General features: G+C 43.4%; 4 protein-coding genes across 8 annotated transcripts in view; 2 read left to right on the top strand and 2 right to left on the bottom strand.

Moving 5' to 3' along the window:
• The window catches only part of LOC310784454 (serine/threonine-protein kinase N2-like), a gene marked incomplete at its 3' end in the record, with an annotated part of 24,513 nt that extends 24,284 nt beyond the window's left edge, over positions 1-229 (bottom strand). Inside the window, exon 1 of the mRNA XM_083645446.1 lies at positions 115-229. Coding sequence (XP_083501572.1) covers positions 115-223 — 109 coding nt within the window. The 5' untranslated portion in view covers positions 224-229. The remainder of the gene's footprint in view (positions 1-114) is intronic.
• Positions 230-13,118: 12,889 nt separating this feature from the next.
• On the top strand, positions 13,119-17,652 carry seta (SET nuclear proto-oncogene a). The gene is made up of 8 exons (XM_083644386.1): positions 13,119-13,399; positions 14,609-14,666; positions 14,784-14,926; positions 15,087-15,190; positions 15,323-15,436; positions 15,699-15,869; positions 16,507-16,638; positions 17,080-17,652. The coding sequence occupies exons 1-8, from the start codon at positions 13,327-13,329 to the stop codon at positions 17,101-17,103; spliced, it is 819 nt and encodes a 272-aa protein (XP_083500512.1). The 5' UTR covers positions 13,119-13,326; the 3' UTR covers positions 17,104-17,652.
• A 432-nt stretch (positions 17,653-18,084) lies between these two features.
• On the bottom strand, positions 18,085-19,298 carry LOC310783400 (uncharacterized protein). Its single transcript, XM_083644258.1, has 2 exons — positions 18,850-19,298; positions 18,085-18,244 (listed from the first exon to the last, which is right to left on the bottom strand). Exons 1-2 carry the CDS (start codon positions 19,271-19,273, stop codon positions 18,090-18,092), a joined length of 579 nt encoding a protein of 192 aa, XP_083500384.1. The 5' UTR covers positions 19,274-19,298; the 3' UTR covers positions 18,085-18,089.
• An 822-nt stretch (positions 19,299-20,120) lies between these two features.
• LOC310783399 (outer dense fiber protein 2-like) lies at positions 20,121-68,677 on the top strand. Of its 5 annotated transcripts, none has more exons than XM_083644257.1 (18): positions 20,121-20,283; positions 21,864-21,995; positions 22,671-22,739; positions 28,815-28,927; positions 30,135-30,264; positions 31,276-31,407; positions 36,522-36,596; positions 36,736-36,807; positions 36,935-37,051; positions 41,228-41,341; positions 43,938-44,047; positions 47,508-47,643; positions 47,994-48,104; positions 49,795-50,046; positions 59,065-59,165; positions 63,151-63,313; positions 65,832-65,957; positions 67,345-68,677. In XM_083644257.1, the coding sequence occupies exons 1-18, from the start codon at positions 20,191-20,193 to the stop codon at positions 67,489-67,491; spliced, it is 2,193 nt and encodes a 730-aa protein (XP_083500383.1). In that variant the 5' UTR covers positions 20,121-20,190; the 3' UTR covers positions 67,492-68,677. The 5 variants fall into 5 exon arrangements, 4 of the variants coding, with proteins under 4 accessions (XP_083500383.1, XP_083500382.1, XP_083500381.1 ...); XM_083644256.1 differs by having other exon boundaries at positions 28,812-28,927; XM_083644255.1 differs by having other exon boundaries at positions 22,671-22,769.
• Positions 68,678-72,089: the final 3,412 nt, after the last annotated feature.

Genomic DNA, 72,089 nt, shown 5'->3' with positions numbered 1-72,089 from the left:
ATATAAATTTTCAATGTTTTCCCCAATTTTTTTGTTTTTTTTATTTTTTCTCCGAGTCAAATTTCAAGTACACGGCCCCCAGGTTGGGAACCCTGCCATAATAAAGGCTCTGACCTCCATCCCCGCTGCCGCCTCCAGCCTGGGTGACTTTGATAATCTGCAGTCGGATCAGCTCGATCTTGGAGCGGCTATCCTGCAGCATCTGCTGAGCTGTGGACAACATCTGATCCTGGATAAGGACAGCACATCATCACATCACATGGCAACAAGCTAACATCTGATCCTGGATAAGGACAGCACATCATCACATCACATGGCAACAAGCTAACATCTGATCCTGGATAAGGACAGCACATCATCACATCACATGGCAACAAGCTAACATCTGATCCTGGATAAGGACAGCACATCATCACATCACATGGCAACAAGCTAACATCTGATCCTGGATAAGGACAGCACATCATCACATCACATGGCAACAAGCTAACATCTGATCCTGGATAAGGACAGCACATCATCACATCACATGGCAACAAGCTATCATCTGATCCTGGATAAGGACAGCACATCATCACATCACATGGCAACAAGCTAACATCTGATCCTGGATAAGGACAGCACAATACAGCACACATCACATCACATGCCGACAAGCTAACATCTGATCCTGGATAAGGACAGCACATGATCACATCACATGGCAACAAGCTAACATCTGATCCTGGATAAGGACAGCACATGATCACATCACATGGCAACAGAAGCTAACATCTGATCCATCCTGGATAAGGACAGCACATGATCACATCACATGGCAACAAGCTAACATCTGATCCTGGATAAGGACAGCACATCACCACATCACATGGCAACAAGCTAACATCTGATCCATCCTGGATAAGGACAGCACATCATCACATCACATGGCAACAAGCTAACATCTGATCCTGGATAAGGACAGCACATCACCACATCACATGGCAACAAGCTAACATCTGATCAGGGCCGTGCAGAGAGCTGAGAACCACAATATTGTAGCGCTTAGTTCAAATGCTTTTGCACTACTTCGCTTAGTTTGCACAGGGTCATTATCCCGCCATATCATCAAGTTATTCAACATATAAATAGGACATGAAGAAAACAATACAATCATATATTCTTGAGAAGAATTCCTTTAACCTCTTCTACTCCACCCCTACCTACCAGACACCATTTTTGTATTTTTTAGGGGGGGGGGACTGTCGAATTTAGGGTAAGATAGCAGGTCAACAGTATATTATGTCACACAGAACTGGCACACATGATCTGAAAGCTGGGAACCTGAAGGTTAATTTGAGGTGCAGCTCAAAACTGTGTGTCAAGGTTTTCTAGTCATAAATCTGTAATAAACATTGTGTTTTGATTAGGCGTCTATTCAAATGTTGAATGTTTAGAGCAGTGGTGCCCAATTTGGGGCCCGCGGGCCAAGTTTGCGCTCTTTCTTTTTTGGTCCGCCACTGATTTGGGGGTAAAAAAAAAAAAAAAAATGCAGGCCAGGCCACCGGGCAGTTGCCCGACGTGCCCGATTATGCAGTCCGCGCCTGCTGAATGGAGATGTCGGGACTCTTCTATCTACGATTAATGTTAATTTTGTGCAGCTGGTATTCTCTCTTCCCGACTCTATCACACGGGTGTGAGGCATTGCTATCTGAGGATTGATTGCTCCTGATTGGTTGGCTGAATCACCTGGTTGGGGGGTGAGCTCTGATATTTGATCCCTCCCCAGTCACTGGCTTTACACCAGCTCAGCAAGATGGACAGATCATCATCACGGCAGTGGCACACTGACAAAAGAAAGTTTAGGACGGAGTGGCAAGACAAGTATTTTTTTCCCCGAAGTAAATTCAACAGCGGTTTGTCTCATTTGCAGACAGAGAGTGGCTGTTTTGAAAGAGTACAATATACGTCGCCACTACGAAACTGATTTTCAAAGTACCTTGAGGATTTTTCAAGTTGTGAATTAAGTCAAATTTCTCTCTTGATTACAAAGGTGGAAAATACAACTGTTTTTAACGGGGTGTTTACTGATTAAATGTTTAAGCTCCCCACAAATGCAGATGTTTTTTTAAATATATATAACCAATTGCAAATTATTACAATTACCAAACAGATAAAAAGTAGATTATTATATTGAAATGTTATTTTAGATTTAGAATGTTAATTTTCTATAAAACACACTACATTTTAATGTAATTCCACAACGTTTATTTTTGGCCCTCGGCCCTCCACCCAGCTTGAGTTTTGACCCTTCATGGGAAATAATTTGGGCACCCCTGGTTTAGAGTATATAAGGGCTTAGAACATTATCATGGAAATAATGATGGCCATCCCCATGCCATACATCCCCTGAAGGCCCTAGGCCTCTAGTTTGTGATTGTAAAGTTTCATGAGGCTGTGATTATCCTAGAGGTCACAATAGGTAATTTTATACAGTGAGGTCAAGTTTCTACTACAATGAAATGGCTACTATGGGGACTAACATCATCACACATGAATACAACTGGGCTCATTGAATCCACAAGAGTCTCAGCATTCCAGTCATACAATTTATGTAATTCAAAGATTGTTTGGGGACCCAGTATGGGGAAATATTCAAATAGAATAGGCGAAAATAACACATTTATACTGCATGCAAAAAAACAGCATGTTTATTTATTTTTTGTTAAAGAATATTCAATAAATAAAATAAGAATGATAAGAATGATAATAATAAAAATGCATGGGATTAGCATAACGTGGGCTTGCCTGTGAAGGGAGACTTGTGGGTACCCATAGAACCCATTCTCATTCACAGCACACATCACATCACATCACATCACATCACATGGCAACACGCTAACATCTGATCCTGGGTAAGGACAGCACACATCACATCACATGCCAACAAGCTAACAGCTGATCCTGGATAAGGACAGCACACATCACATCACATGCCAACATGCTAACATCTGATCCTGGGTAAGGACAGCACACATCACATCACATGCCAACAAGCTAACATCTGATCCTGGGTAAGGACAGCACACATCACATCACATGCCAACATGCTAACATCTGATCCTGGGTAAGGACAGCACACATCACATCACATGCCAACAAGCTAACATCTGATCCTGGGTAAGGACAGCACACATCACATCACATGCCAACAAGCTAACAGCTGATCCTGGATAAGGACAGCACACATGACATCACATGCCAACAAGCTAACATCTGATCCTGGCTAAGGACAGCACACATCACATCACATGCCAACAAGCTAACATCTGATCCTGGGTAAGGACAGCACACATCACATCACATGCCAACAAGCTAACATCTGATCCTGGGTAAGGACAGCACACATCACATCACATGGCAACAAGCTAACATCTGATCCTGGATAAGCACAATGCAGCACAGCATGTCACCACATCACATGGCAACAAGCTAACATCTGATCCTGGATAAGCACAATGCAGCACAGCATGTCACCACATCACATGGCAACAAGCTAACATCTGATCCTGGATAAGCACAATGCAGCACAGCATGTCACCACATCACATGGCAACAAGCTAACATCTGATCCTGGATAAGCACAATGCAGCACAGCATGTCACCACATCACATGGCAACAAGCTAACATCTGATCCTGGATAAGCACAACACAGCATGTCACCACATCACATGGCAACAAGCTAACATTCTGATCCTGGATAAGCACAATGCAGCACAGCATGTCACCACATCACATGGCAACAAGCTAACATTCTGATCCTGGATAAGCACAATGCAGCACAGCATGTCACCACATCACATGGCAACAAGCTAACATCTGATCCTGGATAAGCACATCACAGCATGTCATCACATCACATGGCAACAAGCTAACATCTGATCCTGGATAAGCACAGCACATCACAGCATGTCATCACATCACATGGCAACAAGCTAACATCTGATGCTGGATAAGCACATCACAGCATGTCATCACATCACATGGCAACAAGCTAACATCTGATCCTGGATAAGCACAACGCAGCACAGCATGTCACCACATCACATGGCAACAAGCTAACATCTGATCCTGGATAAGCACAACACATCACAGCATGTCATCACATCACATGGCAACAAGCTAACATCTGATCCTGGATAAGCACATCACAGCATGTCACCACATCACATGGCAACAAGCTAACATCTGATCCTGGGTAAGGACAGCACACATCACATCACATGCCAACAAGCTAACAGCTGATCCTGGATAAGGACAGCACACATGACATCACATGCCAACAAGCTAACATCTGATCCTGGCTAAGGACAGCACACATCACATCACATGCCAACAAGCTAACATCTGATCCTGGGTAAGGACAGCACACATCACATCACATGCCAACAAGCTAACATCTGATCCTGGGTAAGGACAGCACACATCACATCACATGCCAACAAGCTAACATCTGATCCTGGGTAAGGACAGCACACATCACATCACATGCCAACAAGCTAACAGCTGATCCTGGATAAGGACAGCACACATGACATCACATGCCAACAAGCTAACATCTGATCCTGGCTAAGGACAGCACACATCACATCACATGCCAACAAGCTAACATCTGATCCTGGGTAAGGACAGCACACATCACATCACATGCCAACAAGCTAACATCTGATCCTGGGTAAGGACAGCACACATCACATCACATGGCAACAAGCTAACATCTGATCCTGGATAAGCACAATGCAGCACAGCATGTCACCACATCACATGGCAACAAGCTAACATCTGATCCTGGATAAGCACAATGCAGCACAGCATGTCACCACATCACATGGCAACAAGCTAACATCTGATCCTGGATAAGCACAATGCAGCACAGCATGTCACCACATCACATGGCAACAAGCTAACATCTGATCCTGGATAAGCACAATGCAGCACAGCATGTCACCACATCACATGGCAACAAGCTAACATCTGATCCTGGATAAGCACAACACAGCATGTCACCACATCACATGGCAACAAGCTAACATTCTGATCCTGGATAAGCACAATGCAGCACAGCATGTCACCACATCACATGGCAACAAGCTAACATTCTGATCCTGGATAAGCACAATGCAGCACAGCATGTCACCACATCACATGGCAACAAGCTAACATCTGATCCTGGATAAGCACATCACATCACAGCATTTCACCACATCACATGGCAACAAGCTAACATCTGATCCTGGATAAGCACATCACAGCATGTCATCACATCACATGGCAACAAGCTAACATCTGATCCTGGATAAGCACAGCACATCACAGCATGTCATCACATCACATGGCAACAAGCTAACATCTGATGCTGGATAAGCACATCACAGCATGTCATCACATCACATGGCAACAAGCTAACATCTGATCCTGGATAAGCACAACGCAGCACAGCATGTCACCACATCACATGGCAACAAGCTAACATCTGATCCTGGATAAGCACAACACATCACAGCATGTCATCACATCACATGGCAACAAGCTAACATCTGATCCTGGATAAGCACATCACAGCATGTCACCACATCACATGGCAACAAGCTAACATCTGATCCTGGATAAGCACAATGCAGCACAGCATGTCACCACATCACATGGCAACAAGCTAACATCTGATCCTGGATAAGCACAATGCAACACAGCATGTCACCACATCACATGGCAACAAGCTAACATCTGACCCTGGATAAGCACAACACAGCATGTCACCACATCACATGGCAACAAGCTAACATCTGATCCTGGATAAGCACAACGCAGCACAGCATGTCACCACATCACATGGCAACAAGCTAACATCTGATCCTGGATAAGCACAACGCAGCACAGCATGTCACCACATCACATGGCAACAAGCTAACATCTGATCCTGGATAAGCACAACACATCACAGCATGTCATCACATCACATGGCAACAAGCTAACATCTGATCCTGGATAAGCACATCACAGCATGTCATCACATCACATGGCAACAAGCTAACATCTGATCCTGGATAAGCACAGCACAGCACATCACAGCATTTGACCACATCACATGGCAACAAGCTAACATCTGATCCTGGATAAGCACAGCACATCACAGCACACATCATCACATCTATGGCACCAAGCTAACATCTGATCCTGGATAAGCATAGTACATCACCACATCACATGACAACAAGCTAACATCTGATCCTGGATAAGCATAGTGCATCACAGCACACATCATCACATCACATGACAACAAGCTAACATCTGATCCTGGATAAGGACAGCACATCACAGCATGTCATCACATCACATGGCAACAAGCTGCATCTCCACACTGTGCTTTTACCTGCACAGCTCAGCTGGGATGAGAAGCAACATCCAAAACAACACTGAGGAAATGAGTCTGTTTATAGCCCAGGGCACATGGTAATCAAACATCCAACAACTGCCAATGGCTGGATAATGTTTGATTGGTGTGCCATGGGCTAAACACAGACAAACAAGGATGGAACATGTGGAATCTGACTGAACTTATTTACTTCTTAAATGTGAATATCTTTCTGGTTTCTTTACTCCTCTGTGACAGTAAACTGAATATCTTTGGGTTGTGGACAAAACAAGACACAAGACATTTGAGCTACATCATCTTGGGCTTTGGGAAACACTGACATTTTCACCATTTCCTGACATTTTATAGACCAAACAATCGATTAATCGAAAAATAGTCGACAGATTAATCAACAACAATGAAAGTAATTAGTTTGTCGCAGCAGCTAGCTCATTTCCATACTGTAAACAAGTGCCCAAGAAAAGATGGAACAAGTGGAAAGGACACATTGAAAGCCAGTGGGAGATAGTATGACTGTGCACTTCACTCACCTCAGGGTGCTCCTGGTGCTCCTGGCTGAATAAGGACTCATTTGTCATCCTCAGGAGAGGCAGAGAGGCTTCTTCTCGGGTTGCACCTCTCCACCTTCACTATCCTTGAAAGACAAGTGCCCCTGCACACATAAACACACACATATAAACACACACACATATAAACACACGCGCACACACACACACACACACACACTGACTGAGGGCTCTCCTACATCTTGTGAGCTGGATCACTCAGTCTGTGCCGCTGTGTGTGTCTTCCTCCCCGCAGCGTCCTTCATCTGCATCCTGCTCATCCTCCTCTCTGTAACCAAATCTCACCCTCTCCCCTCTCTCTCTATCTCTCCCTCTCTGTCCCCCTCTATCTCTCCCTCTCTGTCCCCTCTCTCTCTATCTCTCCCTCTCTGTCCCCCTCTCTCTATCTCTCCCTCTCTGTACCCTCTCTCTCTATCTCTCCCTCTCTGTCCCCCTCTCTCTCCCCCCTCTCTCTATCTCTCCCTCTCTGTCCCCCCTCTCTCTATCTCTCCCTCTGTCCCCCCCCTTTCTCTCTCTCTATCCCCCTCTCTCGCTCTATCTCCCCCCTCTCTCTTTCCCTCTCGCTTTATCTCCCCCCTCTATCTCTCCCTCTCTGTCTCCCCTCTCTCTCTGCCTCCACCCCCCCTCTCTCTCTCTCTCGCTCTGTCTCCCCCCCTCTCTCTCTCTGTCTCCCCCCCTCTCTCTGCCTCTCTCTCTCCCTCTGCTTTTCTCTTTCTGGGGGCTTTCTGCAGGGATGGCAGAGTGCCTCTCTCAGTGCCAGCACTGCTGCTGCTTGCTGCTGACAGTCTGACGGGGCTGATCGCCTTTTGCTCTCTGGGCTCAGCCAGCATTGGCCAGCGCAGGACCACATGCTCCTCCACTGTCACCAACCACAGACAAACACACAGAGCTCAGCTAGGGGCTCCTGCTGCTCGCTTCTCCTCCACGGGACGAGGCAGGAAACCGCCCCGCAGCTTTTTAAGAGCTTCTGCTGAACCTGCTCCAGCATGGAGGAGGTGTCAAGGATATTAATCATACTGGTGGACAGTAGAATATGAATAATAATTTGCCTGCCACTATTCCATGATAGCTGACTGTCTCCTTGAAAGGTCAACTGCAAAAATCAACGGTACAATTGTTAATTGGTCACAGGTGATTATATCTTATTCAGAACCCTCTTTAACTACAGTAACACTAAAACTAGAATGCATTGCTGACAGTACAAACTGTTGCTTACCGTAGGTTGATGCAGAGTAACCAATACCTTGCATAATGTGTGTGTTTTTGGGCTTTTACTTAGAAGGTTCTGTGCTTTTAATTTGAAGGTTCTGGGCTTTTATTTGGAAGATTTGGGACTTTTATTTGGAAGATTTTGTGCTTTATTTCGATGGCTTGTGCTTTTATTTCAAAGGTTCTCTTTTGTTTTGAAAGTTTTAGGCTTTTATTTAGATGGTTTTGCACTTTTATTTAGGTTTTGGGCTTTTATTTTGAAGGTTCTGTGCTTTTATTGTGAAAGTTTTGAGCTTTTATTTTGAAGGTTCTGTGCTTATTTTATTTTGAAGATTCCGGGATTTTATTTTGAAGGTTTGTGGTTTTTATTTTGAGGGTTCCGTGCTTTTATTTTGAGGGTTATGTGCTTTTATTTTGAAGGTTCTGTGCTTTTATTTTGAAGGTTCTATGCTTTTATTTAGATGGGTTTGCACTTTTATTTAGGTTTTGGGCTTTTATTTTGAAGGTTCTGTGCTTTTATTGTGAAAGTTTTGAGCTTTTATTTGGAAGGTTCTGTGCTTATTTTATTTTGAAGATTCTGGGATTTTATTTTTCAAGGTTTGTGGTTTTTATTTTGAGGGTTCCGTGCTTTTATTTTGAGGGTTATGTGCTTTTATTTTGAAGGTTCTGTGCTTTTATTTTGAAGGTTCTATGCTTTTATTTAGATGGGTTTGTGCTTTCATTTTGACGTTTCTGTGCTTTTTGGGCTTTTATTTTTAAGGTTTTGGATTGAATCCTCGTAGCCCATTGTGGACCTCCCTCTGACGGGCCGCAGACCTCAGATTGCCCCATAGCCCGTCGGAAAGACCCGAACCTGAGGTTTAATCGGAGGGTCGCGGACCTCTGGTCGAATCGCTGCACCCCGTCGAAGAGTAACAGACCTTAGGTTGTGGCCTGTGCGCCTGTGTGTTTGTGTGCGTGCCTGTGACTGTGTGTGTGTGAACAAGCTGAACAGTGTTGAAGTTTGAATTAACTTTATAGAAAAAGTAGTAGTTGCCCTTAAGGTGGGCTCAGACTACAGGATTTTGAAAATCCTAGAAAAATCCTGTAGTCTGAGCCAGCCTTAAGGGCTGTGCAAAAATTCTGCCCATTGACTCCCATTGTAAAAATATTGTGTTTAAACAGCGATTGCGGAAAATGAAAAAAGAACAACAGAGACAAAACATTTCAAAAAGTTGAATATACACACCATTCCTCAACCAACTGAACATTTTAAAGTTTGAACAGAGGTTTTAACTCAAATAGGAGTCCAGAGAGGCAAAGTGAATGTCACTTCCTGCTTCAGCACTGTACCAGAGATTTTCTTCAGCAATTTATTTTCCCATAGACATTTTGTAAAATACTTATAAAAATAGTTTTGCTTGGTCAAACCAAACGATTCAGCTATATTTAGAATCAGGAGAGACGATTGAACATTTCACTGGGACCAAAACTTTTAAAACAACATCGAAAAAATATGTCCTTTAAACCCGCATTTTTTTTAACATTTTGGTTGGAGTGAAATGTTATGCGATCTCTCCCGATTCTAAATATATCTTTACTGTTTGGTTTGAACAAGTAAAACTATTTTTATAAGCATTTTACGAAATGTCTATGGGAAAATGAATGGCGGATGAAAATCTCTGGTACAGTGCTGAAGCAGGAAGTGACGTTACACTTTGGCTCTATTGGTGTTCAAAAAATGTACGGAATAATAATGCATCATGGGAATATTATGGCTACCTGTCCCAGTTTGAACATGACCATCCATGGTGAAAAGAATAAGATTGTGTGAATCTAAAACATTGTTTTAATTTTCAACTTACCAATGATGTTATTAGCTAGCTGTCTAAATAATAGCATCCATTTGCAACTTTTTTTTCCCAATATTTTTTTTTCAAATTTTTGCAGAACAATAAACAAACAAGACAAACAAGCTCAGACACAAGAAAACAAAAAACAAAAAAACACATATTTGACAATTAGTATTGTAATGTGGTGCTACCAGCCCCATATGTGCTTATGTGCTTGTACAAGATATTATGCATTGGGTCCTACAAAAGGGGTCCATGGAAAACCATCCAGGTAAGCAGTCTATCACCCGTAACCTCAGTCACTAGTCATTCTTAACCTCGTCAAAGTAAGCCAAAAAGGGGTCCCAGATATTTGAGAACCTTCTAAGCGAGTTGGCTCTCAGGAACCTCAGCCCCTCCATCTGTATAACAGAGAGCATGTCCATCAGCCACACCTGAAAAGAAGGTGAAGAAGAGGACTTCCATTCCTTTAAAGCAACAGTTGCAAAAGCAATAGATATAGCCTATCCTTCCTTCCTACTTCTATCGCACTGCTGAATAGACAGCGAGCCCCTTCCTCACGGGTGTAACACCTGCACTGATGGGAGGAGGCAGTAGGTAAGTGCGCTTGCTCTTTTCTTTTAGTCCTTCTTGTGGTTTCTCCTTGTTTTTATCTCGCCATGGTTTTATGATTTTATGTTTTTGTGGTTATATGCTTTTATTTATCTTATTATTTTATCATCTTATTTTTACATGATAGTGCAATAAGGGTCAGTGTAATATGGGGGGTGCAATTTTTCTTGCCTAAACAAGCACCGCCTGTTAAACCCGGGTTCTGTGCAATGTCTTGTTCTAATGCTACTGTTGTCTTGCTGTCATGTTGTTGTTGTTGCTGTTTTCTTTTGTTGGTACATGTTACTGCCGATCGACATGCTGTAATGCACTTTGTAGCCCAAGACAAATTTCCCCTCGGGGACAATAAAGTTTATCTGATCTGATCTGATCTGAGTTGTCCCCAGCGTTAGTTCTTTTTTTTTCTTAGTTTCTTTTTTTTTTTTGTTTTTTTTAGTGGCCGGGTCAGCAAAGCAGCAGGGTCACTTATTGTATTTGCCAATATTCTTCTTCGTCTTCTTCTTCTCCCAGGAAGTTGGACTTCGGATGCATGAAAATAAACCAAACTTTGCACAAAGGTCCAGTCCCATGCCAAACTTCGTTGATGTGAATTTGGCACCAATAGTCCTGATGGTGGCGCTACAGCGACCGTGTAAAGTTTCAATCTTTGAAAATTCATACAAAATCAGGCATACGTGCTACGGCTTTGCAACTTTCACCGAAATGTGGGCCCAAGTGAGGAGAAACTTTTGTACACTGCAACCTATGGCCAATTATGAAGTCCAAAGACCGCAAAACTGCAAAAACTGTCAAACTAATTAAACCCTACTCCTCCCACATTTTTCCTTCCAACAACACCAAACTTCAGCATCTGCATCGTTCAACTGTCAAAATTCAGAAAGATTTTTGTTTGATCCAAAATTGAGCCCACAATACATCAAAATGTTTTACTGTAAACGGTACTGTAAACAACTACTGCAGATTCTCGCTAAATAAAACTCGAAACTTCACGAAATTTTGCTGTCAGAGTAGTTGAAGTGTGTAAAATCTCAGAATTGTATCTGAAAAACTGAATTTTTTACAATATTTTGAATTCTGCCCTCATGTATAGCCTAGAGCATCGATGCCTTCACCATCCTGGGGGGAACGGTGGGACATGTCCTCGCCATCCTTGGAAAACACACACACACACACACACACACACACACGCACACACACACACACACACACACACACACACAGATGATGTGTCTCAAGTCACTGTGTGTGACTTAAGTGTGACACACGTCCAATCTCCCCATCTCTGGGCACTGATGACATCATCAGTGATGTCACAACACTGATGACATCATCAGTGATGTCACAATGCAGAATTGCTCAAGTGACATCACTGATGATGTCATCAGTGTTGTGACATCACTGATGATGTCATCAGTGCCCAGAGATGGGGAGATTGGACGTGAGTCGCACACACAGTGACTTGAGACTTGACTTGAGACTTGTGAACAATCTTTATTTTTGTGTGTATTAACATTAAGGAAAGATCTAATAATAGTGTGGATAATACAGTGGCCTACATGCTTTGAATCCCTTAGTTTTAGCTATGCAGTGTTCTAAGCAGACTGGATGGCATGCAGCAGATGATAGAACGCTCATCCATAATAGACTTGAGACTTGACACCAAAGATTTGAGACTTGACTTGGACTATAGCTAAAAGACCTGAGACTTGACTTGGACTCTAGCTCAAAGACTTGAGGCTTGACTTGGGCTTGCAAAAGATGACGTGAGCATCCCTGTCAGTGCCCGGCACCCCCCACCCGCTCCCCCAAAGTCTGACTTTATGACTTAAACTCAAATACACCTCTTTGACTTTTTAATCCTCTTTGGTAGAGGATTATGCACTAACTACTTTTTTAAGTGCCCCCCAAATTTAGTAAATGCCCCGTTTTTAGACACTGTTCACTTAAAAGTTGCCCCCACTTTGAAACTATTTTGAAAATATATATTTTGTTATTTCCTACACTGTTTAAGGAGTAGCCTGCTGATGTTTATTCAATCTTTTCTCGTCTAGAACAGCTTGAGCCATGAACTGCGACATGTCAGCTAATTTGCACGGACTACAGGCTCCTACCTGAACTGACACTCAGCATCTTTTTAAAAGTGCGCAAGTGTTGTGTCGGTCTGCTGAAGAAGGTTTGGCCTGGCCTGAATGAACAATTAACTCCATATTTGGCCGCAAATATGTCGTAAACAAATAAATGGATACGTAAAATATTTTCACGTTTACTCGTTTTTGGTGTAATTTGCAGAAACTGGGACCTATTTTAAGAGGCGGAGCTCGTCTCTGCCTGTCGGGTCGTCTCTGCCAGTCTGTGCCAGATCTCGCGAGAGAAATACACAACCGACAAGAAAAAATGCTACCAGTTTGCTCGTTTTTCTCGCGAGATCTGACAACACTGGACTCTCTGCTGCTCCTTTCTGTGAGGCGCGTTCGTAATGAAAGGAGCGCGTGAGCGGCAGTAGCTCGCTGTGACTTCCTCGCTCGCGCCTCGGCAGCTAGTACATTGTGTGGAAAGCAGCACGTTGTTGGCTTCTGCGCGCTAGGGAACTTTACGCCGAAATAACCTTCTCCTGATCGGGGAGAAACCAGATCGAGATCGAAAGCTAGCAGATATTCTCTCGGACGTCTGTCAATCTCCACAGTTTGCGAAAACATGTCGGCTTCGGCGGCGAAAGTGAGTAAAAAGGAGCTGAACTCAAACCATGACGGAGCGGACGAAACCTCCGGTAAGGAATGGCGGCCTCCTGTTCACCGCCATTTTCACTTTCTTCTCTTAACAGACATTTCACCGCTGTTGGGGGGGCAAAATACTTGGTAAAAAGAGCGTGTATGCGTTAGATTTAGCTTTACGCCACGGAACCTGCTTTTGTTGTTGGCTGCAGTGGTCGCTGCGTATATTGACGTTTCGCACACAGCAGCTAGCTGCTAGCTATTAGCATGCTGCTTGTAGTGTGAGCACTGCTGTTGTTCAATTCAGCCCGCTGCTTCAGAGGCCGTGTTAGCATGTTAGCTAAGTCATTTAGCATCACCAGCATGGCCACTTCTTTTTCCATGGTGCTCACATGCGATGTTTGAGAGTTATTGTCCCATGCGCCGTTTTGGATGTGGCTAGAGTTTGCAAATGTGTCTGCCATAACGTCCCTGTTGTTCGCTAAACCAACACAATCATGACGAAAAGCTAACCCTTTTCATTCGGGCACTATCACTTGCGGCTAACGTTAGCCAGCTAGCGTTGTTGTTGTAACGTTACCTAATGCTAGCTGACGACGTTTTAATGTTGTGTTGCTCATCCCGCCACGATGGAACTAAAGCCAGCCAGCTGCGGCATCACACGCCGGGCTGGCGGTGGGCAGCTGAAGCAACAAGGGCCCGCGGGTTGTAGGTGGTGTGTTTGGGCTGCATCCCCCCTGGCCTCGCTGCTTCCTCACAATGTGTGTGCAGTCTGACCCGAGTACCACATTTAAACCACGCGGCCTTCTCGGTCGCAGCCGGCAGGAAACTCCGTGTGTGAGAGCCACTGGAGCCGCGGCTCTATGTGAGCCATGCTATTGGCCGCTCACATTGCCCCCCAGGATCCCGACAAAACCCCGATATGTATCTGATACATTACATTACATACTGTGCTGCGGCAGCTACCGTACATCACCGTGCGTGTGCTCTCCTGAGTCTTCAAGAACAAAGTTTTGCGACTCTGGCCGCTTAGGTTCATATAAACATCGCATTTTATAGCAATATTGCATTTATTTATTTAGTCATTTTGTCTGTGGGTTGAGCCATTAAACTCGTAGGCAATTTTTTCTAGATGAGATCAAACAAAAAAAAGTCCCGTGGCATTTTCGTGCAGGTCATTGTGACTCAAATGCAAACTGCTATTTGATGTGGTATTTAAGCGTTGCATAATTAGTTACACATTAATGTTTTTTTCATTTTCACAGAGAAAGAGCAACAGGAAGCTATTGAACACATTGACGAGGTTCAAAATGAAATTGACAGGTAATTGTCAAATTATCCACACTAATGTGAAAATTGACCAAATGCATAATCAATGAAAAGGGGCCTGGGGTGGGACACTTTTGATCAGTGTGGACTTTTTTGTTATGTGTCCTTCAGGTTGAATGAGCAAGCCAGCGAGGAGATCCTCAAAGTAGAACAGAAATACAACAAACTCCGTCAGCCATTCTTTCAGAAGAGGTCGGAACTGATCGCCAAAATCCCCAACTTCTGGGTCACCACATTTGTCAACCATCCACAAGGTGAGCTATTCCACGCCACCTATGGAAAAAAGCAAACACTCTGGCACTTAAACTTCATTACAAACGTTCTAAAAATGTGAAGATTTGATTGGTGCTGGATAAGGCCATTTAAGATACAGTTCAGCCTCTACAATATTGTTTCTATTATTCTTTCCCACAGTATCTGCCCTACTGGGGGAGGAGGATGAAGAAGCACTTCATTACCTGAGCCGGGTGGAGGTGACGGAGTTTGAAGACATCAAGTCAGGCTACAGAATAGATTTTGTAAGTATTGTTTGAAACACACACACACACACACACACACACACACGGATACTATGTGAGGTTGCATGTTAGTGTTTTTCTCCCTTGTTTTCCTTGTTGCATTCTTAACACAATTCGTTTTGTGTGTTCCAGTATTTCGATGAAAATCCATACTTTGAAAACAAAGTACTTTCCAAAGAGTTCCACCTGAATGAGAGCGGAGACCCATCTTCAAAGTCAACAGAAATCAAATGGAAATCAGGAAAGGTATGTCTATGTTCTTTCAACTTTAAAGGAATCAGTCAGTTACCTTTTTTTTCTTTTTTCTGCCTTTTCTGTTCTAGACTTCATTCACTCTAACCTTATTACATACCTGTAATTGCATCGATGTAATGGAGTGTTAAATCAACAAGATCTGATTCAAGTTGCAGATCGCCACAGACAGTCGAGTTGCCGGGGATTAGAACGTTTTTTTAAGTGATTTGACTTTTTGAAATCATTTGTTTCCTTCCCTCTTCTGTGTTTGAAGGACCTGACCAAGCGCTCCAGCCAGACACAGAACAAAGCGGGAAGGAAGAGGCAACATGAAGAGCCAGAGAGCTTCTTCACCTGGTTCACCGACCACGCCGACGCTGGAGCCGACGAGCTGGGCGAGGTCATCAAGGACGACATCTGGCCCAACCCCCTGCAGTACTACCTGGTACGCTTACTGTTACCAAAACTGTCAGTCAATCAATCAGAGCAGAACACGGTACTATCCGGTTAATATGCAATACGAGGTCACGGACAAAAATTCCAGTGATGATGCATAAACTGGTACAATATTATAAACTATTTCAATAAGAATTTAAGAGCAATCACATTGACCAAGAGTACTTTTTTGTGGCTATATCTCCTTTATTACCACTTTGCACAGTAACCAGTCTTATCTCAGAAACCTATCGTACCCGTTTGGTGATTTATTATTATTATTTTAGTATGCTCCAGCCACTGGCCGGTTAACACCTGGATCCTATCCAGCAGAGCGGAAAACTAAGTTAAAGGAACACTGTCGGTTTTCAAGCTGCTTTGTATCATACAATCAGGAGTATATCAGAAAACTACCGTAAACAGTTTTGCAATCATTCATTTAGTTTGACAGTTGAGAGTTGATTTGAGGTAAGTTGTGGACCAGTGATTTCATTCATGCACAGATAACATCACTGGTCCACAACTTAAATCAAATCAGGTTTTCGGATATGTGTGAGATTATGTGCAAAATAAATCAGCGGAGTGTCCCTTAAGGCTTACTATCATTGCAAAGCAAACAAGAGCTGATGGTCATTATGCTCCCTCAGGTTCCTGACATGGATGATGAGGAGGGAGAAGGCGAGGACGACGATGAAGATGAGGAGGGTCTGGAGGACATTGACGAGGAGGGCGATGAAGACGGAGAGGACGATGATGACGACGATGGGGAAGACGGAGAGGTACATCCGGTGGGGTTTCCGCGGGGTCTTGAAAAGTATTAAGTTAAAACATTAATTTAGGGGAAATTTAAGCCCTTATTAAAAAGTCGTAATCGTCATTTGACGTGGTATTGCATTTTGTAGCCGATTGTGTTAAATGGGCATATATCATCATCTCATATCGATTGCAGATCCCTGAATTGAATGAAAATCGTAATGTGACAAGACATATCGGCAAATATTGTATCATTATCCAAAGTATTATATCGTATCGTGATGAAACTTGTGATTTACACCCCTGTGACGAAAGTGGCATTGATGTGTTTACAATACATTGAAAAGGGTCTTAAAAGTTATTGAATTTAACGTTAGAATCCCTGGATATACCCTAGTTTGTTAAAGCGTTATGAATATGACCGCAGCCGTTTGTGTGCACCACGCTCACTGTTGGCTTGTTTTCAGGAGGACGACGGAGAAGACGACTAAGAAATGACATCTACCAAGACCCTCAACCTTCTATTCCCTTTGGTTTTTTCACCCATGATCGGGAGCAAAGTTATATTTTTTATTTTCTGTGTGTGTGTGTGTGTGTGTGCGCGCGCTTCATCATCCTCCATTCTGAAGCCTCTCACCTGTCGGTGCCATGTTATGTTCTCCTTTGACTTCATCTAAAGCCAATGGCACTTTGCCCTGAATTGTGAGTCCCATAAAATCATCTCAAACAATAATAAATAAAATATGAATAAAAAATACAAAAAAATAAAAATGTACAAAAAATAGAACCAGCACGGCATCCTGAGTAGAATTTGAAAAGACAATTTACACAGATTTCCTCCTGGTTGTGTGGTAAATTAACTAAAGCCATGGTGTAGTGACCTAGCGCTAGCAGAACTCTCCAATTTTTTGTTTTTCCATATATAATTTTCTTAAGTTGGGGAGTTGATCCCTTGAAAAAAAAAACTGTTATTTTTCCCCTATGTGGTTAACGAGTACCAGCTCATTCCTTTCACTTAATTGTATAATGTTTAGAGGGGGAGGGGGGTAAGCTGGGGTGGGGCGGGGAGTATGTTGGTTATCCGAGAGAGTGGTTATTTTGACACCATTTCTATGGGATTTTTTTTTCATTGTATTGTTTTACAGATATCCATAAGTTTTGAAATGACATTTTTAAATAAAGAGAACAAAATGAGAAAAAAAAACAAGCTTGTAAATTTTGGCCCCCACTGCTTCATGGGAAAAATAAAGACCTGTTATCTTGTGAAATTTACATTTAATCACCCTTTCCTTTTCCGCTGGGGGGAAAAAGAAACTGTTTTAAATTTGAGGTGTACAACTTGCTTTGTTACAATAAACTTACAGTACTGTGTACACAAAGTGTGGGATTCTTCAGACAAAGTAGGAGGAGTACAAACTTTAATTTGATAGAAACATTTGGGCTGTAGCGTAGTATGCACCTGGGTAAAAAAAAAAAATCAGCTTGTGAAAGACTTTGGCGTCATCAGTAGACTCGATGCAAAGTCTTCTCTTAGCAGCCGATGGGTGATTAAAGCCAAGAAAGTCTCGTCCGACTCCTGGAACCTGCTGTGTGGGATCGTGTCCGGCCAGTCACTCGGCTGGAAGGCCCAGCCTGCAGGAGGAACGGACAACAGCAGTGATTATTGTTTGATGTTTGTCCAGAATTCTATGACAATATGTATTGTAGGAAGATGTAACTGAAAATATGATCAAAACAATATAACGGTTTCGTCAGTCAACTTGGTGGTTCCCAGGCCCCACATTGAGAACCACTGAATTTTTTAAACTAGCTTACTACAGTCTCCAACTTGGTTCTTGAATCAACTGTAACCTCCTTTACTAGTGTTTTATTCTGCCTCAAATATTTCAAGACACCAAAGCTTCCAGAAGATTCCTGAAACAAGGAAATTAAGCTGGGTTTTTACACAGGTCTGGGAGGGAAGTCATGGGAAAATAATTTTGATAGCCCCTGTTGTCTCACATACTCTTAATATTTGTTATGAGGAATAGATTGGAACTGTGATCCTTACTGTTTTCTCCCTCTATCTGAACGTCAACAACAAAAACGGACTTAAAGTGGGTCTCCAATACAACAACATAAAAGTTATAACGTTAATCATGTGTGTATCGCACCTGAACCACATTTTCAATACTTGAGACATGAGTTTATGTGGACATGTCTGCAGTGTAGGCCTAGGCCTACTGGCTCATACCTACCTAAGTGTGTTTCACACTGGGGACAGACGGCCACCGTCCACGCAAACCCCGGGAACCAGGAGGCGCGCTTGTCCGCCGGCCAGTGCGCGGTCACGTCTGCTCTCCGAAAGGTCATGACCTCGAACCGGAGCCCGTGCGGGTTCTCAAACAGCTGCACGCGGACCCTCTGTCGGTCGCTCTGGTCCCCGGCGTGCGCGCGCAGCAGCGTGCCGTTGCGACTGGACAGTGCGAGTTTGCTGGGGACGTAGTGGATGTCGCTTTCGTACGCCAGCTCGTGCCCGCACGACCGACACAGCACGAGCGAGCCCGAGCCGGTCCCGGGGCACGCGTCACCGGGCCGGTACACCGTCACCGGGTAAAAGCAGAGGAGTATGAAGGAAAGGCATCTCTCCAGCTGTTTCATCACCAGCGCGCGCCTCATCATGCTTCACACGCACGTGGACGTCAAACAGGCAGGAAGTAACTTGACCAAAGAACCTGCATTGATAAGAACTAAAATGTTCAGTGCAACACCAGCGCGCAGCAATTCCGCCATCTTGGCCTGAAGAAGATTGGCTCCCATGGTTCTGTGCTGGGCCAAAATGGCAGCAGCAGCGCGATTGGATTCTGCTCTTGCGTTCAATACTCTTTGGTTTGACTTTTGTTTTTAGCCACGCGCACGCGCCCGATCTGAGCTACTTGGAAAAACATATCGGTCAACATTTTGCTCGTCCCCGTTCTTATCAAGTTCTGATCGAAAACGTTCGATTCGTCACCTTAATACAGTACTGAATATGAAGTAATTGTGTTGTGTTCGCTATAGTGATGAGTGGAACTGACCAAGGGACGTAGCCGTTAGCACGCGCAGACAAACAGGAAGTGCAGTCACCATTTCCTTTGTGAACTGCGTAGATGAAAAATTATTAACCTATTATTTTCTCCGCGCATGAAATAAGAGCTGTTAAAAGATTGGAGCTTTCCCTGGTGCCTATACAGGTGCTCAGATTGCCTTCATGCACCACGACAAATACTTTTTCCAAAAAAGATAGCCAACTGTTTTGTGCATTTGGCATAAAGCAACTTGTTGTCCGTTACTACTGGCAACGCTTGTGTCGACATCCACGCTCCCCCAATCACAGAACGAGTTGTTACAAACGGGCCAATCAGAGGCCGCGTCACAGCCGTCCACACAAGACAACTGCCACTGGGTAAAGATGTCGAGATTTGTCGAGGAAGTAAAGTCACGTACGTAACTTAGCATACTAATGTACGTTAATATAACTTAAAATAGTAATGTCGAGCTATCCGTTTTGAACGCTCGTTGACGGGGTCGCTTTTGTATGAACATCTCATCTGTAAAGAATGAAAAGCCGAGATTCACCGCCGCCTGTTCACGTCCATGTACCAGAGAAAACCCCTATCCATGTTCACATGAAGAGGAGTCCCAACCCGCAGGTAGTCACCTCTTTATCACCTCAACATCAGGTCAATACCTTGATGGAACCTTGTGATGTTGCCCTTTTGACGTTTTGAAAAGAGCGTTACAAGTAAATCATTATTTACTTTATGTACACCACCAGTGATTCTCAACCTTTTACATATCATGGACGCCTGTTAAAATTTAGTCCACATTAGAGTCACAGACTGATGAGATTGTCTCGATCGAAATCTGATCTGAAAATGTTTTTATTGTTTGATATGATTTTGACAGAATCCCACGACTAACCTATTGTAGGTGGAGGAAAAACTGTGAAGCAATGGTCAACATCAGAGGTTCTCAAATGTTTTTTAGCCAAGGACCCCCTTACAAGACAGAAAATATACCGGGGACCCCCTCATTCTGATTTGTGATTTTGGGCTAAGCTTAATTGTTTCCACGGTAAGGTGCTTGACTTTTAAATTGATAGTTTAACATGTAATCCATGAACCATTTTAGATTTAAAGCATAACATATTGTCGTTGAACTATGAAGCTTTTGTATAGCTATTTATATATATATATATATATATATATATATATATATATATATATATATATATATATATATATATATATATATATATATATATCCCCCTGAAAACTCAGAACCCTGGGGGTCAAGAACCATTTGAGATAACAAAACGGCTTCCCTCTTCATTATATTTTCAACTGTTGCCTTTTTGGGAGCCCAATTATATCTTCCACTTTTTTCTGTGGTAACTTGTAAATGAAATAATGCTGAAGTAACAATTCATCAATTTACTGGGGTGAGGTCCACCTGGAACCTCCTGAAGGACCCCTGGTGGTCCCTGCACAGGGACCACTGACTTACCTATGCAGCAGCCTCACATGTTAAATGATCAAATTAATGTTCATCCCTTGACCTCAATGATAATGTTAGGTGTGATTTCAAACAAAACTGACATATTCAAACAATATTCCTTCCTACCATAAATCATTTTTGTCTTGTTTTTAATAGAATGTGCTTCTTAAAATCAGTTCAGACAGCAGAACTGAGTCACGATACAAAATCACCATATCATCACCATTATGACAAAATCCTATCATCACCTTATGAAATTTGGCAATGTGCGGTCTGTTTGTTCTGTTTAAATTTTTGTCCCACTGATGATGTCATCAGTGATGTCATAAATCACTGATGTCATAAGTGATGTCATCAGTGATGTCACTTGAGCAATTGTGCATTGCGACATCACTGATGATGTCATCAGTGATGTCATAAGACTGATGGATGTAAACTTAAGGGGCACACACATACACACATGTAAACTTAAGGGCAATAACATAATGAGAGCAACACACACACACACCACACGTACATAGAGCCGGCAAGGCCACGCAGCAGCCGAGCTGTGGGCGAAGCCGCATAGCGGCCGAGCTGCAGGGCGGGCGAGGTAGTGTAGGAATCGGTGCCCAGTATGACAAAATCACCATATCGTCACCTATGATTCCACTGAAATTTGATAAACGATATATAATTATCACCAAGCCTAACTAAGAATGCTGTCCTTTACCTAACTCCACATTTTCCACAGAAGAGAATCAAAGATGCACAGATGAAGGGAGACGGAGAGAGTCTTCACTCCCCTGCTCGATCAAAGGCTCCATGGATTCCTCCAGGAAGAACCCCGACCCGGAGAGACTTATTAGGCTCATACAAGTGGCAGGTCTGTTCACACTGTTATTTCCCCACTGGTTGTCATACGTCATACATTTTGTTTAAATATACCGTATAACCATTTTGGGGTTAATCGTTAATTGTTCTCGTCAAGTTGTTTGTCCTTTAATCACAGTTACAATCAGTGCCCACAATAGGAAACCATGAAAGGAAGGGAAAACTCCTTAAAAAAAATCATTCAGATTTTTAAAAATCAATCTGAGAAAGGGCCTCAAATATGAAATTGAAATACTGATAACAAAATGGAATACAAACCGAATACACATAATCATTTTGTCAACCAAAGACTTAAATGACCATGTATTGTAGGAGTCTCTTTTTGATCCCTTTTGACTCTGATGAAGACGCTGTGTGTTGAAACGTTAGTCTTTGCACCTTATTAAACATTTTCCAGTAGATCATGTGCTCCAGTATCCTCTTTGGGTTCGGTCGCTGAGAAGTAGCCCATTTAACTTTTTTCTTATTTTTTTTGCGGGACTTAGATTACACACTATCCTTTAATATTTAATTTAATTATCCTAAAATTTCCTTTCCTTTGCTGCTGTTCATTTTCCAAGAGTGTCACTAATTTCAACTGGTGGATGTTTGGAACATGTGGAAAACTCTTCATTTGTTGATTTTTCATCACATATTGACAGACACGTCTCCCTCTGTCAACCCACAGGATGCAGAGGAGAGACGTGTGAGTAAGGTGGACAGACTGATGATGGACGCAGAACCACCTGACAGTGAGGTGCGGCAGTCAGAACCACCTGGCAGTCAGGTGCAGCAGTGGTTTCGTTTAACTGATTATTCAGGGTTTCCGCGGGCCCTTAAAAAGTCTCAAATCCAATCATCAGAATTTTAGGCCTCAAAATGTCTTAAATTTGGCTTCATTTATATAAAATATTTTGAATACGGTTTTGCTAGGTCTTTTTTCACCCAGTGGAGCATGTTTTACTCAAATATACTATATATATATATATATATATATATATATATATATTAGTGGTGGGACTCGATTTAAAAAATGAATCTAATTAATTAGAGGCTTTGTAATTAATTAATCTAAATTAATCGCATTTTAATCGCATATCAATATTTGACACAAGAAGCAACATCTTTCAATTCAAATGGATTTTGGTATGAGTGAATCAGTGAATAGGTAGTAGTAGTAGTAGTACTTTATTTGGCACATAGCCGTCAATAGACTGAATGAATGACCAATTTACAGGTTAACACGTTGAGTGCCATGGACGAGATATCTCGGCTTACATGATCCAACCGTTAAGTGCCAAGGACGAGATATCTCGGCTTACATAAACATTTTTTTTTTTTGACGGTGGGACATCGATCAACCCCTTTTACGTCTCCTATAGCAGAATTGGAGGAAGAGAATGTGTATAATCTATTTTACCGACCAGTTAAGTGGGGACAGTGCTCTCCAGACAGAGAGGAATCCGAGCAAAAAACAGCCCCCGCGGGAGAAAGCCATTCTAATTTTCAAGGAAATAGCTGGGCGAAAACGCTTTCGCTTTCACACACACACACACACACACACACACACACACACACACACACACGCGCGCGCGCACACACACACACTCGAGTACCTTTGAGCATAAATAAGACCAGAATCGCAAAAGCTTCTTCAAAGCTCTCAGCCGACACCTCAAGAAACGAACGAGCCAGTTTTACAGTCCAGACTGCCCGAGAGCGGCCGCGGAGCCTCCTCCCTCCGCAGCACAGACGGAGGGAGGAGTTTGGAGACACACACACACACACACACACACACACACACACACACACACACACACACACACACACACACACAATACAGTATACAGACTTGCCCAAGGGCACCCATAATCACAGGCACGTGAGGTGGTTCTAAAAATCCATTTATCTCTAAACTCTCTGAAAATCTCTGAAACCATGCTGTACTCAACGGCTAATATCTACATAACTACTAACTCTGCAAACTAAACAGAGTTTAGTTTGTGCTTTAGTAAGTGCTTTCTCTCTTAGACAGAGAAAGCACACATTCTATTAGTACTTTTGTGAACTTCGTGTTCACAAACTCCAAGCAGAAAATAATCCTCGGCTCTTGTAAAATGAGCCAGAATCCTCAAAAAACGGCCTGGCACAAGCTACCTACAGCATTGAAAAAAGGGCTGGCACTCAATGTGTTAAAAAGCAAACATGAGCACAATCAGCCCAGGTTAAAATGCAGACATCATAGTAGCTTCACTAACGAAAATAGAACGTTCAGTCATAAACAAAAGGAGACCAGACCAACAGGACATGTTATGGGGTATGGAGGAGGTTCAGGAGTCTAGTAAGGTATGGTATGGGAGAGTTCTGATGGCGACGTGTTTTTTCTGAGGGGATTGTTCAGTTAGAACAGACAATTGCAATATTGCTGTATTTGCACTTATCAGACCTCAATTTACTAATCCTGGCTCTGAACCCCGTCATCTGGTCGAGTGTGGGTTGGCGACTGTGCTTGCTCGTATTAAGAGTAACGTCAGCATGAACATGGCTAAGTTAACATGTAGCTCTGGTCTCCACGCTAGCTGCAACATGTTTAGCATTGAGGTGATAACGGAGGCTTGAAGTGCTGATATGCAAATGTTTGTCGTTACAGCGCACTTCCCACATGTGGGGCTTTGTTGTCTGATGTCACTCAATGCACGTTGTGCATCAGTATGATTAGTACGCCTGGAATTCGTCCACTAAGAAACGTTCCGTGGTCTCTGTAATGCAAAAATAAAGTGTGATTAAAATGCGTTAATTTTTTTAACGCGTTATTTTTCTGTAATTAATTAATCGAAATTAACATGTTAACACATTCACTGCCAGACGTTTTTTTTTTACTGTAGTTAGCTTCTGCCAGAGGGGTTCTGGCTCATCTTTCAAGACCCGAGGATTCTTTTCTGCTAAGATTTTGTGAACACACAATATCTCAAAAGAACTAATAGAATGTGTGCTTTCTCTGTCTAAAAGAGTTAGTTTGTAGAGTTAGTAGTTATGTAAGCATTAGCAGTTGAATACAGCATGGTTTTAGCGTCAGAAAAAATATTCAGAGATAAACGGCTTTTTGTGAAATTCGATAGAACAGTCACTTTAACCATTCATTTTTGTCTCTCTCTCTCTCTCTCTCTCTCCCTCCCCCTCTCGCTCTCTCTCTCTCTCTCTCTCTCTCCCTCCCTCTCGCTCTCCCTCCCTCTCTCTCTCTCTCTCTCTCTCTCTCTCCCTCCCTCTCGCTCTCCCTCCCTCTCTCTCTCTCTCCCTCCCTCTCGGGAGGGAGACGCACTAGGTTTAATCCTAGTGAGAGGGGGAGAGTGAGAGAGAGAGAGAGAGAGAGAGAGGGAGGGAGGGAGAGAGAGAGAGCGAGAGAGAGAGAGAGAGAGAGAGAGGGAGAGAGCGATTGGGAGAGTTGCTTCAACTCCTCCCTCCGTGGGCGTTCTTCTTGGCTGCAGCGGCCGTCAGTGCTTTGCTGCTGTCCTGTGCCTGTCTGCACGGCCGCTGTTTGAGGAAGTCGGGATGGACTCGCTCGCTTCTTGGAGTTTTGGTTGAGAGAAGCTTTTGCGATTCTGGTCATATTTATGCTGCGTGTTTCAAAGTGTGTTCCACCTGTAATCTATTATGTAAATTTGCAATCCCGCATCGCCAGCAATCAGCGCGAAAACGAAAGCGTTTTCCCCCATCCATTTTCATGAGAATGGCTGGGGTGAGAATGGCGTGACAAGTTAAAAAAATGCTTGCCTTCCTCTAGTCAGGAGAGCACTGTTGCCACTTAGTGGGTCGGTGGAATGGGTTGTAAACGTTCGGTGGCTCCAATAATTATATAAGAGATGTAAAAGGGTTAGATGCACATCCCACGGTCAAAAAAAAAAAAATCATTTTTTTGACGACTCAACTCGTCGTTGGCAGTGAACAGCTGGATTGTGTTTGACGACTCAACTCGTTCTTGGCAATTAACGTGTTAAAGTCCCAGCCCTAATATATATATATATATATATATATATATATATATATATATATATATATATATACATATATATATGTATATATATATGTATGTATGTATGTATGTATGTATGTATGTATGTATATCAATCAACTTTTATTATCAGACACAGGGTCCATAGAAAAACACATACATGAACAACACTTAACACATTGACTGCCAGCCGTTTTTTTTTTTACTGTAGGTAGCTTCTGCCAGGCCTTTTTTTGAGGATTCTGGCTCATTTTACAAGAGCCGAGCATAATTTTCTGGTTGGACTTTGTGAACACAAAGTTCAGAAAAGTACTACGGTAATAGAATGTGTGCTTTCTCTGTCTAAAAGAGTTAGTTTGTAGAGTTAGTAGTTATGTAGATATTAGCCGTTGAGTACAGCATGGTTTCAGCGTCTGGAAATTTATTCAGAGATAAATGGCTTTTTGTGAAATTCGATAGAACAGTCACTTTAACCATTCATTTTTGGCATCAGTAAGACCGTCAGACATTCTAAACAATAGTTTTGAACAGTAATTTCCTCCATAACAACAGGAAACACCCCTCTCATTCAAACTCCTCCCTCCGTGTGTCTTCTCCTCCTTCCTCCTGGCTCTACAGCGGGCGTGTCAGAAGCGCGTTGCTGCTGCCTGCCTGCCTGCCTGCGTGCCTGCCTGCCTGCTTGCCTGCGTGCGGACGCTCCTTGTGCGAGCCGTGGGCGATGGGCAGATGTTGATTCTGGCCTTTCTGAGGTGTTTCAAAGTGTGTTTCACCTATAATCTATTTTGCAAATCGCTCTCCGCTCTCTGTGTGCTGCTGCCTGCGCGGCCGCTCTCGGGCAAGACAAGTCTGGAATGGATTACTGTAAAATCGCCTCGCCATTTCCTTGAATGGCTTGCTCCCGCGGCAGTTTTTTCTTTGATTTCGCTCGTCTGGGGGAGCACTGTCAACACTTAGTGGGTCGGTAAAATAGATTATACACATTCAATACCTCCAATAATTGTATAGGAGACGTAAAAGGGATTGATCAACGCCCCACCGTCAAAAAAAAAAAAACGATTTTTTTGACGACTCAACTCGTCGCTGGCAGTGAACAGCTGGATTGTGTTTGACGACTCAACTCGTTCTTGGCAATTAACGTGTTAAGAAAAATAAAACACACAAGAAAGAATTAAGATCTATAAAATGCACATATACCAATAGGACCACATTCGTGAGTTGTATCTCACAGCACTAAAAACAGGGTTGGTTAGCAGTACTATGATGGCATTCTGGGACATATTTAGTCTGCCGATAAATTTGTACGTTAGTTTTCTAAGGAGGGCCTGAAAAGTGTAGACTCCTGCCTTACAAAACAGGTCACTTGCACTACTCCACCTAGGTTTTTTCATCAAAATCCGCATACAGTCGTTATATGCAACCTGAAGCTTATGTAGGCTCGCTTTTTTGAAGTTCACCCACAGGGGGGCAGTATAAATGGGGGTAGAGTAGGCTCTGAAAAGGTTCATCTGTACATCAGCAGAACATGAATGAAATTTCCTGACCAGCATGTTAGCCTATGTATATGTGTGTGTGTGTATAATATATATGTATATATAATATGTATTATATATATATACACACACACACACACACACACACACACACACACACACACACACACACACACACACACACACACACACACACACACACACACACATTTTAACACCTTTATTTGTGTTCACTTTTAGACAAAAAAAATCCTTGAACACAAACAATACTATTATTGTTTGTGTTCAAGGATTTCTTTTGCACAAACAATGGGAAATCTTATGATGATTATCTAGTCTGAATCTATGGATAAAGGAAACCGCGCCTCCTTCAAATGTGGCAACTGCCAATAGACCCTTCTCACGGGGCCATTTTGTGTCGAAAAGGCAGGATAAACACAGGTGCAAGCAAAACACTAATGAGGGTTTCCATCTTCCATGATTGGAAGTTGGAAACCCTCATTGGGGTTTTGCTTGCACCTGTGTTTATCCTGCCTTTTTGACACAAAATGGCCCCCGTGAAAAAGGTATATTATTGCAGAAATGGAGCAGAATTTGGCCAGAGTCTTGGCTCTTGGTCTGGGCAGTCCTGCCCTCTGCAGGCCACTTACGACCAGCCTATGGACATTACCAAGGCTTCCAAATATGAGTACAAGCAATTTACCATTGTACCCAAGCTGTATAATAGCATCCTTGAGCAGTTGGTATTTCAAAACCTTGGTGATAAAAGCATCTTCCAGACTGGAATCAAAAGCACACCCCACTTCCAAAATGGTGGCCTCTCTACTGTGCTCATCGACAACGACACATCAGGTGTATTGGCTGTCACATTTGAGAAGATGTCATTCAATATTACACAGTTTGAACATGGCAGTTGAAACACGGGAGTGTTTATAGATTTCAACAGAGGATGGAACATATGACCTTATGTCTTTAACTAGCAGGTTAACAATTCTGTCATGTCTTGCAATCTACATTCCCTTAAAGCAATACACACACACACACACACACACACACACACACACACGCACACACACACACTAATGTACAACTTGATTTTTTTGGCAAGAAATTATGCACAGTCCCTGAATACTTTAATACCATCTGAGACACATTTACCTCAGAAAATGTTTCAGCCCCTTGTGATCTGCTAATTGCATCTGCTAATTGCAAAAGTCAATATTGCAATTTTGATATTTTTCTTTTCTTTATTTGTACAGCTTGTTGCTCAGCATAAAGTTTTTTCTCAGTGTTTCACTAAACTCATGTCTGTCTGGTTGTGTTTGATCAGCAGTCTTTGCTGCGTACGAAGCAGCACAGAGCACAGCAGCAGTCAGACGGAGTGACCGGCCTCCAGCGACACACGGATGAGCTCAGAGAGCAAGACAGCAACCGACGTTTAAAGAAGTAAGGAGAGCCGCCTCAGCAGGCGGAGGCCACCACAGCTTTGTACCAGTGTCTTCTTGAACACCGTTGATGTGCATTTCATTTTGGGGTCCATTTTGTAGTCGGAGGGTTTCCCCCGTGTTTACCATCTGTAACAGAGAGTGTTTCCCCCGTGTTTACCATCTGTAACAGAGAGGGTTTCCCCCGTGTTTACCATCTGTAACAGAGAGGGTTCCCCCGTGTTTACCATCTGTAACAGAGAGGGTTTCCCCCCGTGTTTACCATCTGTAACAGAGAGGGTTTCCCCCGTGTTTACCATCTGTAACAGAGAGGGTTTCCCCATGTTTACCATCTGTAACAGAGAGGGTTTCCCCCCGTGTTTACCATCTGTAACAGAGAGGGTTTCCCCGTGTTTACCATCTGTAACAGAGAGGGTTTCCCCCCGTGTTTACCATCTGTAACAGAGAGGGTTTCCCCGCGTTTACCATCTGTAGCAGAGAGGGTTTCCCCGTGTTTACCATCTGTAACAGAGAGGGTTTCCCCCGTGTTTACCATCTGTAACAGAGAGGGTTTCCCCCGTGTTTACCATCTGTAACAGAGAGGGGTTCCCCCGTGTTTACCATCTGTAACAGAGAGGGTTTCCCCCCGTGTTTACCATCTGTAACAGAGAGGGTTTCCCCCCGTGTTTACCATCTGTAACAGAGAGGGTTCCCCGTGTTTACCATCTGTAACAGAGAGGGTTTCCCCGTGTTTACCACCTGTAACAGAGAGGGTTTCCCTGTGTTTACCATCTGTAACAGAGAGGGTTTCCCCCGTGTTTACCATCTGTAACAGAGAGGGTTCCCCGGTGTTTACCATCTGTAACTGAGAGGGGTTCCCCCGTGTTTACCATCTGTAACTGAGAGGGGTTCCCCCGTGTTTACCATCTGTAACAGAGAGGGTTTCCCCGTGTTTACCATCTGTAACTGAGAGGGTTTCCCCGTGTTTACCATCTGTAACAGAGAGGGTTTCCCCCGTGTTTACCATCTGTAACTGAGAGGGTTTCCCCCGTGTTTACCATCTGTAACAGAGAGGGTTTCCCCCGTGTTTACCATCTGTAACTGAGAGGGTTTCCCCCGTGTTTACCATCTGTAACTGAGAGGGTTTCCCCCGTGTTTACCATCTGTAACTGAGAGGGTTTCCCCCGTGTTTACCATCTGTAACAGAGAGGGTTTCCCCATGTTCTCAGGTCCAGTTCTGGCTGTCAGCAGCGGGAGGCAGACCTGCTGCTCAGAGCGCTGGTGGAAGCAGAGATCGACGGCGTGGCGATAGCCAATCAGCTGTCAGCTCTGAAGGACACCATCGACAGCCTGACCAAGGTCACTATTAAGGTCGCAATGAAATGACATTTTGAGAGCATCTTGCTTCCTTAACACATTTCCTGTTGAAACAGGATGTTGGGCAGAAGTGTAAACAAATGGCAGATCAATTAGGGAGAGAAAGACCGCTTTAATTGATGGCGCTTTTTTTGGGGGGGGTTGGAGTTTTAATTCCCCCCTTGGTGCAGCATGAGGTCACCACTAAAGATATACTTCTTTGCAGGGATGAAAAGTAATGGAGTTTTGATACATAAATCCAAGAAAATACAAATGTCTGTTATTTGTGGGGTTATTTATTGTTACATAGGTGTATACCAAGGGTCGCCAGTCACCTGGAATTCAAATGGGGTTGACTGAAATAAAAAAACAAAAAACCCCACACTATTTAAAACTACCGACGACGATTAGGACCACATGTGAAAAATTTGAGTTCTGAGTTTAAGTCAGGATTCTGAGAATAAAGTCAGATCTGGAAAAAAGTAGAATTCTGAGTTGAAGAATTCCGTGGGGGGGGTGGGGGGAGGGAGTCAGAATTCTGAGGAAGAAAGTCAGCATTCTGTTACATGTGACATCATTGATGATGTCACTGATGTACCAACATACCGAAATCTGAACGTCTGTGGTCCCTACATTTTTGGAACGTCAAAGTGGGATCACAAGCCAAAACAGGTTGGGAACACCTGGTGTATACTGTGACATGGAAAATCAGCTGTGTAAAAAAAGTCATATTTCATATTAGACGAGTCTCTTACGCTTCAGCCCCTCCACAGAGGGAGGTCGGTGCTCTCAGCAGTCAGCACAGGACAGTATAAACAACAGGAATGAACCCAAGAAGAATCTGGAGCGCTTGATTCACTGGAAATAGGTGCAGATAATAGTAATATTTCATGTTGACGTGAACATCAGATGATCATTTTCCCACAGTTTGCAGAAGCAGATCGGTTGGTCGGACGATGCAGGACAGATGCTACAACGGCTGTCACTGTAAATATTTTCTTCTTCGTTTTTTAGGATAAGCGACTATCAAAGATGAACGCAGTGTCTCTGGGACGCCAGCAGGAGGTGCTGTTGGAGAAGATTGAGATATTCGACAACACAAACCACAGCCTGCGGGAACTCCTCAGAGAGTGGCGCGAACACGAGGTCAGTCTCTCTCGTTTTTTCCCCCCTGCAAATGAGACGCTTGGGAGACGCAGTTCCACCCAGCAAAGGTTTTCACGCAGAACGACCATCTTCTGCACGTCAAACCGATACTTCGAGTCAGGGTCTAATTATATCTATCGGGAATGGAAATGCCAGCGACGTCAATCCTGTCCCTCCCCACAACGTCGAAATATACTGCTCCCACAACGGCTATATTCAGCTATTCTTTTTTTTTTTTTATAATATTTTTATTTGGTTTTTCTGATTTTAACAAACAAAAACAAGAGCATGGCAGCTCAGACACAACATTGGTCTGGACAGTGACAGAAGGTGAAAGAATAAACAAAAATAAGGGAGAAGAAAAATAAGGTCAATCTCCAGAGACATGATGCGCTACATGATTATTTGGTACAAATTTCTCTTCTCTTAAATTTTTTCCTTTTCTGTTCCTTTATACCAGAACGAACAAACTCCGACAGAAACAAAACAAAAACAACAACGACAACAAAAAAACAGACAACAAAAACACACGCGTACACACACACTCCAAATGCTACAACATGGTGATTGTGGTTGTAAATTGTTTTATATTCAGCTATTCTGCCAAAATGATGTGCAGTGTGCATTCAGCAGCGTTACATATAGCCTACGGTATGCCCAGATTTAACCATTTTTGCTGCATTAAAAAAAATAAAAAGCTTGCCGAATCTAGACCGCCGGCGTAAAAGCGCTGTTACTTATCCACTGTACCATCGAATTGTTGAAGTCTCAATGTGCACTTTGCACATATATAACGTTTGCTAGTGCTACAGTATATATTGTATATATATATATAACTCCCTATATGGGAGTTGCTGCCTTCTTGTTGCGTTGGGCTCTTTTAAAGACAATAAAGACACGACTTCAGCGTGAAGGCTTTTTACTGGAACTATATTTGCATTATATGAGCCACTTACACTTCACAATGTCGGCCGCTGTTTGGCAACGCTGAGTGTCATGATTCCAACCAACGATGAGACAAGTAACTTTATATAATTTTTTAGAACATGAACGATCAATGTAACACGTTGACTGTGTGCGTCTACGGAGGTGTAGGTTAATGAATTAATTTACCATCCAAACTAAACATGTTGTATGGCAACTCCGCGCCGGGGCGAGACAGAGCCTTGTGTACAGACGAACACAGTGAACATTTAAAAGTCTGTTACTAAAACATACATGGCATTTGTGTCTTCAGATGTAAAACATTGGTATCCAGAAACCGTACTCTTTGTGCGTGGAGTGCACGTCACCGTGTGACTGTCTGATCACGCAACCAAATAAATTGTCAATCAAATGACGTTTTATTCATCAAAAACACAAAAGACTCCTAAATGTGGTGTTTTCTGATATCTTTTCTGAACAATATTTCTTGTTTTGTAAGAGACAGTCTAGAGCAGTGGTTCTCAAATGGGGGTCCGTGGCACTTTGCCAGGGACGAATAGTTTTCAGGAAAATAAAAATTAAAACTTTTTTTGTGTGCAAAAGCTTCATAGTTCAACGAAAATATGTTATGCTTTAAATCTAAAATGGTTCATGGATTACATTCTAATGTAACAAACCTATCAATTTAAATGTCAAGCACATTACCGTGGGAACAATTAAGCTTAGCCCAAAATCACAAATCAGAATGAGGGGGACAGCAATGCTCCCTGCATAAAACAATATACTAAGACCCTGTTTAGACAGCAATGCTCCCTGCATAAAACAATATACTAAGACCCTGTTTAGACAGCAATGCTCCCTGCATGAAACGGCACACTTCTTTTGCATTGGTTGCAAAAAAAGTGAAAACAGGTTCCAGAGTGGAATTCTTTGGCTGCATTTACACTGCAGGTCTAGATGCTCAGATCTGGCTTTTTTGCTTATATATCTTTTACCTTCTGCTTACATCTACTTTTAAAAGTGACCCATATATGATACGTGTGTGTTTACACTTGCTTCACTTGAAACAACCCACATGCGTACACGAGGAATAAACTCTAAGACCAGACGGTGCAGCACAAGTCCCTACAGGAATATTATAGAAATATTATAGAGGTATTGGAAAACAACAAATATGCTTCTTAAACTCACTGTGGAGCACCACTGACTCACCAAGTGCAGAAATATTAAATTCATTTTTAATCCTCGTGCTGATATTAAGCACATGAAAAGAGCTGCATGGTAAACTGTATGTTTCTCCTCATCCGGTCCTTTGATCGAAACATTAATAATAAACTGACCGGGAACATAATCCTTAAGGCATTTGAGCACCATGTCCGTATTTTTCGTCCGAAACTGCCGCACGTTCTAAAATAAATACAACCTTGTGTTTACACACTGACTCCGAAACCTTCGTCCGTCATTAAAGTTTTTGGAACAGGTTCGATTTTCTGCGTTTTTCACATCAGTCAATAGCTTTTTGGGAGCTGGGACCTGTCTGTGTTTTCAGATGACAGATTAAAAAACCGCATACGAAAACAAACGGACTGTGTGTGCAAACACCTTTAGTGTGCGGACATTATTGTACCGTGTTTCTCAAGTAGTTGATTTGTCACCTGGCTCCTTGAGAGCTCTGATGTGCGGGAATATTTTGCACAAGCTGGTTCCTTGTGAAGCAGAAAGCAAAATAAATAGCTTATCAAATAAACGGTCTGCATCTGAGGATTTTGTCTTAATGAACCTCCAACTTTTAAGAAACTGACACCTAAACTATATAATCACAGAATGACCAAGCGAAAGTAAAAGAGATGATGTGTTATTTGGAGCCAATTGAAGTTTGAAAATAGCGCTGTGTTTGGATACAGAATCATCTGGGCATTGAGAGATGCATTTCAGGAGGCATTTTGAATTAAATTGGACTTACGGTGTTTTCGAACAAAGCCTTCATGGTCTGAACGGGAGCGAAACAGTGCAGTGAACAGCTGAGTAGCCTACTACAGCCTCTGGAAGCACGAGGACGCACACACACACTCATGGCATTTTCGATCACGTGCGACTCGCAATGAGAAGCAATATCCGATATACACCAGATCGGCAATACGTCATTTTGTAGGCGGCTGCTGGTGGCACATGGTCCCGCCCCCTTTTAGGGGGTAAACACAAGCCTCTCCCCGTTGACCTCAATGTAAAATAGCACTACCAAAAAAAAATATAGAAAAATAACAGAATCAATCTTGTTTTTAAATGACCCCAAAACACCATGACATGACAATATATTACAACTCAGTAATATGGCCCATTCTATGGTCAGACGAGTTGTAATATATTGTCATGTCTTTGTCTTTGTCTTTATTTAAGATCCCCATTAGCTACAGCAGAGCTGCAGCTATTCTTCCTGGGGTCAAACAACTTGCATAGTTTCAAGACATCAAACAATTTGCATAGTTTCAATCACATACAAAGTTTACATTCTGTGTAAAAAATACCTTCTGTACAAACGGTACAGTTTTGGATATTACATACATACATACTGTACCTTTCAAGGTATTGCATACATCAGAAATACTTACATATCATTACAGATGTGTAGAATATACATAAACTACATCACATATTATGTGTATATACCATTACCATATCTTATATATATAATTATAAAACGGCTCTCTCAAATCAAGCAATCTGATTGGTTCACAGCCATTGTATAATTCCAGTAACCGAGTTCAATAACCCATGGCCATGGGTTATTGGTTGCCATGGCAACTCTCTTACTAAGAGAGTAATAATAAGGCTTACCTCAAATGACAACGTAGAAAAAAAAATGGCGGAGACAGCTGTCAGATCCTTGTGAATCGATCTTCGCTTATAACTTTACTAATACTTCGCAGAAAATGATGTTTTGTACAAGAATAGATGCGGGCTAATGTCTTCTTTGCAAAAGAAAGGCTGTTAACCCCGCATTTAACTCCGCATTTAACCCCGTAACGTTAGTTGGTGTCAGCTTTGCAGAGAGCATTCAGCTTCTCAACAAGCGCTGAGAATGCAGCGCTGCGGCTCGAGCTGCCTGTCGGGGTTTCCAGAAAAATCTCAGCTACTCAGCAAGCGCCAGGATTGGCCAATGTCAACTTCAGTCTCCAGAACGATCCAATCAAATCACCCGCATGTTCTTGGGGTCCCGCCTTACAGTAGTGTTTCAACTGACTCTATCAGAATGACATGCCAGTCGGAGTCGGACTTATAGTATTATTATTATTATTATATTATCATACTTGGAAACCGTTTTATAAAAGCAATATAGCACTCGAGCAGCGTGTGTTGTGGAATATATCCCGCTGATAAACTGTTATCCCACGAGGCCGCAGGCCGAGTGGGATAACAGTTTATCAGCGGGATATATTCACCACAACACACTTGCTCTCGTGATATATTGCTTAATTATACATGTGTGTACATGTATGTCATGGTGTTTAATTTGGGGTCATTAATAAACGAGATTGATTCTGTTATTTTTCTATAATTTTTTTTGTTAGTGCTATTTTACATTGAAGTCAACGGGGAGAGGCGTGTGTTTCCCCCCTAAAAGGGGGCGGGGCTTACTTGCCGATCTGATATGTCTGCTTAGATTGCAGTCGTTTTGGGCCATGTCTGATTCATATGTGATTTATTTCCACATATGACTGAGGCCTGAATCGCATCTGACAATATCCAGATCCGTGTGCTTTTTTCCTGCTTACACTGTCATGACACATATGATGTCATACAGCAATATCAGGCTATCTTGGCTCAATTGTTGAGTGTCTATGGGATCAAATAACTAATCATGATCCCATAGGCATCCAGGAATTGAGCGAGGGGGGCTCCTTTCTCCAAGCTTTGTCTGGAGGGGGGAGTCTCAGACTTTGAAAACCCCTGGCCTAAGTCATTGGAGTGTTATCCTGCAGTCATTCCTTTCTATTACAATTTTTGGAGGATTCAGCAGAAAGATTTGTGTCTCAGAAAAATGATTCTGCACAGAATTAGTTTCATTTAGTTTTATTGATCACATTGTATCGTGTTTATATTGAAACCTGAACCTCAGATCACATATCGAATCGTATCGGGAGATAAATGGATCTTCCCATCACTATGTCATTTCCATGTTGACTTCTTAGAAGGAATCACTGGAGTCGTCGGAGCGGCAAGATTCATTAAGGGAGAGATTGGCCGACAGTGAAGCAGAGAACATTGTGAGTAATAATAAGCACCCGACCCACCCAATCATATTTCGTGTTGTGTTTCTCCTTATTGATAGGTGGGTCGGTCACCAGACGGTGAAGAGAAGAATGATTTGGATTGTTTGATTTAAAATTGATTTTTCTCTTGCAGCGACTTTTGGCCAAACTCGCCAGCAAAGAGAAAGAGGCATCCAAGCTTGCCGAGCATTTGGATTTTGAAAAGGTTTTAAAATACCCACATTTTAAATCACTGTATGGTTTTTATTAGCCTACTACCACCGTTTGAAAAACATCTTCCACCTTTAGGTGTTGACAAACAGAAAGTGCCTCTGCTTCCCTCCACCCGGCAGGACAACGTGAAAACGACTGAGGAGCTGTCCAAGGTCCTGGAGTCGACGCGCGCCCACCTCGAGTCCCAGCTGAGCAGGAAAGAGGCTGAGAAGAGCCGACTCGCCGCCCAGACTCAGGTTTGTGAAAGTAAACTGGGGGGAGGGGGACGTGGACCAACATTCTACATGCCTTTGTTTTGCTTTGTAAACAAAACGATATAAACAAAATAATATAAATTGACTATGTTCTATACTAGACATCTCGCGCGCTACACGTGCTCGATGCCTAGACTCGGCCGCGCGCGTGTGTGTCTTATGACATCGTTGATGACATCATCACTGATGACATCACATCATTGCTAATTAGCCTAATAATTACAAAATCTGGCTCCGTCAGGTCACCCACACGGGTGCCCTTTACACACCCTGAAGGTTTCAGCCCGATCGCACATAAAACAGCATAGCTGTGGCCGAACACAGAACTTGAAACAAACAGACAAACAATATCCACATACTCAATTGTATATAATACAAATTGTTGTCATTTTTTGGATGGGACGCTACCAAAAAAGTATAGATCTGCGCACGCATTGTTTCAGGATCTGACGTTAATTGAAGCCCGGTTGGCGTAAATGAATTTCGAATTGCACTTGTTTTCCGTTGTTGCCCAATTTACATAGATGTGAAAGCCAAAATGTTGCTTCATTTGCGCTGCCTGGGGCGAAATGGCGTTTGCTCGCGTTTGTATGTAATCTCGCTGTGCGAATCTGCGAAGTCGCCCCCGGTGTGAACGCCCCTTCAGATAGTAATAGATACTCTTACTGTGCGTTCACACCAAGGCGGAAAAAAGGCTTCACTCACGCGAGTTTGACCACACAAATTATTTGCCTTTTTTTCCCACACATGTATCGGAGGAAGCATCGGATACATGTGCAGTCGTGAGCGGCTTGTTTTCACCTGACAGTGAGGAGTTTCACCGGCAGGACGTAGCGCTTGGGAGGATCACGCTATTCCCCCCACTTCCCCTCCCTCCCGAGCAGGCCGAGCAGAGGTACTAGTGCAGTGACCAGGACTCATCATATCCCACCGGCTTCCCACTCTGTAGGAACGTCTGACAAAGCGTTCAGTTCAAACGTGATTTAGCAAATTTGCGTGGCGAGAACTGGCGTGGCGAGGCGAGCTGAATGAAGTGAAACTTTGCGGGGCGAAATTTGCCTGAGCTGCTATTTGCTCAAGTTGTCGTTGAAATAATTCAAGTTGAGCGACAAATTCACACGGTCAAACTCGAGCGAGTAATGGCGGTTAAAGACTACAAGATCCTCATCAGTCGTCAGTCTCTGTTCCTTTCACACTACACAACTGTCTGTCTTGTAATCAGGAGTCTTTGGCTACGTTCACCATCCTTAGTGCTTGAATCTAATGTTTCCCCCCCTAAGTGACTCAGATCAGTCTTTTTCATGACTGTGTGAACAGTACAAGTCACATTGAAAGTGACTTTTTTTAAAGACGACCTGGGCTACTTTCAAATGTGGAAAAACATCAGATTCGAATCTGATGTTTTGGAATGTGACTGGTGTGAACAGACATCTGGCCCATATCAGACTTCAATGTGACTTTTACATCATTCCTGAGCGACATTCGTCACTATTCTGCGCTGGCGGGAGGAGGGAGGACCAAGCGGGCAGATTGTGATTACAAACATGGAGGACAGCTGTGAGGGAGCTAATCAGTGGAGGGACAGTGAGGTTTTAGACCTTATATGTATTAGCAAGAAGTAGCAGCTATTGCTCCACAAAATGCCATCATTAAAATTTTGGCTCTCTTTCTCCTCCTCCTCGCTATCATCTGCTCCTGTATTCGCTGGCTTCCACTGCACAATAACTTGTCAATTAAACCGTAAACAACAGATGAAACAACATTGTCAGCTACCCCCGTGTTTACTGCTGTCTTCTTCCGGGTTTACGTAGAACAGCAGTGTGCTGCGTGTGATGTTATAGTTGTTCTTCTGCACATGTGGGTCACTTCGGGGCCGTGACCTGTTCACACTGGAGTCTGATATGGGCCACTTTTAAAAAGTCTGTGTGAACAGCCACACAAACAAATCAGATGTGAGCAACAAGTCAGATTCAAGCACTAAGGGTGGCTGTGTGAACGTAGCCTTTGAGTCGTTGTGGTTTTCACACTATATGACTGAGCTGATGCGACAGGAGATCACACATTACAAGATATTTCAATCACCAGGAGAATCCCTGACAAGTCCACAAACAGTCTCACACCGGCTTTATTCTTTATTTAATTTTTTTCTAAACACACGGGTCATTCTCCAAAATTGGTGCAATGTCAGATTGATTAAGTCGGAGTTAGTAAGTTTACAGCTATCTCAAATATTATTTCGGGTTTCAATAGATAATAGAATGATTTTACTAAACGCATACGATTTGCATAGCTACTTAAATGCTTTTTAAATTAGTTTTTTGGTTGTGGGACAGTTTGTACCAATCCCGGAGAATGACCTTCCTCAGTCAGACCGTGTGGTGCAGACAGCACACATCACCCCGGCTGTGTCTGCCTCACTACGCTCTTCTCTCCTGACCACACTCCCGACACGACTAGATATCAAGCAGGCTAGATATCTGTCGGACCTCTGTGACTGGTCGGTGAGTGCTCGGGGGAGGAGCTCCCCGCTCGCGTCTGTGTGGACAGTTCACATTTAACAAGCGAGGGCCGATTTGCGAGCGCAGAGCCAACGTGATTTGCCTCAGATCAGGGGGGGGGGTTTGTTGCCTCTGATCAGGGGGGGTTTGTTGCCTCAGATCAGGGGGGGTTTGTTGCCTCAGATCAGGGGGGGGGTTTGTTGCCTCAGATCAGGGGGGGGGTTTGTTGCCTCAGATCAGGGGGGGGGGGTTTGTTGCCTCTGATCAGGGGGGGTTTGTTGCCTCAGATCAGGGGGGGGGTTTGTTGCCTCTGATCAGGGGGGGTTTGTTGCCTCAGATCAGGGGGGGGGTTTGTTGCCTCTGATCAGGGGGGGTTTGTTGCCTCAGATCAGGGGGGGGGGTTTGTTGCCTCTGATCAGGGGGGGTTTGTTGCCTCAGATCAGGGGGGGTTTGTTGCGAGCTCCAAAAACAGCTCACCGAGGTCTCGGAGCGCCTAGTCTGAACTCGGCATAATGCGATTTTCACAATTGGTATATGAACGCACAGTAGTGTTAATTTCGTCGACGAAAACTATGACGACAAATGTTAGTCGACTACCTTTTTCCCCAAGACTAAGACGAAACTAAAATGTTCAGACTTTTAGTCGACTAAAACTTGACTAAACAAAAAGACGATGAGGTTGACTAAATATGATAAAAACTAACAAGGACATTTGACACAGGACTAAGACTACAACTAAATTAAAAAATAGACGACAAAATTAACACTAATTAATTTTCAATGCAGGGTCTATATGTGTATGAGGTATTGTGTTCCCAAAATGTACAGCTACTTGCTTGTCTACATTATATCCAGAGAGGTCTGAGCACTTTCCACACAGCACAGCCAGCCTCCCTCCATTCTCCCCTCAGCTGCGGGCTAAGCAGGGACTGTAAATATGCTCCACTTGATGTTGCTACCGCCGTACGCCGACACTGGCCCGGGTGAGCAGGGTCACCATTAGCTACTTTTCCTGGGAAAGAGTTGCCAACACTGCTTCGAAATACCATTACTAGTGAAGCAGATTCAACCGTTTTCATTGACTAAAACTAGACTAAAATGTGAACAGTTTTCGTTGACTAAGACTAGACTAATATACTTATGGTTTTATTTGACTAAGCTGAGACTAAAATGCTCAAACGTTTAGTCGACTAAAACTTGACTAAATAAAAACAGGATGAGGTTGACTAAATATGACAAAGACTAACAAGGACATTTAACACGGGACTAAGACTAAGACTAAATAAAAAATAGCCGACAAAATTAACACTAACGCACAGTTATGCCTATAGCCTATGAAATGTACTGTTTAGCAGTAGTCAGACTTTGGTTCCGCTTATGTGTTTCCATTCAGACTTGGAAAGCTACCCGCATTTTCACTTGGGACCTATTCGTACTTAGATTTCTTTCTCTTGTTTTCTTTTTTTGAGTACTGGAGTACAGTAGTACTACAGTAGTAGTATAATAATTTAATGCGAGTACTTGAATATTTAAATTACTTAAAATACCCATCCCTATACAGAATATGTATGTGACAAATGTGAAAATCAGTGTGAAAGGGTTTTTAATGCCTCTTTAAACCAGTGTGTGGTGTCTGCCTCTCTCTCTGTGTGTGGAGCAGATGCTGCAGCAGGAGGTGCAGTCTCTGCAGGAGGAGGTGCAGGCTCTCAGGCAGCAGCGAGGGGAGGAGCAGGAGAGGCTGACCCGGAGACTGGCTGCCAAGCTGCATGAGAAGGTCAGAGTGGTGGTAGATAGATACTGAAGGTCAGAGGTCAGAGTGGTGGTAGATAGATACTGAAGGTCAGAGGTCAGAGTGGTGGTAGATAGATACTGAAGGTCAGAGGTCAGAGTGGTGGTAGATAGATACTGAAGGTCAGAGGTCAGAGTGGTGGTAGATAGATACTGAAGGTCAGAGGTCAGAGTGGTGGTAGATAGATACTGAAGGTCAGAGGTCAGAGTGGTGGTAGATAGATACTGAAGGTCAGAGGTTAGAGCGGTGGTAGATAGATACTGAAGGTCAGAGGTCAGAGTGGTGGTAGATAGATACTGAAGGTCAGAGGTTAGAGCGGTGGTAGATAGATACTGAAGGTCAGAGGTCAGAGTGGTGGTAGATAGATACTGAAGGTCAGAGGTTAGAGCGGTGGTAGATAGATACTGAAGGTCAGAGGTCAGAGTGGTGGTAGATAGATACTGAAGGTCAGAGGTTAGAGCGGTGGTAGATAGATACTGAAGGTCAGAGGTCAGAGCGGTGGTAGATAGATACTGAAGGTCAGAGGTTAGAGCGGTGGTAGATAGATACTGAAGGTCAGAGGTCAGAGTGGTGGTAGATAGATACTGAAGGTCAGAGGTCAGAGCGGTGGTAGATAGATACTGAAGGTCAGAGGTCAGAGTGGTGGTAGATAGATACTGAAGGTCAGAGGTCAGAGTGGTGGTAGATAGATACTGAAGGTCAGAGGTTAGAGCGGTGGTAGATAGATACTGAAGGTCAGAGGTCAGAGCGGTGGTAGATAGATACTGAAGGTCAGAGGTTAGAGCGGTGGTAGATAGATACTGAAGGTCAGAGGTCAGAGTGGTGGTAGATAGATACTGAAGGTCAGAGGTTAGAGCGGTGGTAGATAGATACTGAAGGTCAGAGGTCAGAGTGGTGGTAGATAGATACTGAAGGTCAGAGGTCAGAGCGGTGGTAGATAGATACTGAAGGTCAGAGGTCAGAGTGGTGGTAGATAGATACTGAAGGTCAGAGGTCAGAGTGGTGGTAGATAGATACTGAAGGTCAGAGGTTAGAGCGGTGGTAGATAGATACTGAAGGTCGCGCTCGATTCCTAGGCTCGCCCGCTGTGCGGGCTCACCCACCCTGCAGCTCGTCGAGCTGACCCTGCAGCTCACATACGCAGCTCGGCCACTGCGCGGCCTCGCACGCCCTGCAGCTGGACCACTGTGCGAGCTCACATGCTCTTATGATATCACTGATGATCACTGATGATGTCACAACTTCGCATCACTGATGACATCACAATTACTCTTATGACATCACTGATGATGTCACAATGCCACGGCGATTTATGAAATCACTGATGACATCACTGATTTATGACATCACTGATGACATCATCACTGATTAATGACATTACTGATGACATCAGTGGGACAAAAATTGAAACAAACAGAGAACAGAGCCCACATTGTCAAATTTATTTATACTAGGGATCTCGCACGCTCGATTCCTAGGCTCTGCAGCTCGCCAAGCTGGCCCTGCAGCTCGCATTCGCAGGCTGCTGTGTTGAGACCAGCATCACTGATTATGTCAGATTTATGACATCACTGATGATGTCATCAGTAAGATTTATGACATCACTGATGATGTCACAGTGGGATTTATGACATCACTGATGATGTCACAGTGGGACTTATGACATCGCTGGGATTTATGACATCACTGACGATGTCACAGTTGGATTTATGACATCACTGATGATGTTACAGTGGGATTTATGACATCACAGTGGGACAATCACAGTGGACAGAGAAACAGACAGATGATGATGATGATGATGATGATAGAAGATAGATTGCATTAGGGAAGGTTGATAGAAACGGCAAAATAAAAACGTCCTCAATTTTGCATTTTTCTTTTACGGTCGCTCAAGGTAGCACAAAATGGGGGATAGAAACACCGTTCTGACAACATTTAACTCACATGATGATCAACTGGACCCTGTGTTGTGCACAGTTGGCAGCTTGTCTGGTCTGCTGCGATGTGCTCTGCTGGTGGAACAGAGCAGCGCCCGAGCGGCCCGACAAACGGCCCGAGAATCCTGCAGCAGATTAAATGTTCTGGCTCTCACTACCAGCGTTTCCGTTAGACATGATTTCAGTTTCCCGGACAATTGGAATAAATTCCGGACACATACTAGATCTGTGTTTATTGAGTTTAAAAAACTATTGATAGCAGGTTATAGCCTATCATCTCCATATTGCTGTAAATTCCCTGCACCAACCATGTTTCTATGACCCATCAATCAAGCGTGATGACCCAAAATGCAAGCTTCGGGGTTAATTAACTGAACTGAAATATCCTCCATTTGTCCCGCTTGCAGAAACTCTGCCCCTGATTCTCCGTGGATGTACGCATACTTTCAAAATAAAAATAAATAAGTTCCTTTGTGATGCGTTGTGAAGTGAAATGCATTATAATGATACAAAGTGGGTTATTAATCGGCAAAGCCATCCTTTAACAGCATCTGACTCAAATTTTAAGATTGTCGACGAAGTGACTTGCAACGCAGAATTGAAAGCCGATAATATATACTTGTGTGTATTTCATCGTTCAGGAGTCGCAGCTGACTCAAGCTCTCTGCACATCTAATGACTGGTGTTCCCGCCACTCTGAAGAGGCGGCGGCTAGAAGACAGCTGGAGGAGGAAACCACTGCTCTCAAAATGTGAGTGACCCCAGAGACATGTTTGCTTTAAGTTGGTCAGGCAGTGTACAGAAAAATATAAGGAGTCGCGGGCCAAACTGCGCGGCAGTTTTTGTGGCAAAAAAAAATTGGACCAGAAAACCCTTGTGCCGTCAAAAATTTAATTTCTACCTAAATAAATATATGACACATAGTTTATTGATGTGCTCACCTATTACAATGGGTATTTCTGTATGTTTAAATTTTCTTTTCCTGTGCCAACAGGTTAAGACAGAGATAATTTAACATAACATTAGTATTAAACATTCATTCAGTATTAAAAATGTTTAAAAATAAATAGACCAGGTCAGGGTACTCAAGTATAACCTATTTTCAATGGTTTTAAATTGAAAAAACGAAATGGGGGGGGGGGATCTGTTTTTTTGTTTTTGTTTTTTTGTTTCTTTTTCTGCATTTTTGCAAATTTTTTCCTAAATTCATGGCGGGCCACTTAAAAACGGGCAGCGGGCTGCAGTTGGCCCGCGGGCCGTAGTTTGGCCACCCCTGTTCTACAGTTTTCACTTGCAGTTTTCTAAGCTAAATGTTGTAGTCTGGTAAAGGGGGTACTTGGATTCAGAACTCAGGGAAAGCGGGTACTGAAGCCAAAACAGTTTGAGAACCACTGGGTTAGATCATTGGCAATAGATAGGAGCAAACTGGACATTAATTTACATGAAAATGTCACATATGATTAAAATCAACCCCAAATTCAAACGAAGAAAGGTTTTGGAATTTAATTGTAAAATAAGTGTGTGATCCCTGATGATAGTCCTAATGAACACACAATTTCCTGTACTGTACTGACCTGTCCTGTACTGACCTGTACTGTACTGACCTGTACTGACCTGTACTGTACTGACCTGTACTGACCTGTACTGTACTGACCTGTACTGTGCTGACCTGTACTGTGCTGACCTGTCCTGTACTGACCTGTACTGTACTGACCTGTACTGTACTGACCTGTACTGTACTGACCTGTACTGTACTGACCTGTACTGTGCTGACCTGTCCTGTACTGACCTGTCCTGTACTGACCTGTACTGTACTGACCTGTACTGACCTGTACTGTGCTGACCTGTCCTGTACTGACCTGTACTGTACTGACCTGTACTGACCTGTACTGTACTGACCTGTACTGTACTGACCTGTACTGTGCTGACCTGTCCTGTACTGACCTGTACTGTACTGACCTGTACTGACCTGTACTGTACTGACCTGTACTGTGCTGACCTGTCCTGTACTGACCTGTACTGTACTGACCTGTACTGACCTGTACTGTGCTGACCTGTACTGTACTGACCTGTACTGTACTTACCTGTACTGTACTGACCTGTACTGTGCTGACCTGTCCTGTACTGACCTGTACTGTACTGTACTGACCTGTACTGTACTGACCTGTACTGTACTGTGCTGACCTGTACTGTGCTGACCTGTCCTGTACTGACCTGTACTGAACTGTACTGACCTGTACTGTACTGACCTGTACTGACCTGTACTGTGCTGACCTGTACTGTGCTGACCTGTACTGACCTGTACTGTACTGAACTGTACTGACCTGTACTGTACTGACCTGTACTGTGCTGACCTGTACTGTACTGACCTGACCTGTACTGACCTGTAATGTACTGTACTGTACTGACCTGTACTGTACTGACCTGTACTGTACTGTACTGTACTGACCTGTACTGTACTGACCTGTGCTGTACTGACCTGTACTGTACTGACCTGTACTGTACTGACCTGTACTGTACTGACCTGTACTGTGCTGACCTGTACTGTACTGACCTGTACTGTGCTGACCTGTACTGTACTGACCTGACCTGTACTGACCTGTGCTGACCTGTAATGTACTGTACTGTACTGACCTGTACTGTACTGTACTGTACTGACCTGTACTGTACTGACCTGTGCTGACCTGTAATGTACTGACCTGTACTGTACTGACCTGTACTGACCTGTACTGTACTGACCTGTACTGTACTGACCTGTACTGTACTGACCTGTACTGTACTGTACTGGCCTGTACTGTACTGACCTGTACTGTACTGACCTGACCTGTACTGTACTGACCTGTACTGTACTGACCTGTACTGACCTGTACTGTACTGACCTGTACTGTACTGTACTGACCTGTGCTGACCTGTACTGTACTGACCTGTACTGACCTGTTCTGTACTGACCTGACCTGTACTGTACTGACCTGTACTGTACTGTACTGACCTGTACTGTACTGTACTGACCTGTACTGTACTGTGCTGACCTGTACTGTACTGTACTGACCTGTACTGTACTGTACTGACCTGTCCTGTACTGACCTGTACTGTACTGACCTGTACTGACCTGTACTGTACTGACCTGTACTGTACTGACCTGTACTGTACTGACCTGTACTGTACTGACCTGTACTGTACTGACCTGTACTGTACTGACCTGTACTGTACTGACCTGTACTGTACTGTACTGTACTGTACTGACCTGTACTGTACTGACCTGTACTGTACTGACCTGTACTGTACTGACCTGTACTGTACTGACCTGTACTGTACTGTACTGACCTGTACTGTACTGACCTGTGCTGACCTGTACTGTACTGACCTGTACTGACCTGTTCTGTACTGACCTGACCTGTACTGACCTGTTCTGTACTGACCTGTACTGTACTGTACTGACCTGTACTGTACTGACCTGACCTGTACTGACCTGTTCTGTACTGACCTGACCTGTACTGACCTGTACTGTACTGTACTGTACTGACCTGTACTGACCTGTACTGTACTGTACTGACCTGTACTGACCTGTTCTGTACTGACCTGTTCTGTACTGTACTGACCTGTACTGACCTGTTCTGTACTGACCTGACCTGTACTGACCTGTACTGTACTGACCTGTACTGTACTGACCTGACCTGTACTGACCTGTACTGTACTGTACTGACCTGACCTGTACTGACCTGACCTGTACTGTACTGACCTGTACTGTACTGACCTGACCTGTACTGACCTGTACTGTACTGACCTGACCTGTACTGACCTGTTCTGTACTGACCTGACCTGTACTGACCTGTACTGTACTGACCTGACCTGTACTGTGCTGACCTGTACTGTACTGACCTGTACTGTACTGACCTGACCTGTACTGTGCTGACCTGTACTGTACTGACCTGTACTGTACTGACCTGACCTGTACTGTGCTGACCTGTACTGTACTGACCTGTACTGTACTGACCTGTACTGTACTGACCTGACCTGTACTGACCTGTACTGTACTGACCTGTACTGTGCTGACCTGTACTGACCTGTACTGTACTGACCTGTACTGTACTGACCTGACCTGTACTGACCTGTACTGACCTGTACTGTACTGACCTGTTCTGTACTGACCTGACCTGTACTGACCTGTACTGTACTGACCTGTACTGACCTGTACTGTACTGACCTGGCAGCCAGCTGAGTGAACTGAGCTCACAGCTTCACACGGTGGAGGAGAGACGGCAGATGGAGCGAGAGGAGCTACTGGAGCGACTCCACAGTCTGAGTGCTGACCACTCCTCCGCCCAGCTGGACAACCACAGACTCAAGGTCCTGCTTTAACCAATAACCTCTTACTGATTTCATCCTGCTTTGGTTCTTTGTCCATTATGGGTATTATTAGTACCAGAAGTACAAGTATCCTCTGCTCTATTATAGCTAAACAGCTAGTAGAGCTACTGTATTAGTATATTATTAAAGACAATGTCATGTCAAGTCAAGTTTATTTGTATAGCACAAAGTTGGCAATGTTAGCATTATAATAGTTATTATGTCTTATATAGTAGTTGATGAATGAGCAGTATCACTGTAACAGTGGACCAGGTGAATTGTGGCATTATGGTGATGATTCTTGTTGTAAACCCAACATATTCAGGGTCATTTCTGCTCTGATGTTAAAGGCGTCTCTGATCTCCTCTGAGGAAACACTCGGCGCTCTGCAGTCTGAGGCCCATCGGATCCAGACGTCAGTCAGGCAACATGAAGGCCTGGTGGACAAATACAAGACCAAGGTAGAGTCAGCCTCCTTCTGCCGTGTTCCCACCGTAAGGCTGAGGCGTAGAGATGGAGTGCCTTCATTTGGTCGAAACAGACTTTCCGGGGCGTCCCGGGGACTCACCTGGTAGAGCACGAACCACAAAGGCTTAAGCCCAATTGATGCTTTGTCTGTCGACACTTTTGAAACCGTCACCGACAGAAATGAGGACTTGAGTCGACACTTTCAAGTGTCGGCGAGCAGTGTCTGCTACCTAGTGAAATGTCTAGTGTCGCTGACTACGTCACGTAGTGTCGCGCAAGTCTGATTGGCTATATAGACGGCACGCGCTTGACTTCCTTGTTTTGGTTTTCGAAAATCACAAAGAACACCGTGAGTGACAAACTTCCCAGAGAGAGAGAGGAGGTGAGTTGTGTGGTTGTGTGTCGTTATATGCGGCTGCAGCCAACTAGGCTACGTTACATCTTGCCTCCGACGTGCTTTCACTGACAGCATTCCCTCTCTTGGCTGTCTGCACTAGTTCTCTGTCTATAGCGCTCGAGTGTCACGTGACCGCTGAGCCGAGGAGAGCATAAATGCAGCACCATGAGCTAGGGCTGTGCGATTAATCGATTTTGAATCGTAATCGAATTAATTAGTTAGGACGATGTTAAAAAAATGAAAATCGTAAAATCGTTTTTTTTTTTTTTTTTTAATTTAATTTTCACTTTAACTAGGGTAAGTACGTTACGCAGGGCGGCTCTCTATCATGTACGCATGCTGCTACTTGTCCATTCTCACCGCTGTAAAGTCTCTCTAGAGGCTGTGATACTGCTACTAAAAACAGCAGCACAATGGACTTATTTCAACACCTCCGACCAAAAAGCAGCTTGTTGCACTGCCGGCTGTAGCCTACAAGATAACGATTGCCACAACACACTCACGCGCGCACACGAACACAGACATTATCACCGGACGATGAAACGTTGCCTTTACAGTTCACATAATAACAAAACAACACGTGAGGCCACCGAGTACTGATAGATTGGCTGTATTCATGGCTGCCTCAGCTGACTCACCTGTCCCTGTGTGTCTGAATTTCCCCCTAACTGCTATCGCAGTTCCACGCATTCCTGTTGTGACTTTGTGTTATTCTAGTACAGATATAACTCCGAGCACGGGTGGTCGCTTAGACACTAATATAATTATCTCACCGAGGAACACGCAAATCCACCAGTGTCAAGTTAGCAAGCAACAGCCAGGAAGTTAAGCATAGCAGCGGCAAGCTAAAACAGGAAGTTGAGTTGTTCTACCTTCAGAGTAAAAGCGTAAATTGTCAATTATGGAAAAAAGGGGGGAAAAGAGCTCTGCAGGGCAACAAATGTTTAGAGAAGTATAATAGTATAATAAATCGAAATCGAAATCGAAAATCGGGTTTTGAGAGAAATAATCGTCAATTTTAGTTTTAGGCAAAATCGCACAGCCCTACCATGAGCGACACTTTCTTTTTCGTCTGCGACCATGTGCTGAGCGACACTTTCTAATAAGTATAAATTAAGCTTTAGTCCTTTGCGTGCCCGACCCGGGTTTCGAATCCGACCCGTGATCCTTTGCCGCATGTCATCCCCTCTCTCTCTCTCTCTCCCCACCCTTCCTGTCTGCCTACTGTCCTATCAAAACAAAACAAAATAAAAACACACACAGACTTTGCGTGTTTGCGGCGGCAGGTGCAGCAGGCTCGTGTGGAGGCGGAGGAGTGCCGCATCAGACTGGAGCTGACGCAGAAGGAGGCGCAGGACCTGAGGGTGAGCCTGGAGAGGGAGAGGAGGGAGCTGCTGGGCCGGCTGGCGGAGCTGGAGCCGCTGCCCGACCGGCTGAGGAGGGCCGAGCTACAGCTCAGAGAGGCCCGGGACGAAGCCGACGCCCACGAGAGGAGGAGCACCGCGCAGAGCCACGCCCTCTCTGAAGTCAGACACAAGGTGTGAGCGCACACCAACAGCCAGGAGCCCATGTTTGTTCTGTCAGATAGTGCGATCAGTCATGATTGTTAGCCGTGAGGATTAGAGGTAGAAACTGTTCTCAGGGTGAGATGAGATCACGCCGACAGTTTGTTGTCTGTGGTCCGAACTAGAGTGGAAAAGTTGACCTTGTCGTATTTGGTTTGCTTGGTAATTACCGTAAATTCCGGACTATAAGGCGCACCGGTCTATAAGCCGCACCTTCAAAGTTGACTATTTTTTTCTTCTATAAGCCGCACCGGTCTATAAGCCGCGGGTGTTTTAATGGTATTTTTTGTTTTTTTTACAGTGCACACAGTGTCCGCGGTGTGGTGAAAAGAGGGCAAGAGAGGAAATTAAAACAGAAGTGGATTTATAGTTAGAAAGAGTGCTAAAGAAGAGAGAATTCCGTTTTTTATTTTTTTATTTTAGTTACTCACAGTACTATTGACCAGTCCAACTCAAAAGATATTCGGCAGTTTCACTTTGAGCTCTTGTTCCGCCGCTGGGCACACAGTGTCCGCGGTGTGGTGAAAAGAGGGCAAGAGAGGAAATTAAAACAGAAGTGGATTTATAGTTAGAAAGAGTGCTAAAGATAGTCCGGTCTGGTTATGACGAGTCTCGCTGGGTACAGTACGCCAAAGCGATATCCATTGACTCGATGATGCTGTTGTATGTTGCGCGTTTCTGTTGCACCAACGCGGAGAGGTCCTGCCGGACGAAAAAGCGCGTACCCTCCCAGGTGAGGGGCTTCTTCCCCGCAGCCTGGAGGATGAGTTGACGGTCGGGCCAGCGGAGTAGGCAGATGAAGATGGCCCTCGGTGGCAGGCCGGGGTCTGGACGTGGCCGAGGCGCCCGGTGTGCCCTGTCCACCTCTGGTGGTTTCTCGCCTTCCTTCAGGTCCAGGATGTAACACAGGATTTTGCCACGAAAGCGTCCATGTCACCAATCTCAGCTCCCTCTTTTACATTGATCAGGCGAATGTTATTTCTTTTACTCCTGCTGATTAAGTCATCAACCTGCGTGTGCAGCGTTTCGATGTTTTTGCATTTTATCCACTTTCGGACTCACTGTGTTGTTTTTGTCCTCCAGTGCGCTGATGCGCTTTTCCGCATTATAAACTCTGTTCACGGTTGCCTTAGTTTCTTTAGTGAGTGGATGGACTTCTGCACGTTTTCAAACTTGTTTTCAAGCTGCTCAAAACCTCTGAGCGATGTCGGACTTAATCGATAGTGTTTCACGGAGTAAAAGTTTAGCCCAAGCCGTGTATCTCCAGCCTCCAGCAGGTGAGTCATTTCCTCATTCATGGCGTGATTGCTTCGTCTTTTTCTTTCTGCTTACCTGTGTTGTGTTATGTTATGTTATGTTATGTTGTTAAAAGAGGGCAAGAGAGGAAATTAAAACAAGTGGATTTATAGTTAGAAAGAGTGCTAAAAAAGAGAGATTTTTTTTTTTTTTTTTGAAAAAATTCATAGATAAGCCGCACCGTTATATAAGCCGCAGGGGCCAAAAAAGGCCAAAAAACGGGAAAAAAGCCGCGGCTTATAGTCCGGAATTTACGGTACAAGCGAACCAGGACTTGAAAACAGAAGAACACATGACTCACAAGTAGCTTGTTCATTGGACGGTGTGTTTGAACCTGTCATCCTGCAGTTAGAGAGTGAAAACAAATCACATTCCAGTTCCTGTAACTTGATGGACTTGTCTGTCTTCTTCTGTGGTGTTCCTACCAGTTCAATCAGAACACACGAAGAAGACGTGTCTGTCTCTTCTGTGGTGTTCCTACCAGTTCAATCAGAACACACAAAGAAGTAGCTGAATATCAGCATCAGTCCACATTAAAGTGGAACTGAACCTGTTCGTCACGTGCATAATGAGTCCGTTTCGGACTGAAAACATAGTTTGTCTAAGATGACAGGTTGAGAGGCGGGTCATAGTATCATGTCGATGATTTTATTTGACAATTCTGGGGACTGGATTGGGCTTTGGCCAATCCTGGCGTGTTCCACCTCCAAATCGAGTGGGATTCAGTGTGTTGTGGCGCTCCCCTCGGTAAGAGCCTTTTGACGGGAGGAGTGGAGCTCAGCGACCCGCAGGCAGCCAGCTGGCTTCGTGTTGCCGAGCGGAGAGTGCAGCACGTCGGCCTGGAATCTCCGAAGTGCGACCACTGACAACTAGGCATGGGTCGATTTCCGGTTTTACCGGTTCAGTTCGGTGTACGAGCCCAAACCGGTTTGATCACGTGCGAACCGAAAAAACCTAATTTTTTTTTTTTTGCCAGTCCATTCTGATTGCACTATTGTTCGTATTAGCCTCTTCTCAAGTTGCACTAGTAGGCAAAAGTCTTATTTTGTTTATTATGTTGATGTTTGAAGAAAAGTTAAGCTGAATAGTTATGAGAAATAAAAACAGTGTGTTGTTACAGTTAAAAGGTTCTGCTTATTTGTATTCAGTGTTCGTGCTGGTTGGCAGCATACCAGCTTAGAGGTGCATTATCGCCACCAACTGCAGCCGCTTTGATATGGTTTTTTGGGGAATATCGAACCGGTTTCAAAATGTTCAAACCGACCCATGCCTAGTGACAATACCAGCTTAGAGGTGTATTATCGCTATCAGGTGGACTGAAGTTGCACTACAGACAGTTATGGGCCACACTCGGGAGCCCTGCTTAAAAAAAAAAAATTAATTAATTACAAAAAAAATCGGTATACCGGTTCGATCCGGTTTAGACGGCAATATCGAACCGGTTTCTAAATTTTCAAACCGACCCAGCCCTACTGACAACCAAGCTCTCGGATGCGCGCGCCATTATCGCTGCTGTAACGATACGATATCCCTGGAATGCGCATTTTAATGAGCCAGTTACATTTCTTTGCATTCTTAGAGATTATAGTTTTTGTTTTTTGTTCATGTTTCTAACAATTGGCCAAGTTAGTAGTTAGTTTATGGGATAGGAATTCTGCCAGATGACGGGCACTAGGCGCCATTTTCTACTTCATTTGGAAGAGAAAATTATCCAGAAATGAAGATTTGATTGACAGCTGCATGTCGTGATATGATTGGTTGAAATGGGGTAGAAATTTGATAGTAGGGGAGAGTGGGGTGAGTTGTGCCACTTTTTACTTGCGGTGTCTTTAAAGTGAGGGCATGACAGTAATGCCTCCAACTACAATATGTAAATATATTTCAGGATGTTGTGCACCACTGGGAACACTCCCTTTGGATCTTAAATAAACTGTTAAAAAAATATGGCTATTCTTAAAAAAGTGGTCTCTTGGCACAACTTGCCCCCGGTGCGGGGTAAGTTGTGCCTTTGGAGAGAATACGTTGGGGTAAATTGTGCCATTGATTACTGAAGTAAAACAGAACATTTTCATCTCATATACTGTAATGCTATATCAAAGCAAGACAAAATAAAGATAACACTAAAGTCCAGTGTACTATAACAGGGTTAAACAAGGCTAAACGGTAGCAGCAGTTGACCTACATATTTAACATTTTCAGAAATAAAAATTATGTTCAAAATGAACAAAATCAACTATCACAGAGCCAGGCTACACTTGCCAATACTGCAATATTCTTCAACAAGGTCTATTTAAACATTTAAGAACAAAATGAAATAAAATTTCACTAAATCAACTGCAACTGCACTGGCACAACTTAACCCAGGCCTTTTGGCACAAATCACCCCATCCCCACCATTTTAACAAACTTGTATCATATAGCTGGTTTGGAGCTAACATCATGCTAACAGTATAGCCTCATATTGTAGCTTACTAAAACACTAACACATGTGTGAAATGTTTTCAAGCTTGTCTATAATTGTTCAGACACAACAATCAATAAACCTTGATCATAAAAAATTTACTTTGAGAGGCAAAAAACTGTTTTTTTAACTTAAATGTGCTTAGCTCTTGTGCCATCTGCCTCCCTTCTTTGCAGAGTGAGTAAAATGGATGCCTCTTCAAAAATGTGTGGTCACATGACCAATTTCTTCTATGGTTTTCTAGATACAAGGGGTGGCACAACTTCCCCACTGGCACAACTCACCCCACTCTCCCCTACTAGGTGACGTCAGCAAACTGTACATTACTGTTATCAATGAAATCTTGAAAAATGAACTTTTGATGTGAAAAAGTGTGAAAAGCTAAAGAAATTAGATTGTTGTGATTTTGTTTGCATACATTATTAAATAGGTGCACTGCATACCCAGGTATTTGAACTAAAAGAAAAGAAAAGTCATTTTTGGGTTCAGCTCGACTTTAATGTTTTCCTCATGGATGAGGAACAGCATCCACCCCCCTTCTACCCATAATCCCTTGCCTTTTGGGATGGTTTCCTGTAATTTGCTGGATTATGAACCGCACGCTTCACCAGTTCAGATAAACCGCTCAAATACGATTAGCCTTTGTTCACACCTGGCACTTAACATAAGATAAGATAAGATAAGATCAACTTTATTGTCCCCAGGGGAAATGTGTCGTAGGCCAAAAGTGCCGCACACAGCCACAATCACAATACAGTTCCAGTACGAAACAGGGAAGGAAACACAAATGACAACAAAAACAGTGACAATAGAAAATAATATGGGTCCCCTACATGATTACCCAGGAGAAAGGGTTTGGCCATCACTCTACAGAGCAAGTAAAGACAAGATGAGAGATGGCTTATCGCCGTCCTCAACATAAAGTGCACCTAGTGTTGATCGGGCTGCTCTAGATATTGCACAGTAGGCTACAGTACATTTACAGGAAAAATGCACAACAAGTGATCGGTAATAAAAATAAGATAAGTAAAAAATAAGTAAAATAAGTCAAATAGTAAAACTCAATAAGAACAAGGCAAAGTGTGACTACTCATTTCGTAACGTCACAAGAGATGACGGAAGTGGGACCTCACCCCACTTCAGTGTGGATTCCCTCAACTCTCTGGTGCAGTGCTGCCACCTACTGGACGGTGCAAGATTTGTAGTTTGTTCAGCAATGCCACTGAAGTTGGGAGAAAGGAGAGCTTAAAGCGGTTGCTGAAGCAGAACTGAAGTTGAGCTCACGCTTAACCGGTCACACCAGAAGCCTCTCTCTTTTCCTCAGCGCCTCACTCGGTGCGCCTTGAACACGCCCACAACTTCCATTGAATTCATGCCTGGCAGCTTCACGCGTCACGCTTGGAAAATAGGACTGAATCCTGAACGATGGTTTGGGCGTGCCTTGAGCGTGCCTTGAGCAAGGCACACGTGCGGCTGGTGTGAACGGCTTCGCCTCTTTAACAAGGACGCCGAAATGAAACTTGTGGGTTCAGCGTAGGTTGAGTGTAGGTTAAGCTTAGTCGGAGCGGCGTATGGTGTGAACGTGTGTTACTATAGGCTCGTTGAAAATACAGTTGTCAAGATGTTGATGTAAGATACAAAACTTACATCACGTCTTACATCAACATCGTGACTATTTTCAACTACAACTCTAAATGAAATCCAATGTTTATATGTTGCCAATATACCAATATCCTATCATTATAAGTTGTGGCGTCCCTGACTTTCACGAGTTTATCTTGTTCCGTTTTGTTTTCTGCATCACTGCTGCAGGTATATTGATTCCGTCTTGAATGTTGCACAGTAGAACCAAATCAATATATTTGAACACAAAACTGACCAAACCTGGACTTTTCCAAACACTTCCTCTTGGGGACTGACTGAGTCCAAGTTCAGCAGCAGTTAAAACGTTTGGTAACACAGCACTGTGCAGTCGAACCTTGTATGAATCAAATAGCATTTGTTTGCATATTGACTGTTGTTTTCACCTTTATTGATCCAGGGAGGGAAGGTGAGTGGAGCTACTGTTGCACTGCAGCGTCCTGCTTCACACTCACAGTCACACACGTTCACACCGGGAGCTTTGCAGCTCAACACACTCTACTGTTGTGAGTTGGAGCAGTTGGGGGTTTAGTGCCTTGCTCGTGGGCACCACAGTGCTAAATGCTGAGAGAGGAGATAGTTGCATCTTCACTTTCCCCTCCTCCCAGGCTGCTGCCTCCACGTTCACTTGGACTGGATTCAGAATTTGAGCTTTGAGCCTGTGCCCGTGATTAAAAAAAGCTCACTTTTGAGCAGTGTTGGGAGTAACTAGTTACTAAGTGACAAGTTACTGTAACTTAAAGGAACACTCCGCCCATTTTCAACCAGCTTTGTATCATTAGAACATCAGTAGTATATCAGAAAACTGTAAACTGTTTTCAAGTCTGTCATTTAATTTGACAGTTATTGAGTGTTAAAGTGTGGACCAGTGACATCACTGGTCCACACTAACTCAAATTAATAACTCATTAACTCAAATCAACTCTCAATAACTGTCAAACTAGATGAATGATCAATAGTTTGACAGTTATTGAGAGTTGATTTGAGTTAATGAGTTATTCATTTGAGTTAGTGTGGACCAGTGATGTCACTGGTCCACACTTTAACACTCAATAACTGTCAAATTAAATGACAGACTTCAAAACCGTTTACAGTTTTCTGATATACTACTGATGTTCTAATGATACAAAGCTGGTTGAAAATGGGCGGAGTGTTCCTTTAACTACTTTTTGCAGTAACTATTAATCTAACTAATTACTTGTGGTAGTGAGTCTCCCCTCAGAGAACATATAGACATGCCAACCAACTTCTCTCCACCACTGTATAGTACTGTAGCATTAGTTCCTGCTACATTTTACTGTATATTTACACCCAAACATCAGACGGTAACTTGAGCCATAAATAATCATTATTGTGATTTTATGGTAGCAGGCCCTCGAGGAAAAGGGGTGGCCAGGTATAGTAGCTCCTGCTGTGAGGCCCACAGAGCAAGCCCCTGTGAGGTGGAGCAGTGACATCAGATCTCAATGACAGAGGCTGGCGGTCAGGCATAAATCAAAGCTACTAGCCAAGTTTTTTATTTTTATTTTATTTTATTTATCCTTTATTTAACCAGGAAGGTCCCATTGAGATACAATATCTCTTCTGCCAGTAGTCCTGGTCAAGATGGACAGCAAAATAAAAGGTTTCATGTAAAAAAACAAAAAAAAACAAGAATACAAACAGGGACAGATAACATCACAGAATACAGACAGAAATACAATAAGCAAACACAGACTACAAGGATTAAAGGCTAAAAAGAAGGGCTAAAAAGAAACTTGACACTCGCACATTTCACATGCAATGACATTGTTTCTATAAGAACAGATTTTAGAGTGTTTTTAAACATGTCCAGAGGGGGTAAAGATTTCATGTTTAAAACATCTTGTAACTCATTCCAGGCATGTGGTGCATGAAAGGAGAAGGAAGATTTACCTAGCTCTGTTCGGGTTTTGGGGGCCAAGAGAATAATCTTCTCTGATGACCGAGTGTTAAATCGGCTGTGGCGATATGTCAATAAACTAGAAATATATAGAGGGAAGTACATTATTGTGTTGTTTCCCCCCCCCCCTCATATGGTGTAATCAAATCTTCATGATGCTCTTTCATACATGTATATGAGATAGAATCCAAGTTAAGTGAACAAAAAAGTTATATCGTCTAATAGTGGAAATCATAAAGCTGGATTGCCACCAGAATCTTACCAATTGTGCCTTCGTCCAAGGCCTTGCTCTACACCAAATTTAACATAAATCTGTTCATACATTTTCCTTAAACTATATTTTCCTCAGTGTATGTTTATTTTTTATGTAAGACTGCACATATACTGTAGTACATGTATATCAGGCATTGTTTTGAATTTAATTATTGGCCTTTTACTCCCCAGATTAATCTTGAAATCCACTTATCCCATTCATTAATTCATTAAGTGTAATTTCAAATGGGATTGGAAAAGATATTACAAGCAACAACAAAAAAGAAAAGAAAAAAGTGATTATGCGATAATCAGCTTGACCCTGTGGTGGGCGTGACTTTTTGAATAAGCCCTAATTGTAACTAATTACCAATTTTCAGTAACTTGCCCAACACTGCTCTTGTTTGACTCTGAGGAAGACACTTTTCTGTCAAAACGTCAGTCTGTTTGCTAGTGTAGCGGTAGATTCCCTGCCTACCAACACGAGCGTCGCAGGTTCGCGCCCCCGTGTTACCTCCGGCTTGGTCGAGCGTCCATACAGGCACGATTGGCTGTGTCTGTGGGTGGGAGGCCGGATTGAGGGTATGTGTCCTGGCCGCTGCACTAGCGCCTCCTCTGGTAAAGGAGGAAAGACCTCCACGGCCGATTTGACGCTGAGGTTCACCGTGTTTACGAACATTTAGCTTTGCGCTTCTGTCTTTTCTTCCTGCTTTCCTCCATTGTTTTTGTTGCTGTGACCCCTCTGCGGCCGCTAGCCTCGTTGTGGTAGCCGCAACCGGTCCACTGCTGGTGACGCCCAGAAGAAAAGCCCACAGAAAATGATTAACGCCCCAAAATGTCCCAACATCATTGAAAAAACAAAGTCAGGCTCAGGCAAACAGATTTACAGTAGGCCTGAACACCAAGGCCAGATTAGCACCCCCAGTAAAGGGGAAATGTTATATGATCTCTTCTGATTCTGAATATAACTGAATCACTTAGTTTGACCAAGTAAAACTATTTTTTATAAGCATTTTACAAAATGCAAAATTAGTGGCTCACCAGTCAACACTTGCCTGCAGCCATCCAATGACAATCAATCATGAGACTTAATCTTCTTGCAAACTATTTTCATCTCATTCTGATTGCTCTTAGATTTGTGTCATAGTTCTGCCCGACATGAGCGCAACCATTTCTTTGAGGGCCCCTTCATGCTGAGGGGCCCTGGGCACCTGCCCAGGTTGCCCATATGATAGATCCGGCCCTGCTGAACACAGTAACACACATACACAGACTGGTTATTTATGTGTGAGAAGCTACAGTTTTATTTCACTGTACTAATTTGCTTCCACTGTGTAACATTTGAGAATGGACAGTCGGCAATAATAATGCTTGGAGGGATTTCTGCCTGTCTTGGTGACTGTGTTGTGTTCATCCTCAGGTGGAGCAGCAAGGCAGTCGTCTGGAGACGTCTCAGCAGAACAATGTGCTGCTACAGGAAGAGAACAACAAACTGAAAGAGAACATGGAGAGTTTGGAGCGGTAAATCTGATCATTCCTCCTTCATCAATGAGTTGCTTTCTTGGTCTATAAAATGTCAGAAAATGATGACAAATGTGGATCAGTGTGTCTCAAAGCCCAAGATGACATCCTCAAATGTCTTGTTTTGTCAACAACCCAAATAGATTCTAAATATATTCTACTGTCATAGAGGACAGAGGACTAAAGAAACAGAATCAGCATCATATTTATTGTCATTATACTTGGGTACAGGAGTAAATTACTTCTTCTCCATGTAGTCAAACGTCTAAATAAAGCACGCCACTAATGAAAGTAAAGTAAAGTAAAGCACATGAATAGAGTCGTAAAAAATAAAAGTCACAGAAACAGTAGTAGCAGCATTCTGTGTGCAAGACATTTTTGCAAATGTATCATCTAATGTAACTTATAATACGTAATAATAGTTTACAAATTTCCCATGGTTTATGATTCATCCTTATTATTATAAAAGGGAGCATGTGGGCAATGTTTCTCTGTTTTGTCCCACTGATGTCATCAGTGATGTCAGATAAATCACTGATGATGTCATAAGTGATGCATCAGTGATGTCACTTGAGCAATTCTGCATTGTGACACCACTCATCAGTGATGTCATAGGTCACTGATGATGTCATCAGTGATGTCATAGGTCACTGATGATGTCATCAGTGATGTCATAAGACACTGAAGATGTCATCAGTGATGTGGTAAGACTGGTGGATGTAAACTTAAAGGGGGACTAACCCCCTAGATATGTATTAGAACAGTGATTTGAAAATACCTATGGAAAAAACCAAGAAATGACATATGCTCTTGTCTATACTGGACTCTTTGGCTGTGTTGAAGTCCAGATTTTTTTTCGGAAATCGACGCCATTACAGTTTGCCTATTGCCTCAAAAATAATTTATTTGAGAGGGCCCATATCTGTATAAATATCAACAACTAGCCAACGCTGGTGGCCTGTTTGGAAAGAGCTTTGCTCAAAATGGTTGAAAGTTATATCAATTTGGTAATTCAGTGGCGAACTAGAAATTTAATTATTTTTCTGCATGTAACTCTATGGCAGTGTTAAACTACGTTACGAGAGCAAAGTGGCATGGGCTCGTTACAGCAGCACACTGCACAATACGACAAACCCCCCGTTCTGGGGTAACACAATGCGAGATTTCTCTACGTCATTCCCTCGTCCAAGTTGCCATATAGTCCCTTTTTCATTTTAGTTTGGGGGCTTTTCGTGATTCTTGTTAAAAGTTGTGCAAAAGTTTTTTCCTCTCAGCGCAGTGCAGGCTGCCTGCGCCTCCTCCCTCCTGCCAGACCCCGGCTTGCGAAACAGCCTGCTGCATGCATGGGGCGCTTGTAACCTCACGGAGCAACAAACAAACAGACAGAAATAGCTGGTGTGCGATTTAGAGAATACAGTCTGAGATTGGGTACAGGATTGAGGGAATCCCGCATCTGTTTGCGAAGGTGCGACTGGACAGGACGCTTTTCACAGACAGGCACAGTAGTCGGAGCGAGGCGAGTGTCTCTACTCAGGGCACAGCTGCAGATCTTTCCTCGTCCTCCTCCGCGCATTCAGTCTGTCCAAAATCATTACCGATATAATCTCAGTAGGAGGGATGCAGGGAAATGATAGTAGCCGATGTGTTTAGAGAAGCTTTGTCACGTTGTCACGTCGTAGTATAGCGTTATATTTTACATGTGCGCTAAACTGCGACCATATTTGTTTGCGGAAATATCAGACTGCTCTCTCTACTCTCAGAGCACAGAGAGCTCTGCTCTGCTGCGCGCGCCCGCGGAGCTTGGAGCTAGTGCATGAGGTTTACAGTACGACTCTCTCCCGCATGCCTGGGCTGGAGACAGCTGCTTGCAACTCGGACTGATAATATATACATCATCATTCGAGCTTATTCAGGTAAGATATTAATAAAGTAGTGACACATTCAGCGGGAAACTAACTATAATTAAGACATGTGCCAACTTTGACAACGTTTGGTTCAGTATTTTAAGAGCAAACTTCAATAAGAATAGGCTTGGAGTTCTGAGGAGCTGAAAGGGTACAGGGGGGGTAGGGGAGTAATTATCTTGAAATCCCATAGTCTTTGGGTCACCGTGACGTCACGACGTGTCAAATATCCCATTCATTTGAGAAAAAAAAAAAAGCAGCGTTGGACCCTTAGAGGGCGCTTATGCCAGATATGCTGCTGAAAAATGATACAAATGGTAAAATGGCAACAGTTTGGTGTCAAATGTGGAAATTCTGACCAGAATTCTTCACACATCACCCCCAAAGTCATATATATTGGTTAAAAGCTGAAAAAAAGTGTTTTGGAGGTTAGTTCTCCTTTAAGGGGTACCGGCACACACACACACACACACACCCGTGCATGTAAACTTAAGGGCAATAACATTTTGTGAGCAACACACACACGCGCGCGCCAATAGAGCAGGCGAGGCCATGCAGCAGCTGAGCTGTGGGCGAGCTGCGTATGCGAGCTGCAGTACCAGCTCGGCGAGCTGCAGGGCGGGCGAGGCCGCGCAGCAGCCGAGCTAGCGAGCGCTAGCTCGCTAGGAATGGGCCGCTGCCTAGTATATTAATAAATAGATGTTACATTCCTGTGCTGTCTCTGAGGATGGAGGTGTGTATGTTACAATCTTGATGTGTGTTTGTTGTTGTTTTTGTTGTCAATAAAGAGGAGCAAAGAAACAAGAAAATATTCACATTTAAGAAGCTGGAATCAGAGAATTTCGAATTTTTTTAATGGACTCAGACCAATTGATCGATTGTCAAAATAGTTGCCAATTAATGTACTGTATTAGTTGTCAACTAATCGATTAATCGTTGCAGCTCTACAGACACATAAAGGGTTTCTTTCTGAAATTAGATATCGTCGCTGTCGGGCCAAAAACGCAGATCTCCAAAACCGCAACTCTTCAGGAAGTAAAAAAAAACCTGTGTGCTCTTAAAATACTGAACACCACGTCGTCAAAGTTGACACGTCTTCATTATAGTCAGTTTCTCGCTGGAATGTGTCATTACATTGTTAATATCTTACCTGAATAAACTCAAATGATGTTACAGGATTATCAGTCCGACTTTGAGGCACTTCCTGCCGGCCGAGCAGCCGCGCGTGGCCGCAACCCTTCTGGAGCGCACGGGCACGCGGAGCAGCAGCAGCAGAGCTCCCAGGCCGAGAGAGGGGCTCTGTCATGAGGATGAGAAGCATCTCACTAACGTAAACATTATTCTCGTCAGAAACCACTTCGATTTGCATAGTTTAAATGAGTTTGCAGCTTAGGGATAACTCGAAAACATTTTATTGATCTATTTACGTCAGAGGAAGCCAGGATTAAACAAAACGATATCAGAAATACACAGCCCGTCTGCCCGTGTGTCTTTTCCGGGTATAGAGTCCTGCCTGGGGGGGGTGTAAGATGGAGGTAGGGGAGGAGCTTTGAGGTTTGAGTGACAGATTGAGGGCGAATGGTGTTATGAGAATGACTCACAAGATCATTTCAATGCGTTTCCATTGGTTACATTTTGTAAAACCCACACAGATGTGAAGGGTGACCAGTGGCATTGATTTATGACAAAAAATAAAAAATGTGAAAAAATGGACATTCGAGGTCCCGCCCCGACAGCGACGATATGTACTACTTCTGGCATGACAGTAAAGTGTGTTGAACATTATAGAATCTATCTATCTATCTATAGATCATCTCACTACTAAAAATAAGGCGAGGGGTTCAGCACGTCTCACAATTGCTCAACTGCAGTTGAGCAGGCGAGTGAGCGAAGCTCGCGAGCTACATGCGAGCATGTGCTGCAGACTAGAAATGAGTGCACATAGCATGCTAAATCACTAGCACTTTTGCTAACGTCTGCATTTTTTTTTAACGCTGAGAGAAACTTGTTGCAGAAATGTTCCAAAATGCAAACCGTCATTTGTCATTTCCTTGTGTTTTTTGGCTCTCTCCTCTGTGCAGGAAGCTGGAGGAGACGAGCGTGCAGAACAGAGAGCTGTGTCAGGTGGTGGCGCTGAAGGAAGCCTCGGTCCGCAGCCTGCAGCAGCAGCTGGACGAGCGAGGCGGCGAGTGCAGCTTCCTGTCCAGACAGCTGGAACAAACCCTGACCCACACCAAGAGACAGGTGAGACAAACCCTGACCCACACCAAGAGACAGGTGAGACAAACCCTGACCCACACCAAGAGACAGGTGAGACAAACCCTGACCCACACCAAGAGACAGGTGAGACAAAGACTATGTTTATGTGGGACAATGTGGGACACGTTACCAATGCTGAGTAGGGCTGCAAGTGCAACAAAGGATTATTTTCATTATCGATTGAACTGTCGATTATTTTTAGACTACCGGTAATTGATTAATTATAAAATGTGAGAAATGGACGATAGTTTTTCACCCAAAGCCCAAGATGACATCCTCAAATGTCTTCTTTTGTCCTGGTCAACAGTTCACAACCCAAAGATAGTCTGTCGTAGAAGACGAAAGGCAACAGAAAGCTAGAACAAGAAAAAACTATTATTATTATTGTTATTATTATTATTATTAGTCTCTGTGGTTTGGCTTGTGAAAACTAGAGCGAATCAAAATGTGGACCTTCGCTTTTATGCCATTCCCCTTTTTGGTTACATGCTGCCACTCCGACGTTCTGCCACTCCGAAATATCGGCACTCAGAAAGGGGGTCTATATTCCCCGTTTTTCACTAACCTCTCCCAGCCCCCACGCCAAACCTAACCTCCCCCCATGCCTAAACCTAACCTCCCCCAGACCCTAACCCAAAACCTAACCTCTCCCACCCCCACGCCTAAACCTAAGGTCGGCATTGCGGCTTCTAAGGTGAACGACCGCCAGTCCGAATAATGGAAGTTAACGTTCGGAGTGGCAGGGCTTCGGAAAGGCAGAGGAACCCCCCCCCTTTTTATTGCTGTGACGGCCGTAACGTCAGATCTATTATAATATTCCTATATGGAGTTATGGATTTGTTGGGATACAGGCTAATTAGTCGTTAAGCTTATTATGTCCGAGGAGTCTATTTAACGTACAACTTTCAATATTCGTCTGATCGACTTTATGGATCACAGAGGCATCATCATGGAGGTAACACAAGGCTAATTCTTACCTTTGGTTCCAGGTTTTTGTAAAGCATATTCCCATGTTGTGAAGTATAATTAATAGGGATGGGGCGGGGCCGATCCAATATCGGTATCGGGTGCCGATATTGGCACTAATTCACGGATCGGATCGGATTGAGATTTTTTTTTCTTTTTGCAATTCCAGCGCGGGCGCTGGCCGTAATTTGCCCATGTGTAATAGTATCCTTCTTTGCCTTGTATATTTTCTTAATTTTGTCTGCTTTTTGCAAGGTATATAAAAAATTAATTAATTGGCCAAATCTTTGCCTATACTGTATATTCAAGAAAAATATTGGTATCGACATAATATCGGTATCGGCAGATATCCAAATTCAGGTATCGGAATCGGATCGGAAGTGAAAAAAGTAGATCGGTGCATCTCTAATAATTAAGTCTGTTCTGAAAGCGTGTTGACTGGATGCCTGCGTGGCAAACAGCTGCAGTGCAGACTACTTGCCACAGAGTTGCGATATAGGCTATACACCAGATCGACAATACGTCTATTTGTAGGCGGCTGCTGGCAGCACATGTTCCCGCCCCCTTTTAGGGGGGAAACACAAGCCTCTCCCCGTTGACCTCAATGTAAAATAGCACTACCAAAAAAATTATAGAAAAATAACAGAATCAATCTTGTTTATTAATGACCACAAAACACCATGACATGACAATTACAACTCGTCTGGCCACACAATGCGCAAGATAGATCAGAAATATGACTTTGACCCATCTAAAATCATGTAACTCATGACCCGTCTCTGACCTAGTTCCGGTGTCCGCCTGTTGCTAATTTAGTCTTCCTACATGAAATGCTGTTGTAGTGGAGCCCAGCGTCGTTGTAGGCTACTTGGCTCAGGGTTGTGATGTAAATATGTGACACGAGTCACATGATTTTAAACGGTTATGATTTAAACGGCTTGCGGGGCCGCCCACGCCTGACGTAATGCATAATCCAATCAATGATCCTTGCCAAGAAAGTTTGTAATACAAATAAATCCACTTTCTCTGTTATTCTTCTTGCTGATTGAAAAGTCACGGCTAACGTTAAAGGTCTATGCCAACATATTCACTGTGTATGCATTAGAAAGTGTGTTTCACTGCTAGTTTGCACATCAAAAAGAGAGGGCACTCGGTAGAGTGCATTCCTCCGCCAACCTTTCTACAAAGTTTCATTGTGTTAACATGAGTCCGTTTGGAAGTTAGGCGCCTTTGTTATAATGACCAATAAGCAGAGTGAAAAGAAAAGTGTGAAAAGAAACCAAACCGAGTTTACAAACTCATCAACTGATTCAGACCAGAGCAAGCAAATTATAGGTGTGAAAATTACCCCTACACGCTCACAGGACAGGCTCAGCCTTCCATACCTCTTGTACATGGGGACCTGCAGAAAATAACGAGTCAGTCAGCTGTCAGTCCTGTTAGTTAGGCCTCTTGCTGCTAATAGTGTGTCCAAATATAGTAAGATAAAGAGATAGACTGTGACGGTAACCTGTGAACTTCACCCTCTGCCCTGCAGGTGGACGACAGCCTGCAGAGGGCGCTATCTAAAGAGAGAGCTTCCCAATCGAAGTCTGTGGACCTGGAGAGCCAGCTGAACATCGCCAAGACTGAGCTGAGTCTGCTGCTCCGAGGCAAGGAGGAGGTGCGTCCCCCTCTGCCATTCATTCATCTCAGAGAGAGATCTGCTCCTCATGTGTGATATTAGCTCAAGATGATGATTCAAATTCAGTTGAACAGATAATCTACTCTAAGCTATCACTCGTTTTTACTTTGACATACGTTGATAACACCATAGATTTATAAAAAAAAAATGCCGCTACTGTATCATCAAATTGACAATTATAACTGTTAATATTAAATGTTAATATGTAAGCTCTCCCTGCCTTGTGCCCAACACCGGCATAGGCTTCAACACTGAAAAGGGTTAAGCGAGTAAAGACAATTAATGAATAAATGTTTTAATCGATTAATGATTAATCAATGAATGATTTATAAAATGTCAGAAATGACATAATCTTCTATCTAATTTATTATATAAAAATGGGAAAGTGGGAAACCTGTCTGTTCTCTTTTTGTTTCAATTGTTGTCCCACTGATGATGTCATAGGCATTTGTGACATCCTTGATGATGTCATACAAAATTGTGAAATTATCGGTTATCGGTATTGGCTAGGGATCCAACTGCTCCGCAAATTCCTGAATCGATCATCGGGAACGTTAACCAACCGATTAATTGTAATAAAAAAAAAATCCCTAGCAATACCAAATGCATTTTTTCGTCAATAAAACCTTTATTTATACAACAGCAACATATTGCATTATTTCTCACAGCACATAGACCAGGGGTTCCCAAACTTAGGAATACCACGGCCCACTTTGAAATGTGAAAATCTTCCGGGGCCCACCCAACCCTTTAATCACAACTCTGATCAACACACAAGACTAAGATGATGGATTTCCATGTATGTTTTTTATATGATATATTTTTTTATGTTATTAACAGAGCGTGTGAACTGAGCGGAATCACTGCCATAGCCTACGAAACATAAAAACGTCCATCTTATGAAGATGGCGAGGCCACGCAGCAGCCGAGCTGCGGGCCAGGTTGCAGGGTCATGAGTACATTGCTCTCAATGTAAACAGGAGTTGTATTCCTTGTATGTCTACTCGGCCTATATCAGGCCAAGTGTGTCGGGGTGTGTTTAAAGCCAAGATGACGTCCTCAAATGTCTTGTTTTGTCCACATTTAAAAAGATGGAATCAGAGAATTTTTACTTTTCTTCAGAAATGACTCAAACAGATTAATCGGTTATCAAAATCGCTTATTTATTTCATTGAACCGTTATTTAACCAGGCAGCTCAATTCATAGTTGACAGGTACTCGATTAATCGTTGCTACTCTGTTGCTACTCTATTGTCAGTTGATTTTCATTTTGGATGAGTTTGTATGAATTTGTTTTGCTAGCGCCCCCTGCTGGAGGTGCCACATGCTTGAGTTGAATGCATCTGCGTTTGCTCTCCTCCTGCAGATGGAGCGGCGTCTGCAGTGCCAGCTGAAGAACATGAAGGACAGACTGGAGCAGTCGGACTCCACCAACCGCAGCCTGCACAGCTACGTCACGTTCCTCAAAGCCTCCCATGGGAACGTGTTGAGTGACTCTTTAGTTTCAAGCTGACGGCAAAATGCATTCTCCAGTCTGACCATATCCACACATCCAGACACCCTATCCACTTTCTCCTTTGGACTTTAACTCATTCCCCGCCATTGCCGACATAGAACGTCAGTCTGTCTTCTCACCGCCATGCGATAGATGGCGCTCTTGGCCACCTTATGAAGTGGTACCATACTCGAGTTTTTTTGCCCCACAAAACCAGCGAGCGTTTTCAGCATGGATCTCCCTTCATGGAGGTAGCTCATAAAACACGTCCAGTCTGGATCCTCAAAGCAGTGCAAGGACATGTTTACCCCCGGGCACGGCGTGTTGTGACGCGGGCTCGTGACAGACTGACAGTCACTCAGCGCTGGATGATTTCTTTCACTAGAGAAGCATGGTAAATAAACACACAGCAAACATTTCTCCAGTCACTTAGATGAGTGATAATCCACTTTGTGAACCCTCACATAGTGTAAATTTCACCCGTCAAATATGCCCACAGACCTCCACACACAGAGTACCAGGAAGCAGCAGACGCACGGAGAACATGAGAGCGTAAAAGCAAATTTATACTGACTGCGGAGTGTCCGGTGTCCGCGGTGTTCACGGCAAGACCGTTCTCTCTACAGAGGCACATCCTTTTATGGTAAATACGGTATCAGTGGAGTGTCTGCAGAGAGCGGAGAATCCCCCTCCAGGCTCCGGTTGTGTTTTTAGCAGGAATGCAAATGTCACATCAGTTCTTCCGTGTGTGATCCTGATTTATATCGGCGAATAATCAATCCTAGTGCAATTGTAGGCTATTTTCAGTTTGTTTTTAGCAAGTAAGTTTGTTGTCTTCTTGTTTTTGTGCTTTGCATTTAATTTTTTCGATCTCAAATCAAGTTTTTATTGATGTAGTAAATTGTAGGCTATTCAGACTTTCAACTCTACCAATTTCCCTCCACGAATCATTAGTCATCTGTAGGTCTTTGTAGTCTCGGGTGGATGAATCATACACATTTCTGTATTTCTGTACTTCTTCTGCCAGGCGATGCTCAAACCCGTTCATTTTGCACTGATTTCGCCGGTCACTTGGTCAGTTTTGGAGGCTTCTTCCCTATACAAACCATAGCAAACATTAGCCAATCATAGCCTCGGAATTGACTGCACGAGCTCGCGGCGGGCTCCGCGGAGTTACATTTTTTGAGAGGAGCGCGGAGCTCCGTGCAGTAGGGCATTCACAGACTAGTCGACTAGTCGACTAGTCGACTAGTAAAACCACTAGTCGACACTGTGCTTAGTAGTCGACTAGTCGTTTTAGCAAAAAAAAAAAAAAAAAAAAAAAAAAAAATTTTTTTTTTTTTTTTTTATCTTTAAGAAAGAACATACATGGACTATCATATCCCATATCCCCCACAAAGAACATCAAAACACAACAAAACAAAACAAGAAAACTGCATAAGATACACAATAATCCAAGAACAAACAAGACTATTGGACAAACAACCAAACAAAAACAATGCATTCAAAGTAAATACATAGATCTTGCCCTGTTGGCAGCTAGGAAATGCATAGCTTTAAATTGGAAACCATCCAATCCCCCAGCTGTAGTTCACTGGTGGAATGAACTCTCAAGCTACCATACGTTGGATAACATTTACTACAAGAGCAAAGGCAGATTCTTAGACATCCCCAAAATATGGCAACCACATACAGAGTTTGACTTTAAGAACTTTTTACCCCAGTGTCATTAGGCTTATCAGGATAGGAGCTGAATGCATTGTTTTTGTTTGGTTGTTTGTCCAATAGTCTTGTTTGTTCTTGGATTATTGTGTATCTTATGCAGTTTTCTTGTTTTGTTTTGTTGTGTTTTGATGTTCTTTGTGGGGGATATGGGATATGATAGTCCATGTATTGTATGTCGTGTAAATACCTCATGTTCTTTCTTAAAGATTAAAAAAAAAAAAAAAAAAAAAATTTTTTATTAAAAATAAATTAAAAACGGTTAGTCGACTAGTCGACTACCTTTAGGGACGACTAGTCGACTAGTAAAATTCACTAGTCGTGAATGCCCTACTGTGCAGTCCCTCCGCAGAGCCTGTGCGGAGCGCCGCGCTCGCCGCACAGAGCCTCCGCAACGCGAACACCGGACACTCCGCAGTTAGTATAAATTAGCTTTAACCCGCCCCGTCCGCTCTCCGTGCAGGGTACATTTCTCACTCGCTTCGCTGCAGAAACAGGCATGTATCTCAGCTTCCTGGTGAGAGACGGGCGTTTTTGGTGAAAACTACCTACATTCCAGTGTTGATAACTAAAGAACGGAAGAAGGCAGAAACAAACTCTTTTCCCCCCATGAAAGTAGAGGCTTTGATCTGTCTTTTGGGATATTCTCAGTTTAAATAGTCATAGAATAAGTTAAATTCCTACAATAACTATGAAGCTGATGAGGCTATTTTTAATATGAGAATTGTTTACATTTTACTTGACTAGATTGTATTTAACTTCTTTAAAATAAATGGTTTTATCAGCATCACCAAGACCATTTGTGTACAATTCTTAATTCATATTGCAGTCTCTCTGTCTCTGTTCTGAAGGGGAGGATATGGAGCCAACTTGTACATGTTCTGTTTTTGGCAGATTAAATCAATCGGATGATGGTAATATGATGTTAAAGGGATACACCACTTTTTTTAAAGTTTAGCTCATTTGCCACATCCCTCCCACATAGCCAAGATACCCCCTGTCTTTACCGGCATTGTCCAAGCAGTATACAGTGAGATACAGTGGTGGAGTTAGTAATTATCGCCATAGAATGGAGGCCAATGGAACCGCTGTTAAAAATCCGCTAAAACACACATCTCACGGCGCTGAAATACATGTTGTGCTTCGGGGACTCAAAACATATAGAGTGGAGCACACCCAAAAAGTTTGAAGAGGTGCAGACTAATGTAAAGTCAAAGTAACATAAATGCCACACGATGAAATATCAATCCAAAACACTCTTATTGGGTTCCTGACCTGCACACATGGGCATTATGGATAATGAGAGAGTGGACAGCCTAAAGCCAAACTAGCTGTTAACTCATTCACTGCCAACAACGTATGAACACGTTTTCAGAATCCAGCTGTTCCCTGCCAACAACGTGTTTACACGTTTTTGGCATCGATTTTTTTTTTTTGACGGTGGGTTGTGCATCTAAGCCTTTTACATCTCTTATATAATTATTGGAGCCACCGAACGTTTACAACCCATTCCACCGACCCACTAAGTGGCAACAGTGCTCTCCTTGCTAGAGGAAGGAAAGCATTTTTTTAACTTGTCAAGCCATTCTCAGCCCAGCCATTCTCCTTTTCGCGCTGATTGCTGGCGATGCGGGATTGCAAATTTACATAATAGATTCAGCCGATCTACTATGATCGGGTGATAGATTACAGGTGCAGGAACACACTTTGAAACACGCAGCATAAATATGACCAGAATCGCAAAAGCTTCTCTCAACCAAAACTCCAAACGAGCGAGTCCCTCCCGACTTCCTCAAACAGCGGCCCAGACATGCAGGCACAGCAAAGCACTGACTGGTGACAAGCTTGTCCGCCCACGGAGGGCGGAGTTGAAGCAACTCGAGAGGGAGGGAGAGAGAGAGAGAGAGAGAGAGAGAGAGAGAGAGGGAGGGAGAGCGAGAGGGAGGGAGAGAGAGAGAGAGAGCGAGAGGGGGAGGGAGAGAGAGAGAGAGAGAGCCAAAAATGAATGGTTAAAGTGACCCTTCCATCCAATTTCACAAAAAGCCGTTTATCTCTGAATATTATTTTTCACGCTAAAACCATGCTGTATTCAACTGCTAATGCTTACATAACTACTAACTCTACAAACTAACTCTTTTAGACAGAGAAAGTACACATTCTATTAGTACTTTTGAGATATTGTATGTTCACAAACTCCAAGCTGAAACGAATCCTCGGCTCTTATAAAATGAGCCATAATCCTCAAAAAACGGCTTGGCAGAAGCTAACTACAGCAAAGAAAAACGTCTGGCAGTCAATGTGTTAATAGAATCAGAATCACTTTTATTGCCACAATATGCAAACATTACATACAAGGAATTTGTCTTAAGGTGCGTTCACACCGACCTATTAAAGTTTTTCGCTGGCGTCGAGTTTACATACAAAGTCAATGCAAACGAGCGATTGAGCGTATATTCGCCTGGGAGAAAAATCGCTGGGCGTCCGAGCGGCAGAGACAGAGCGATAGGGAGAAAATTTGCTCGTCGCTCGAGATGAAATATGCCAACTCGAGCGAAAATACGCTGGCATCAGTCGCTCGCCGCTCAACGCTGATTGGCTGCCGTGAGAGAGCGAGTCAAGGATCACACTGGCTTGGAACAAACCGCTGGTTTATTGTGTGGCAACAAACCACATTGACAGGCTGACAGCTGACATGAAGTGAAGTCTGTCCTACCGGTATGGAGCTCGCATTAGGAGCACGCTGATAGGCTTTAGCTTGTAAACAATGACGGTGGCTCGTAGTGGACAAATATCATGACATTGCGTAACGTTATATCCCCCACATGTCCGTCATTTCGTGTGCCTGTTGATGAGCGATTTAAACAGAGCGACAGAGCGATTCCAAAGGGTTGACT

Source organism: Poromitra crassiceps (genome assembly GCF_964638095.1).
Source record: "Poromitra crassiceps genome assembly, chromosome: 10".
NCBI lineage: Eukaryota > Metazoa > Chordata > Actinopteri > Beryciformes > Melamphaidae > Poromitra > Poromitra crassiceps.
Note: the sequence above shows the minus strand (reverse complement) of the source record. Positions and strands in the feature narration are given on the sequence as shown.

What these genes read in the sequence shown, in the direction of transcription:
- LOC310783399 (XM_083644254.1), top strand. Translation starts at nt 20,191, where the DNA reads ATGAAAAGCCGAGATTCACCGCCGCCTGTTCACGTCCATGTACCAGAG. An exon ending in ACAGTGAAGCAGAGAACATT is followed by an intron (nt 36,597 to 36,735) that starts GTGAGTAATAAT and finishes TTTCTCTTGCAG; the next exon opens with CGACTTTTGGCCAAACTCGC. An exon ending in AGCATTTGGATTTTGAAAAG is followed by an intron (nt 36,808 to 36,934) that starts GTTTTAAAATAC and finishes TCCACCCGGCAG; the next exon opens with GACAACGTGAAAACGACTGA.
- LOC310783400 (XM_083644258.1), bottom strand. Translation starts at nt 19,273, where the DNA reads ATGATGAGGCGCGCGCTGGTGATGAAACAGCTGGAGAGATGCCTTTCC. An exon ending in CCAGTGTGAAACACACTTAG is followed by an intron (nt 18,245 to 18,849) that starts GTAGGTATGAGC and finishes TTCCTCCTGCAG; the next exon opens with GCTGGGCCTTCCAGCCGAGT.
- seta (XM_083644386.1), top strand. Translation starts at nt 13,327, where the DNA reads ATGTCGGCTTCGGCGGCGAAAGTGAGTAAAAAGGAGCTGAACTCAAAC. An exon ending in CGGAGCGGACGAAACCTCCG is followed by an intron (nt 13,400 to 14,608) that starts GTAAGGAATGGC and finishes TCATTTTCACAG; the next exon opens with AGAAAGAGCAACAGGAAGCT. An exon ending in ACCCCCTGCAGTACTACCTG is followed by an intron (nt 15,870 to 16,506) that starts GTACGCTTACTG and finishes ATGCTCCCTCAG; the next exon opens with GTTCCTGACATGGATGATGA.